General features: G+C 42.7%; 3 protein-coding genes across 5 annotated transcripts in view; 1 reads left to right on the top strand and 2 right to left on the bottom strand.

Annotated features, from left to right (window-relative positions):
• The window catches only part of UBR2 (ubiquitin protein ligase E3 component n-recognin 2), a 55,361-nt gene extending 30,809 nt beyond the window's left edge, over positions 1-24,552 (top strand). For 2 of the 3 annotated variants that reach the window (XM_082217233.1, XM_082217232.1), the window contains exons 23-47: positions 570-672; positions 1,378-1,426; positions 2,085-2,239; positions 2,354-2,456; positions 4,063-4,172; positions 4,253-4,333; positions 4,906-5,087; positions 5,581-5,780; positions 6,283-6,376; positions 7,459-7,620; positions 10,695-10,792; positions 11,029-11,107; positions 12,069-12,217; positions 12,320-12,375; positions 12,666-12,762; positions 13,689-13,756; positions 14,112-14,247; positions 14,551-14,638; positions 15,445-15,575; positions 16,604-16,712; positions 17,312-17,368; positions 18,270-18,347; positions 19,048-19,218; positions 20,586-20,687; positions 22,254-24,552. In XM_082217233.1, the coding sequence (XP_082073359.1) occupies positions 570-672; positions 1,378-1,426; positions 2,085-2,239; positions 2,354-2,456; positions 4,063-4,172; positions 4,253-4,333; positions 4,906-5,087; positions 5,581-5,780; positions 6,283-6,376; positions 7,459-7,620; positions 10,695-10,792; positions 11,029-11,107; positions 12,069-12,217; positions 12,320-12,375; positions 12,666-12,762; positions 13,689-13,756; positions 14,112-14,247; positions 14,551-14,638; positions 15,445-15,575; positions 16,604-16,712; positions 17,312-17,368; positions 18,270-18,347; positions 19,048-19,218; positions 20,586-20,687; positions 22,254-22,395 (2,800 nt within the window). In that variant the 3' untranslated portion in view covers positions 22,396-24,552. Of the gene's footprint in view, positions 1-569; positions 673-1,377; positions 1,427-2,084; positions 2,240-2,353; positions 2,457-4,062; positions 4,173-4,252; positions 4,334-4,905; positions 5,088-5,580; positions 5,781-6,282; positions 6,377-7,458; positions 7,621-10,694; positions 10,793-11,028; positions 11,108-12,068; positions 12,218-12,319; positions 12,376-12,665; positions 12,763-13,688; positions 13,757-14,111; positions 14,248-14,550; positions 14,639-15,444; positions 15,576-16,603; positions 16,713-17,311; positions 17,369-18,269; positions 18,348-19,047; positions 19,219-20,585; positions 20,688-22,253 lie in introns of those variants that run through there. The other variant, XM_082217234.1, reaches the window with a different exon arrangement.
• Positions 24,553-28,965: 4,413 nt separating this feature from the next.
• On the bottom strand, positions 28,966-47,500 carry PRPH2 (peripherin 2). The gene is made up of 3 exons (XM_082217853.1): positions 46,292-47,500; positions 37,908-38,154; positions 28,966-32,380 (listed from the first exon to the last, which is right to left on the bottom strand). The coding sequence occupies exons 1-3, from the start codon at positions 46,870-46,872 to the stop codon at positions 32,147-32,149; spliced, it is 1,062 nt and encodes a 353-aa protein (XP_082073979.1). The 5' UTR covers positions 46,873-47,500; the 3' UTR covers positions 28,966-32,146.
• Positions 47,501-54,786: 7,286 nt separating this feature from the next.
• TBCC (tubulin folding cofactor C) lies at positions 54,787-58,227 on the bottom strand. The gene has a single exon (XM_082218460.1). The coding sequence runs from the start codon at positions 57,199-57,201 to the stop codon at positions 56,185-56,187; it is 1,017 nt and encodes a 338-aa protein (XP_082074586.1). The 5' UTR covers positions 57,202-58,227; the 3' UTR covers positions 54,787-56,184.
• Positions 58,228-70,756: the final 12,529 nt, after the last annotated feature.

Below are 70,756 nucleotides of genomic sequence, written 5' to 3'. Positions count from 1 at the left end.
AGATTTTAATTATACAAGCAAGTGGGCATCAATGGATTTTGCTAAAAAAAAATACATACAAAAAAACTTCAAAAGGGTGTGCCATGTTAGCCTTTTGCAGTAAAAATTAAAATTAAAAGCTAACCAATTAATTATGGTCTAAACTTTTGTGGATTAAAATCCATGTCATCAGATGCACTATTCTTCTGATGACGTGGACCTCTAATCCTCAAAGGTTTCTGCCATAATAAGTTTGTTCATTTTTAAGATGCTACAGGACTCTTTGTTATATAGAAGGAAATAAAAAGCAAGAAGGAAGGAAGGAAGAAAGGAGTACTGTAAAGGGAAACAATAGCTGTCTCTCTTCTTGCCTACACACCTACCAGAAAGAAACTGTATATGAATCCCTTAAGAGAGTACTACTGTTGCTTCTAGTGCAGTAGTTAAAAGGATAAGGCAAGGCCTGAATAGGCTAGTATCCCTCGTTCTTGAGTTTTCAAAGGGCTTGCTATTTCATATACATGGAACCTTTTTAGAAGCAATGTTCAGTTATTAAGGTGTGAATTCTAAGTGTTCTGTTTGTGTTTTAGGAAACCAGGACTAACAGGCAGAGGATTGTATGAGCTGAAACCAGAATGTGCTAAATACTTCAATTTATATTTCTATCATTTTTCAAGGGCAGAGCAATCCAAGGTAACAATGAAATATAAATAAATTGTAACATTCTCCGCCTGAGCTTTTCAACCAGCTGTATTGCCCTCTTTCTCATTCAGTTCCTCCTAGCATGCTAAGTCTACCTAACTCCTTAATGAAGTTCCTTTGCCTATGTGATGCTTTTGCCCAATCCTCCTTTGTTTTTCTTATTGCCCCTTCCATCCCATTTCCTTCAGACTTCTGCATTTAACTGGAAAAGGGAATTGAAAATATAAAGGTGTGGGTTGGAAAACCTAACCCATACAAGCACTTTTGGATTCCTGTTGATCCATCTGATATGACCAAATAATCTGATATTGTTTGATCTGCCAGTGACCTGGCATTGAGTTTTGGCTGAACCACATTTCTGTTACCAGGAAAACCTTGAAAGTAATACTGGGAAATATCAAAAGATAAAGCTTCTTGCATTACCTATCACTACTTCTTGGAATTCATGCCGGGCAACAAAATGTAAAAACCCGGATGTAAACAGGCCTGCTACAAAAATAAACAAAACTGATTACAAATCAGTCTTTTATAACAATGAAGCCTGAGTCAGAGCTGCAGGATTATTGTAGCACTCAATGTAATGCAGAAAAATAGAAGAGGACAGTAAATGGCAGTGTCTGTTAATTTTGCAGAAATAATATTGTTGCCTTCAGCGTTTGGAAAATTAAAAATATACATATTTCTTTTTTTTATAAGGCGGAGGAAGCCCAAAGGAAAATAAGGCGACAAAACCGGGAAGATACAGGTACCTGTCTTGCTAGTGTATGAGGATATCCTCAATTGTCTCTGCTTTTTAAAATGTCATCAAAAATTAAGTTGGCGCTGAGCTTAATTCAAGATATAAGAAATTTGCAACAATGTACATTCTTGGGGGGGAAAGTTTGAAATTTTCTTCCTGCTTGTAACGGATTATAGAAAATGAAGGCTATGGAAAGACTTCCCTTGAGATTTGCAAAAACAAATACTGCACATCAGAATGGTGTGGCTGCTCCTTCATACTTAGAGCCTTTGCTGTCCAGTATTGTTTGGATAGTTGAAATCCTATGAAGTTCCTGTGTTAGTTCCACCAGCCCTTATAAGAAATGGAGAGGTGACATGGAAACATTGCATATGATCTGTGCCACATGATTTCATTCATCGGCAGTTCTTAGGAACAGCATAGGATCCGGATATGGGAGAATGACAACATAACTGCTTTGATTCTCTAAGATCAGATAGGCTGCAGTCTTATACCCACTTACCTGAGAGTAAACCCCACTAAACTCAGTGAGTAGATGTTATTGAAAGAATGTCTTTTTGTCCTCTTGAAAGGCTCCATGACATATTCTTAAATATTTCATACACATTTCAAAGTTTGCTGCAGCAGGGCTATACAATATTTCATTCATTTATTTCTATTTCAGCTCTCCCACCTCCTGTTCTACCTCCATTCTGTCCTCTGTTTGAAAGCCTGATCAATATTCTGCAGTGTGACGTCATGTTGTGCATTATGAGGACGATACTGCAATGGGCAGTAGAGCATAATGGTTATGCCTGGTCGGAGTCCATGCTTCAAAGGGTGTGTTTCAGCTTTAAACTCCAGCTGTTGTTAATTCACTTATAAATATTAGCAAATTGTATAGAAAGCTTTTTCTAGAAATACAAACTCTAAGCGTGTTAATTTTTTGCTTAGGTTCTGCACTTGACAGGAATGGCCCTTCAAGAAGAAAAACAACACATTGAGAATGCTGATGAAGATAATGTAATAACATTTACTTTCAGTCAGAAGATCTCAAGTAGGTTGATAGCTGTATAGGCATTGCAAACTTTGATTTTTCCCATAGTACCTCCGTTTATGCTCTTCTAAAATAATTGCGTCTGAAAAACTATTTATTAAACACGCTACTGGAACTAACATTAATTCTGCAGTACTTTAAGAAAATGCATACTTACTATTTCACTAGTACAAAAGTGAACAAGAATAATGTGTCTGTTTTTTCATGTGTTGTGACAGAAGCATTGGCTGTGTTTGTATGCAGCAATGAGCCAGATTTTCTGGCTTATCATGGTTTTCTGTACATTAACAGTGGGCTCCTGTTGGCTGCCCGATTGCTTCACTTGTCCCCTGATGTGAACAAGGTAAACAAACCAGGGTTTTCCATTTCATCCAAACTGGGATGTAATGCTGTTCCCTAACAAGCCACCAGACAACCTTGAATCATAGTTTGTTGGCCTGCTGATTGTAGTTTGCTAGGGAGCAACAAACCATTATTTCCTCTGGCAAAATGGGAAGCCAAGGCTTCCGGGTTTGTTTATCTTGCTCTTATAGGAAGAAATGAAGCAGGAATGATCAGGCCACAGGCACCAACAAGCCACTCACTGACAGCAAACCACAATATTATGCAAATAGGGCCCTTATGTTTATTACCATCCTTAATTTGCCCTTCTGCCAGTTTGACATCAAAGGCAACTTGTAGGTACCAGACCTGTAAAACTAAAACACAAGACTAAAATTATACAAAGCACAGCATCTTATTGTATACAGTGGTACCTTGGTTTACGAACTTAATCCATTCCGGAAGTCCATTCTTAAACCAAAACCGTTCTTAAACCGAGGCGTGCTTTCTGTAATGCAGCCTCCTGCTGCCAGTGCCCTTCCACCGTTCGAATACCATTCTTAGACCAAGGTAAAGTTCTCAAACCAAGACACTATTTCCGGTTTTGTGGAGTGTGTAAACCAAATCGTTCTTAAGCTGGACTGTTCTTAAACCAAGGTACCACTGTATATGAATTCTTATTTCCTTTTGGGTAAAATTTAGTGTAATGTGAGCAGAAAATCTGTTTAGGAGGGATCCTATCCTTCCAGAGCAAATTTTGAGGGCACATGGGAGGCGAGGGAAGGTGAAGTCCCATTGTGTAAGAGGAAATCCATTCTGCTCACAGATGGACAAATTTGGATACACCCCTTTGTCTTTATGCCCAAGGGATGCTTTATACACTGTTGGTTTTTAATAAGGAAACCTATTTTTTGTATGCTTCTGATAAATATGGCACTATATTTGACTCAGGCACATAAATCAGGAACAGATTGTCTGTGGCTCCCTGTGTAAAATGTATGTTTGCCTCTGTGTAATGTTTGAAATGGTCTTCAGTTCCTCTGCTCTAATATTGATTAGATTAACTATTGATAAATTTTGCAATTCAATGTGTGTGTGGGGGGGGAGCTTGAATGAAGGGGAAATGCACCACTTTCCCTGGGATAGGATTTAAAAACAACATGTATCCTGTAAGTAAATACAGTTCTGCTATACTGAATTTAAGCTAACACGATGGAGTCAAACAAATAGAGCAAATGTGTACAGTAATAGTGTTGTTGTTTCCTGTTACCCTTGTTTGAAACAGGGCCTGGTGAGACACCCCGCAATTCCCCAAGTATATTAGCAATGCTAGAAACTTTGCAAAATGCACCGCACCTGGAAGTCCACAAAGATATGATCAGATGGATACTGAAGGTAAATTGTGCTCCATCTTTATGAGTAACAGGAAAGTTACAATATTTAAATTGCAAACAATATGAATTTCCTTGTTCCAGACTTTTAATGCTGTTAAGAAGCTCAGAGAGAGATCTTCTGCAAGTCCTGTATCGGAGACAGAGGGAAATATTATGGAAGAGGTAAAAATAAAACCATTGAGTACTTAACCTAGTAGTGACCATTCATTAAATACACTTATATCTTAACGGACAGATTTAGGGGAATTTGTAGTGGGGGGAGGAGTTTATGTTACCCATGTTGATGGGAAACCTGTGCCCTAAGGGCCTGATCAGCAGTAGTAGTAAGTAGGGCAGCTGTTGCCTAGCAGGAGGGAAAGAGGGAGGGAAATGTCCAATACTCCTGATGCATTAGCACCGCACCAACCTTGCCACTGCCTTGCCCCTACACCTCCTGATAAGCAGAAGCAACACAGGCAACGGGGTCAGATGAACACCACCACCCTGGCAACTGTAACTGCTAGTTAGGCCTGGCACAGATACATATTTGGCTCATGAGGCCATTTCTCATAAACCACACCCACGTATCCCACAGCTGGCATGATATTTGACGTCAGGTGTGGGGCAAGTACAGAAAATTTGGCTTATTTTGCGCGGGTTTTTTTTAATGTCAAGACACTCGTAAATTGTGAGATCCATGCATAAACAATGATCGGTTAAAATCAGCTGTGTTTGTTAACGTAACAACTCTGTAGAGCACACGAGATAAAGAAAAGGCCGAGAGAAAGAGAAAAGCCGAGATTGCCAGGCTGCGCAGAGAGAAGATCATGGCACAGATGTCTGAGATGCAGCGACACTTCATTGATGAGAACAAAGAGCTCTTCCAGCAGACTATGGATGAACTTGAAACTTCTACCTCCAGAGTGCATGATAATAGGTAAGATGAAAGTGACAAGCAGTGTCTCTCCCTTTGTGGTAGACACTTCACTTTGACATTGTGCAACGGCGTTTTCACTCCAGCCGGTGTTTATAATTTCTTAAGCTTGGATCCTAAGAGTGTCATGTGCAAACAGAAGAGTTTCCAATCCAGTGGAGGAGGATGCTGGAAGAAGGACAAGAGAGGAGGGAGCCCTTAAACATCCACAATCACTTCTACCAAAATAATATGGGATGTGCTTGTGTATGCTATGTGCTTTGAATCTAAACACTTCCAAGAGTGCTTCTTTTAACTGTGACACTATGGAGAGCTCCTTAGATTTATTTATTTATTTTTAAAAAAGTAGGACTCTTCTTAAAGTTTTCTTAAGGCATATGCTGCATCATATCCAAATTAAAATGTTTGCATTGGCAGCTGCATACGATGAACTGAACTATTGCCTTAGTTTGGAAAACATTCCAGTGAAATACTTACTAATATCATTTGATTCTAGTCCTTCAGTTTCAGATACCAAGCTTACAGCTTTGGGTCCTGAGCAAACTAAAGTGACTGCACAGAGGCAAGTTGTTACCTGTATCTTATGCCAAGAAGAACAGGAGGTTAAGGTGGATAACAGAGCCATGGTGCTGGCAGCATTTGTTCAAAGATCGACAGTCCTGTCTAAAAACAGAAGTAAAGTGATTCCAGATCCTGGTAAGTAGAGGCAATATTGTGATACTGGATATCCATCTTTGTCGTTGTGTGTGATTTTGGTAGGTCTCCTAGATTTGAATAATAACTAGGAAGATTCTGCTCAATGTATGTATTTATATACTGTAGTTTTAATTCTATTAATGTTTAATTGTTTTTAATAGATGTTTTTTCTATGCTTTTGGTGATTCTTGCTTTTATCTGTAAGCCACATCAGGGGAAAAGGCAGGGTGTAAATAAATATATCATCATCATCATCATCATCAAATATTTAAAATTACCCTGTTTGTAGCTTAATACATAGGTCTTGGACCACCGGGATTTTCTCAGTGGCTGAGTCTAGTGCATGTGTATTAGCCATGAGCTACATGGGAAATAAATTTTAAATAATTCTTTGATTTAAGATGTTAATTCCTTAATAACTTAAAAGTATTTTCAAAATCAGTGTGAGTAAAATTTGCAGTTTTTCCTTCTAATGTTTTTCTTAAAATGTCTTTACATGCAGAAAAATATGATCCATTGTTCATGCACCCGGACCTGTCATGTGGAACATACACTGGTAGCTGTGGACACATTATGCATGCCCACTGCTGGCAAAGGTAACTTTCATTTTAAACATTTAAGAGATGTCAATTTAGCGCAGTTTTGCTCTGTGGTCTGATGCACTTGACTAAGTATTCATGTACAGCCACTCAAGTAATTCATGATGTCCCTGCCTGAGAAGTTGATCCCCCTTTTGATCATCTTCCAAAGTCCATGGCTGCATGTTACAGGCCTCATAATGTTTTGGCTCTACGTATAGTGCATATCTGCAGACTGATCAGAAGGTCAGGTGAAGATTAGGGTCACTTTAGGCAGCAGACTGCCTACCTGTTAATGGGGCAGAGAAGAATTTTGAGACACTGGTTTTATTTTGTAACAAATCTCTAACAGGAACAAAGCTTAGGAGCAAGAATTGGATGAAGGGAAGAAAAGGAAATTGACTGACCAATCCGACAGCAAATACTTTTTACCTATAACCATCCCCACACCAGAAGAATGTTTAAATTTTCTTCGTACAAAAAAGTTTCTGTAGTAAACTCCATTTTGTCTCTATATATTTTAACATTTTGAAGACAAATGTAAAGCATGGCTGAGAGAACACTACATCTTTTTTAAAAATGCTGCAACTTCACTGTTCATTAGCCTGAAATAAATTGAGTTGCTGCAGTCTTGCATAAGAAAAATTAAATTAGGTAAAGAACATTTGCACTCCGTGTCTTACTATTTCCTTTATTCCTTTAACCTTGGTGAAAGGAAACTTATGTGTTTTATCATCATTCTTCCCAAGGATGTATGCATTCCCCAAGCATATACTAATGTTAGGTTATGTATGCCCAGCTGTTTTTGACCTTGCTCATTGAGCTTATTTCTAAAGATGTGCCCAGATGGAAAGGTTTCGTCGCAGTGAATTCCCATTTTGAGACATGCTTCCTGCTGGTGATACTATTCTTGTATTGAAGTGTCCCATAATTGAGAGGTTCTGTATGCTGCATTTGGCTGGCCAGTACTGCAAACCTTCTAAGAAGGACTTGACACGCTGGAGAAGATGTCTATTGTGTTGATGAAGGCTCAAAGTAGCGTTCAGTGGTATCTTGTGGAATTCATTTTGCAAAGCTTTAACTTATGCTGCTCTCCAAAGGTATTTTGACGCCGTACAAGCAAAAGAGCAAAGGCGACAACAAAGATTACGTGTGCACACAAGTTACGATGTAGAAAATGGTGAATTCCTTTGTCCCCTTTGTGAATGTTTAAGCAACACGGTCATCCCTCTACTTCCTCCCCCATGGAGTTTGTTTAACAGGTCAGTTACCCTTTCTTAGCTACTCTGTTGGTTTGATTAAAAAAACCTAGCGCTTCTTTCCTGAAGGATGGGGGGACCACCCAGAACTGATTTTGAGGATCGGTCCCAAGAGCTGCAGGAAAGGAGGGGCGTGTATAGAGAAAAAAATCACCTCTGTTAGTGGACACTGCTTGTTTGTTCAAAAGATCTGGTGCAAGGGCACAAATTGGATGCAACTCTGGAGAGTGTCTGATAGATGCTGGGTGTGTGCTGTGTTCTCTTTAATGTTGGGGAAACATCAGGTATTCTTAATTTGACATCACAGCTTATTAAAGATTTTTGTGTGGTTATGAAATGCTTAGTAGTCTTGAAATCATTCAGTAGTCTTAACAATCCTAGGCCAATCATCCTGGCAATCTTACTCTCCTTTGAGGAGTATAGTTACAAGGGAATTAGCAGATAGGTATAGAAATGTATGTGTATAAATGTATATGCATATGTATACATTTATATAAAAATAATGTGTAAACAGCAAAGCCAAAGAGGGTATCATTTGGCGTTGATGCCTGCTTTTTATTGTTTTTGTCTGTGTTATAGTAGCCTTGTATTTTTAACTTATTACCTTCTGGGCTGTGTTACATTTTAACATGTGTAGTGGGAGAAAACAGACTGTATTGATTGCAGACTAGATGGGTAGATTGAAGCCTTGCTGACACATTCAAGTTCAAGAGTTTTATGATGAAGTGCTGCTGCAATTGTCAGAACTATTAAGCCATGAAGTTGTATCAGTGTTGCCAGCAGAATACTTTTGCTCCCACAACTGGACTTCCCCTTTGTTTCCTCTCCCCAGGATTCCCCACACACTCTCAAAACCTGCCCCAGAGGGTTGGGGAAGACTGTGAAGCAGATCCTGGCAACACACAGGGACTGCAGCAGGGAGGAGAGGGAGGAGAAGTCCCATTGCATTAGCACAACTCCCTTTACACAGCTTTGGGATGCAACCATATATATTTAGAAGCCTATTTTATTTTTAAAGCATTTTATCTTAATGTTTAAAAAATGTTGTCCATTAAGGGCAACATTAATGCTTTATGTTGTCACAGATTACTGTGATATCTCTTAACATACGTAGTCCTAACGTATCATTGGTGCTCTGTTGTAAAAGTTGTGCATGCTTTCAGCTTGTTTAGGTTTGCCCTAGCAAAAGCTGCAAAAGATTGGCAAAGCAAAGTCACACGTGGCAAAACCTTAGCGCTGATAGGTAAACATCAGTAATCATATGCTTAATAGGTCAGAGAGCTGCATTAAAAGATTTGCTGTGCCAGAGTAGAATCCGTCACACTCGCCCTCTAATCCTCATGACATAGTTGTTCTTTTTCTTCTTCTGTTGAATGCGCGCTTCTGCATGATGGCCACAGGAAATGCTTTTGGAGAAACTGAGACTAAGTCTCCTATAACACAGACAAAAACAAATCCATTTGATTTCTGATAGTAATTGTGGCGATCACACAGGGTCCCCGGACGTTTAACGGTCTATTGATCCCTGTGCCACCACTGTGCTTGCTTCCCCACTGCCACCAACCCGTTACTCTCTGGTAAAACACTGAGTCCAGACAGTTGTTAAAAGTGAACTAAAAAACAAGTTTATTTTACAAACATTAACAAGTTTATGGTTTCTCAGATAATATTCGTGTCAGTATCTTAACTTTAGTTTCTTTACCGGACTATGCCATCCTAATACCTTCTGCCTGTTTATCTCAACTGTTTGACTGACTCCTCTTAACAAATTCACTCCCTTTCTCACACCAGACTAGCCCAACCCACAGACTTATCTTCTCTGTCTCTTCTAACTCCAGACTGTCTTCTCAACCACCCTAACTCTAGCCCTCTCTCTCCAAAAAAAACCTTATACACTTAAACCTTATACACAGTTAACTCTGCCCCTTGGGTTCTCATTGGTTAGTCATTTTACAATTAGTTAACCCTTTCCTTATGAACCCAGTATGATGTCACACACCTAGGAGGGCAAATGCCACAGTAATCCATTGTCTTTGCTGCCTCCAAGTCTGAGATACAACATGTTTAACAACTAGTAGTGGTGGTTCAGAGAAAAAACAAAATGGATTAGATTCAGACCTGCTGTGACTTGGATCTAGCAGATACACCCACTGGAGAAAGGAGAGGAGCATTTGATTTTATTTTTGCTATTCCCTTTCCTGCACCACCTTCCATCTTGTTCCATAGTATGGGACCCATCTGCAGGAAGCATGGGGGTCTTCAGGGCAAAGGGGAATTGGAAAAAACCAACCTCTCTCTCTCTCCTGCCCATGGAAGCATCCATTTAGCAGAGTTCTTCTTCATGCAACTATAGATCCAACCCAAGATAATTATAAATGCTAGTAGTAATTTATACTGGTATATGAAAGCCTGGAGTATCTTTGGTCATTTCACAGAATCACAGAATCGTAGTTGGAAGGGATGCGAAGGGTCTTCTAGTCCAACCCTCTCCAATACAGAAATGTCAGCTAAAGCACCCATGGCTGATGGCCAGCCAACCTGTGCTTAAAAACCTCCAAGGAAGGAAAGTCCACAACCTCCTGAGGGAGTCTGTTGCATCAGCAAGTTCTTCCTGATGTTTATTCAGAATCTCCTTTCTTGTAACTTGAATTCTCCATTGATTCGGGTCCTACCCTCCGGAGCAGGAGAAAACAAGCTTGCTCAGTCTCCTCTTCTCAAGGCTAAAAACATACCCAATTCCATCAGCTGTTCCTCATAATGCTTGGTTTCAGACCATTGATTTCCTACCACTGGTTGCATTGTGTCTCTTGTTCACCTTCTAGCAGAGTTATGCAAGAGCATGATAGAAAAACAATTCAGGAAACTGGCTTTGGTAAGGAAAGGAATGGAAGTGCATTGCCTCTCTCTTCCTGTCCCAGAGTTCTTGAATTGGTGAGGAAATCACCCGTGGGAATGCCCTGCTCATAGAGGAATGCTGCACAAGGCCTGCATTCCTGATGTCGGACTTGGGGGACTGTTGTATCATTTATGTAAAAATATGACTTGAAAACACATATGTATATGTTTGTTCTTGACAGGTTAGATTTTTCAAGTCAACAAAATCTTGCTCAGTGGATAAGAACAATATCTCAGCAAATCAAAGCATTGTGTATGCTTCGAGATCAGGAAAGTGCTAGTAAGTGAATTCTGCTTACATTATCACACTTCTCAGGAAAAGGTGGTGAAAAATAGTGTGTTTGCCATTCAGGTTCAAGGGATTTTTCCTTTTGGGTGTCTAATTGGCAATGAGACTGTTCTGATGGTCTCTCTGTTGGCAAGAGTGCTTTTTTTCTACAGTTTGTAGAGTGCAGACATCATGAACAATAGTATTAACATGACAGTAAAGTAATGTATCATTTGCTTACCTTTCAGGTAAACCTTCTTGTAGTAGCTCAGAAAAAATGGATGAACTGCAACTACCTGAAGGGTTTAGACCAGAGTTCCAACCAAAGTATGTATCTGTTTATTAATAATGAACTTCAAATTGTCCTGCTACCAATTTAAATACACTTTGTTCAGCTCTAGCAGGCCAGGGGCATGTAAGAACTCTTTTAGAAGCTACAAGACAAAATATACACATTTTGGCATTTTTAATTATAAAATGCATGTGGTGTTCATAACATTTACAGAAGCCAAATGGATATGATGTGAGTTTCTTGACTTGTCTTTTATTTTAGGATGAGCAACTGTGGTTGAAAAAAAAGCAAAACATCCAGACACTGGGTGATATCTGGTGTTAGTCATACTCAAAGTAGATTATTTTATTTTCAGTGGGTATATTCTGTGTATGCCTGACATGGGATATCACCCAATGTTGTGTGTATGCAGAAGGAGACTCAGTTCAGAATCCTGATACTTAGATTTGCAATAAATCTAAATATTGATTTAAGTTCAGGCCAAAAATAGTGTGCAGTGGAGAGTGATAAAAGCACTCTGGAATACTTTGCAAAGGTTTTCAGTTGGTTGGAAACCTAGGTCCAACAGCTGAGGATAACTTATCATTAAGGATGTTTAGTTTTACTTTACATAAATGAATAAAATTGCCATCTAACAACAACAACAAAAATTAGCAAAAAGAGCATAGCTAAGATTACTCCAGATTATAAATTAATTGTCCTTATCCCTTTTGGCACAACAGTATCACCAAATCAATGGACTTTTGCAGTATTTATTCACAGTGAATACAGTGAGCAAGAGGTGTTCTGAAAAATGCTGTTTAAAACCTTCCTAAACTCTGAGATCCAAATAAACAAGGATGGCAGATAATGTAAAGGGCACATTAGCTGGGACGGACTCTGTGTCTAGGGCATGCTTGACCTTTTAGACTAGGAATGTATTCCAGCCAATGTGTAGCTTCTCAAAATCATGCTTTAAACCTGTAGTTAATAGTATGTGTTCTTCACATATTTAAGGAATCCGTATTCTGAAAGCATTAAGGAAATGCTGAAAACATTTGGCACTGCAACATACAAAGTGGGCCTGAAGGTTCACCCCAATGAAGACGATCTACGTGTACCTATAATGTGCTGGGGCAGTTGTGCATATACAATACAAACAATAGGTAACAAATTTACCATTCGTTAAAATGTCGGCGCTCAGGGGAGCAAGATCCATTTAGGTGTTCTGCTACTCTCACTTAACTTATTATTTTTGCCCTCCACAGAACGGATTTTAGCAGATGAAGAGAAACCATTATTTGGACACTTATCTTGCAGACAGGTACGATGTGCCGACCAGCTAAGGCTAAAGCAATGAGGGATAAGTAGAGATAGTGAAGTTATAACTTTAACTTATTTTGGGTCCCCTGTAGTTTTAGAAAAATAGCCATCTATTACAAAATAACAACCTGTTATAGATTATTAATATGTGTCACCTCCACAATTTCAGCAAAGCAAGGAATTTTCCAAAGGGCTTAATTTTCATTAAACAGCGTGAAGGAATGAGGTTTGCTTTTGTCTGCCCCTTTGTTTGCTGTACTTGCTTGCAACTGTGGTTATGTCCTCTTCCAGGATGACTGCCTTACTTCATTGACGAGATTTGCAGCTGCACACTGGGCAGTTTCTTCACTCTCGGCAGTACAGGGTCACTTTGGCAGGCTTTTCTCATGTAAGTTCAAGATCACGGTAATTCTTCTCAATTTCAGAATTATGACAGAGAAACCAAACTTGAAGAAAAGCTTGTACGTTCTTAAATAACATTTTGGATCCATAATTATGAAATTCTACTCAGTATGGATCCAGAGTAGATTCCAGTGTATAGTTAGCAGAGTAAAAACTTAAACTCGTTTCAAGAGTCCCAAAAAATAGACCAGAGGCAATTATATTTCATCCAGCAGAGCTTTACTGCTACTAAAGGCAAATGAGCTTAATGGTCACAAATCCATTACATTCGGGATTGGCACTTTCCATAAGAAATCCAGTTGCAGCAGGCTTAACTTAAACTTACAATAACTTATAATAAGTGGTTCCAGTTACAGATAGGTAGCCGTGTTGGTCTGCCATAGGTATCTGAAGAAGTGTGCATGCACACGAAAGCTCATACCAAGAACTAACTTAGTTGGTCTTTAAGGTGCTACTGGAAGGAATTTTTTTATTATAATAAGTGTAAAGCTTAACACTATATACAGAACACCACACCAGAAGGAAGAGAGATAGAAAGAGAAAGTGAAGCCCAGGCTCCTTCTGGCCTTACATTTATAGTCAGCATGACCCTTGACAGAAGACAGAACAGAACCAGTTTAGGCCATCTGTACTCAGTTTCTCTGAAGGAATAACCCAAACGTCATGAACCTTCTGTTTGTTTCTTTCACACAGAGAAGCTTCCAGAACCCTCTTGAATTAATTAGAATAGGAAAGATTTCTGAGTGTGACTTAGGTGTATTATCACCCACTAAATCTACTTCAGACTCAGCAATGCTACTCTGAAGCTCAGGTGCCATTAGATACGTTAGAAAACAGTCTACAGTTTCAGAAATTAAATGTAGAATAATAAAATTCTGACATCAATAACCATTTTGTATTTTAAATATCCAGCGCTGGTGCCTAATGAAAAAAGTGGGAATCTTGCTTGCATTCTTGATATCGACATGTTTCATTTATTGGTAAGTACCTTTATAAATTCTGACAGTGCTGCAATCCTGTATGCCATATATCATTAGCTTAACTTTTGGAAAGAAAGTCCTGCACACTGGAAATAATGTCTAGCAAAATATTTTTATGAAATACAGCAGAAAAGAAAGGTTGCAGGTCAGAGTCTCGCAACAGGAAGTAAATACTTGATGTATGAGTGACTTTTCCTTTGGTTTACTGAAGTAGTGGGTCAGTAGTTAACATTGTTGCTTTATGTAAGGATGCTGAAAAGATGGCTTTTTGGGATTGGGTTAAGCAGACGTAAATGGGGAATGGATGAGAGAATTCAATCGTTCTGTCTCTTATAGATTTTCCCCTTGTCTACAGGTGTGCTTGGTGCTCTCTTTCCCTGCTGTACACAGTCAGGATTTTTCAGGAGTTAGTCTTGGTACTGGAGATATTCATATCTTCCACCTTGTTACTATGGCACATATTGTACAAATAATGCTTACCTCATCCACAGGTAATGTGTTCTGTTTAAAGTTATGCTGATTTGTGCATGAAGGGAAACTGGAGAAGGGAAGAGAAATAATTATGGCTTCTTGGGCAAAATAATGGTTAACTGTGAAGCAGGTATATATTGTGATAGTTGCAGTTATGCTTTATGAAACGAAAAGCATTGCTCCAGTGCAACTTTTTGTTAATGCTACTATGTTCTTGGTATATAGATTTAGCAAGTTTTCAAATTGCACAAGGTTCTCTGGTGAAGCATCCACAACTGTGGTCACTACAATTAGTTTTAGACTTACTTTGTTCACTTTTTCAGAAGAAAATGGCATGGATCAAGAAAATCCTACTGGTGAAGAAGAAGCAGTTCTTGCTTTGCATAAATGTATTGGCCGGTATGCAGGAAGGTAAAATCATAATTTTTGGTGCAGCCTTTCCATACATTGTTCTACTTCACTTACCTTCTCCAAGCTTATTATATGTGGAAGCTCATTTCTTATTCTCCAGAGGTGGAGCCACATGGAGAAAACTCTCTGCTGGCTATTTCAGATAAGCTCTGATGAGCAGGCAGTCTTTCAGGTGTTCTGGTCTTTCAGGTGTTCTGGTTTAGGGCTTGAAAGAACCCAATGTTGGGCTCGAACCCATGACGCCCGAGATTGAGAGTCTCATGTTCTACCAAATGAGCTCAGGGCTAGCTCAGTGACATGATACTGCTTTACATGTATAATGTAGATGGGGCCTTAGTTACTGTGGGGTTATTAAAGATGTGGGGGTAGCCCTGGAACTGAATAGGCAATAGTGTTTTGACTTCGAATCTACTTTAAAATACAATGAAGTCAGAAGTTTTGGGGTGGAATCCAATTGGTGCCCTTGCACTCTTTTCACTCAGTGAAAGCTTTCACTAAAGGAAAATAAAGGAATATTATTATTATATTGCTGATTTTCCTGTATCACCTCGACTCCACAGCACCCCTAAAACAGCTCCACAGAATTTGGAGACATTCCAGAACAGGGCCCTGCTATCCCATTAGCAAAGGCATCCGCTGGATAAATAGTCATTCTGTGAGCACAAGGGCACCAGTTGGATCACACCCTTTATTTCCCTGCCGGGGCACTTAATTGATGAAATGCAAAATCAATTAAATGTTTGTGGCATTTTGTGTAACTTTTAAGATTGATTTCACAAAAATTCTATATCTGTTTTTCTTCTTAGTGCCTTCAAAGAAATGTCCTCTGGATGGCATCTATGGAGAAGTATAAAAGCTGGGATCATGCCTTTTCTGAGGTGCTCTGCTATGTTCTTCCACTATTTAAATGGTGTTCCAGTACCAGCAGAATTGCAAGGTATAAAATCAGTTAACCACTTTGAAGCAATAATGTGAATGGCTGGTGAAGTGTAATTTTAAACACTAAAGAATGAATTGCAGCTTTGTATATTCAGTATTATAACTAATTTGTCTTGAAAATGGAAGTGAGGTGTAATGTGATTTTATAGACAGTGCAGTAGTGGATAATTAAATTTTGGATAGCTTACACTTGTGAACAAAATATGCATTAAATAAGGGACAAAAATGAAAAACAATAACCTTGCAGAATTACCATACCAGGTGTAAAGAGCTAAATATAAACTAAAGTGGCTCAAATCCAGAGAACATTAATTGTGCTTAAGTGCCATTAAAATAAATAGCTGGTCATGACTAATTTTATGTCCCATTAATTTCAAGGGGACTTCACTTGGGCTTTGCATGTGGGCCTATTAGTTTTCCCTTGGTTGTTGCTATATTTCGCTAATTCAGTTAATCTCATTGGAAATATGGGTTCTTTTACCTGCACATCTTAGAATATGATACATATCCTCTACCAACAATCCCCTTGCACATTCTACATAGGACAGACAGGTCAGCTTCTGCACAGAGCCTCTATGCAAACCGTTGGAGGGAATTTTCAATCACAAAATAGTCTGTAACCAACCTTAAGGTGATCATGCTGGAAAAGGGGAACTTAAAAAGGAAACTGCAATATGAAACCGCTGAAACACAACAATGTATATATCTGTAACTCAGGATGTCATTTAATGCATCTCTTTGAGGTCTGCCCCCCCTCCCCCAGCAGTATATAAATTTTATGAACTGAATAAATAAAAGCATCTAGCAACGCAAACTGTAGTCCATGAAAGCTTATTCCCTCTTAAATGTTAGTCTATTGCAGCACAAAGCATAACTATTTTTGTGGAACCTTAAAGACTGCAAAATGGCTACTTCTCTGGAAATTATACACATGCGTACATGTGTGTTTGGGGATTTCCTTACAGATGATTGATTCATCTAACCATCATCATAATATATCTTTCTTTTTTCTCTCTCCCATTGCAGTCAGCGGGGCAAACCAGTTTGAACATTTATGTAGCTATCTCTCTTTGCCAAACAACCTCGTTTGCCTTTTTCAAGAAAACAGCAAAATTACAGATACACTAGTTGAAAGGTAGGAATGATATTTATTATTTCAATTTAAATAAATATACAGTGGAAAACACCTTATTTTTGTAGAGTGTTTATATCAGATGACAGAACTAGCAGTGGAGACAACCTGATAGTTAAACATTATAAATCACTGTGCCAGCAGACACATGCTTATTTAAAATAGTGCAGGGCAGCAATTGCACTGTCCTGTGCTGTTACAGGCAAATGTGAGTATTTTGCATCACACAGCTATAAGGATTGGTACTACCTCATTGCATTGAGGTATAGTTCCCAAATGCAAGATCTTGGAGATAGCTATCATTCTAATGGTGGCATACAGCTGTTGCAAGATTTTGTGATGGGATTGCAATAGACAGCCTATACCACAGGAGATCTCCTCCCCAACCCCCCAATATGTGAAATCTGCTGCTGCTGTTGGAATGCTAAAAGCTGTTTTTGAGAAATTTCACAGCATTAAGAGTATTTAAATTACAACGGGTTTGATCCAGAGATGCCCTTTCGCAAATGGAAATTCTGGATGCAGGATCTGGAATCATGTACTTCTCAGTTGGCTCCTACAAGAATGAACCCTAACCTTCCCCCCCCCCTTTCCATTAACAGCTGGTGTAATAATGATGAAGTAAAAAGATACCTGCAAGGTCAGAGACAAGCCATAAGGTAAGTAAGAGAAAACCAGCAGGAGGGAAAGATTCAGGGGTGTGTAAGACATGCTGCTCACCCCTGTTTTATCTGTGAATGGGGCAGACTGCAAGTCTGCCACATCCCTTTTAACCTTTAGTTGGAGTTTGTTCATAGGCTGTGTGGGTACCCCATCCCCCCCCCCCACCCTGCTTCTTACATTGTAGGTCCAGTTAGCCTAACTAGCTGCTTTCTTAAAAGGGAGTGTATAAATCCATGATGGAGTTTCTAGTGCTAGAGTAAGGGGATTGCATAAAGTGATGCTCTCCTTGATAGAAGCCTACCAATGTGGGAACATGATCGGAAAAGTTCATCCGCTGAATGAGCAGACAAGTATCAGTCCCATTGCTGCTTCCCTCTTCCTAATAGTTACCATACCTTCCTATTGCTCTTTTCTACTGCATGCCTCTGTTTGCTATCTCATTTACATCTTTCCAGTGTTTTTGTTGCCTGTCCTGATGCAGATAATGACAGATTGAAATTGAAGCCCGATTGAAATAAGGCCAGGTCATTCATTTCTGCCAAGCATGTTTGAATGTGGGCAGCCACCACCTTCTCAAGCCCCTTGCCCAGGGAGGAGATATTTGTGACTGGGCAGTAGTTGTCGCATACCCTTGCGTCTAGGGAAGGTAGTCTTCAGGCGTGGCTGTATCACCGCCTCCTTCAGAGCAGCAGGAACTGCCCCCTCCCACAAAAAGGCAAGGGTCACCCAAGCTGATCTCACTAGGCTTGTAGTTAAAGGTCTTTCAATAATAAAAAAGTCAATACTACATAATAGCTTAACAGTGAATCCAAATGTACAGTAATAGATCAAACTGTTTACATACCGAAGCCAAGTTTGAAATGTATTAATGTGTATTATTGGTTCGTTTCATTTTAGCTACCCGCGAGAATCTAACAAATTAATAGACCTTCCTGATGATTACAGTAGCCTCATCAATCAAGCTTCTAACTTTTCGTAAGTCTTATGCAATTCCTTATGACCACCATTTTTATTCAAATAATTCTGAAACCAGGCTGCAGCTCAGCGACAGGGTATATAACCTTTGCAGTCCTTGGCATCTTCAGTTGAAGGGGGTCTTAAAGTTTTGAAAAAGTTGAAAGTTTTATTAAAACTTTCATGAATGCTTTGTTCAGCTCCTCACTTTCTGTATCCTTAAAAATACTAAACACATTTTACACATTTTTAAACTTCCAAAATAAAGGCTTGGGCCCAAATGTGCTCTCCGTGGGCAAAAGGGGATTTCTCGATTTGTTGTGAAAGAGGTATCAAATAGTGCTTTATCTTCTGCTCTTGCTTATGTGAGGTGCATTGTTGCTTAGCTTCTCCCCCCTCCATGAGTAAAAAGGCATTTCGGCTCACAAGAGGCATCTCGCTGTGCCCCAACTCCAGTCTCTTCTCCCTCCCTGCTGCATCCTGTCCTGGTTCAGAGGCTCTTCCATACTCAAGGATCAGCATTTGTGAGGAGGGGAAAGTGATGACAGCAGGAAGCAGTTAGGAGAAGGGAGTTAGAAAATCTCATTGCCTGAGTGAAGTTCCATTCACTCGTCTTTGGATCCAAGACATGAACTAAATGGAGTATATTATAATAGTCACAGTGAAACTTACCCAAGTAGATATTAAATATAAATGTCACATCTTTTTGTTTCTTACAAAGGTGTCCGAAGTCAGGTGGTGATAAAAGTAGAGCACCAACGTTGTGCCTTGTATGTGGGACCATGTTGTGTTCTCAGAGCTACTGTTGTCAAACAGAGCTGGAAGGAGAAGACGTAGGAGCCTGTACTGCACATACGTTTATCTGTGGCTCTGGAGTAGGAATTTTTCTCAGGTAAGAGGGTGGTTGCACTTGAATAGTTCCAATGGACAGTCACACCTCTCCCACAGCGAGAGGAGACTTAAGTTGTAGGATTTGTTTTTAATAATAATAAGGTAATATATTAAATATATCCTGCCCATCTGCCTGGGTTTCCCCAGCCACTCTGGGCGGCTCCCAACAGAGTATTATAAAAGTCAGATAGTTGTTTATTTCCTTGACATCTGGTGGGAGGGCGTTCCACAGGGCGGGCACCACTATCGAGAAGGCCCTCTGCCTGGTTCCCTGTAGCTTGGCTTCTCACAGTGAGCGAACCATGAGAAGGCCCTCAGCACTGGACCTCAGTGTCCAGGCAGAACGATGGGGATGGAGACGCTCCTTCAGGTATACTTGGCCGAGGCCATTTAGGGCTTTAAAGGTCAGCACCAACACTTTGAATTGTGCTCAGAAACGTACTGGGAGCCAATGTAGGTCTTTCAGGACCAGTGTAATAGTAATAATAATTTATTTGATTCCCACCCTCTCTGGCCGAGGCTGGGCTCAGAGCGGATAACATCATAAAAACAACACAATACGCATAAAAACAGACATCAGTTAATTAAAATACATCTTAAAATTAATTCAGACAAGTTAAAATCTGGGCAGGTGGCAATTATCAGGTTGTAACTGAGAGAGATTGATACTTGCCAGGGCCAACTGTTTCCACTGATCATACAAGGACCTGTGAGCGGGTTGGGGGCCTCCTTCAGGCTTGTTTTCTACAAAGGAAAGTAAATCAAACTGCATCCTGCCCAAAGGCCTGGCAGAACGGCTCCGTCTTGCAGGCCCTGCGGAAAGATGTCAAATCCCGCAGGGCCCTGGTCTCTTGTGGGAAAGCGTTCCACCAGGCTGGAGCCACAGCCTAAAAGGCCCTGGCTCTAGTCAAAGCCAGTCTAATTTCCCTGGGGCCCAGTGTTGTTAGCAGTTGTTATGTGGTCTTGGCCGCTCCCAGTCACCAGTCTAGCTGCCACATTCTGGATTAGTTGCAGTTTCCATGTCACCTTCAAAGGTAGCCCCACATAGAGCACATTGCAATAGTCCAAGCGGGAGATAATCAGAGCATTCACTCTGGCAAGACAGTCCGCAGGCAAATAGGGTCTCAGCTGGTGTACCAGATGGAGCTGGTAGGCAGCTGCCCTGGACACAGAATTGACCTGTGCATTCACTCTGCACTCATCTCACGCAGCTGCTCATTGAGGAGGCACAGGCTGTGGTTCTGTGAAAATGCCTCATTTCTTCTGCTTGTGATGAACTTTAACCTCTAATTGCTGGTGGGATTATTGATTTAAGAGACATACGGAGTTACATTAACCAGGATGTCCTCTTTCGTGTGATCTTTTCAGAGTACGGGAGTGTCAAGTGCTATTCTTAGCTGGAAAAACAAAGGGCTGCTTCTATGCTCCTCCTTACCTTGATGACTATGGAGAAACGGATCAGGGACTCAGGTAGCTTTCCGTATTCTGTGTTGTATTTGTTTCGATTGTTTCAAAAAAAAAAAAAACCAAAACAACCTATGTTGCCAGAATTAAGGAAAAACACCGTGATGGTGAACCCCATGAAACCATCAATAAAGTTATATTAATTTTCAAAGTTAATCGCAGTTCTGTGAAATAGACCCATTTCACAAAAATGGACTTCCATGAGGTCATTTAAATTGTTACTAGTTAATAAGGATGGCCACTGTTGCCATAGCTTCTAGATGTCAGGTGCATATGGAAATATAATTTCTAGAGTTGAATCCGGTAGTGTGAAGTCACTGCAAGTTTTGAACAAAACGTTAAGCATCCAGTCAGTGAATCCTGTTGCAGGATGCCCTTCAAACTGAAGCTTGAGGGCACTGCTTAATGTGCAGATGTTGTTAATATCATGTGGGAGCATCATGGAAACTCTACGCTGGCTAAACTCTACAGCAAGGGTAGCCAACATTGTGCCCTCCAGATGTTGTTGGACTACAGTTCCCATGATCCACGGCCATTGACCATATTGGCTGGGGCTGGTGCAAGCTTCAATCTACCTGTGCTCTACATTATTATTATTATCATCATCATTATTATTATTATTATTATTATTAAATGTACCAGAACCTTTTGTCTTATGGTGCCAGCCTCATGGGAACTGGGCAAGTCTTATTTGGTGTTTGTCCCGCAAAATGTGTGGTTTGGGGAACAACGAAAGTCTGAAGAAGCATAGATTTCCCCAAGGATTAAGTACCAGTTGCATATGGGAAGCTAATTGGAATTAGGAAAAAAGCATCATTCTCTGCCTGCCTCATCTAGTTAGGATAAAGAAGACTTAACATTCTATATACCACATCTCGAGTATTCAAACTGCTTCATGTACATTATTTAATTCAGGTGCGGACAGACTTCTGGCTTGTGGGATCTGCTTTGGGGTTGTTTTGTTTTTTGAAACCCCAAGATCCACCAGCCAGAGCCAAGTGCAAAAGACATACATACACTTAAATATTTCTGGGCCCTTCTGATCACTCAGAGATCTACCTTTTGCTGACCCCTGAACTAAGTAATCTTTACAATCAGCCTTGTAAGGTCGAGCAAAACTTCAGATGGTCATGGGCATATGAGGGAATAGAGGAAACCCCAAGGTGTCAGCAAGGTGATGCTTAATGGATGTGGATATGATGAGGAATGCCTGGCTGGTGACTTGCATTTCTGGCCTCTTAGTGACATCAACTTTCAGCATGTGTCCAGGCCATTGGGAGGAGGTGAGCTTTGCTGTTATGAGCCTTTTTCTCCGATAGCTTTTAGTCACCTGCTTCCATAAAGTGCTGCTGCTGGTGGTTTTCATTATTGTTTTTTTTTTTTTAAAAAAAATGTGTTTATTTTTCTTGGATTTATTGTTTGCCTAATTGTTTCAGCCCTGAGACCAGGGCATGCTTATAAACGTTGCAAACAAATGGTTTTATTTATTTATGTTTACATGCAAGATAGCATTTGGAACTTGGAATATTTCATGTTCTTATAGTTGTTTTTTCATGGACTTTTCTACCCTAGACGAGGGAATCCTTTACATCTGTGCAGAGAGCGATTTAAAAAGATCCAAAAACTCTGGCAGCAACACAGCATTACGGAGGAAATAGGACACGCACAAGAAGCAAATCAAACATTAGTAGGAATCGACTGGCAACATTTATAACTAATTCCTTTCTGAAGACTGGAACTTCATGGTCATCCTTTTATAATCCAGCAAAATTTGTCAGCCGGAAGGAGGAATAGGAAACAAAGGATTGAAGTAATAAAGAGAAGAGTCTAGTTCTTTTATTGACTTTTCCATGTTTGTATATTTCCTGGTTTCCATAACCATGTAAACTTTTCTGTTTAGCAGATTTGATCAATAGTATTATTTGCACTGCTTCTTTCGTACACAACCTTTTGATTTCTATAACTTGGGCTACTGAATTTAACATTTCTATTACAAAAGTAGCCATCTCCTTGGAGTATGAAACTTTTTGGATAAGAGGAGGAAAAACTCTTCTGAAATGGCAACATAGCACAATGTTGAAGTGGCATGTTCACCCTTTTGTAGTAAATCTGAGCCATTTTGCATTTTAGGACTTAAAACTTGTAATGGAATGAAATAGGGGTGCAAAAAAATGTAGCAATGGGTTTATCTATAGGAGTGCAGAAGAACACTCATTGTATCTAAAATGACTTTGTAATCTGAAGCCTTGAAGGGCTATTTTGCCTTTGTCTTTCTCCTTCTTAAAAGAGAACACTTTAATAAGGAAAACTAACTTAAAGATCTTCTTTTTTTGAAATATTGCGCTCTTTAGAATTATTGTGTGGATTGTGATATTGACATAGTGGGCAAAAACAGAACGCTGTTGTCCATTCTGTGATTGATAACCTCCTATGTTTAGAAGGTTGACATTCTGCTTAGTTGATTTGAGATATTGAGTAACATCACCCATCAGAGAAGTCATGCAAAAATTAATTTGGTGTCAGATTGAATAGGAAGAAAATAAGAATTTTATTTCATTTCATTTCATTTCATTTACATTTGTTGATTACCAGCCTTCAAGGTTCAGGATCCTTTCCCCTTTTTAAAGTTGCAAGATAAAAACATAGAAGGCAAAGTGAGAACCAAGGACAGCCCCCCTCCCACCACATGAATTTCCTTTAATTTGCACCGCCATCTACATCTATTTGAACTTGGCTGGCGTTCTGTAAAGAAGTTTGTCTATAGTATATTTTGTAAGTATATTGAAATAACTGCACAGATTTTGCACATGGGTGCCTGAAGGCAGTGAATTTTCTAAATATACATTGGAGCCTCAAATAAAACCATATAAAATAACATTATACTTTCTCTAGAGGTTTCATTCTCTCTGTCCCTTCCAAATAGCATCCTTTTAAAATAAATAGCTATAATCTGTAATCTTAGTTCTGATAACTCTTGGGATTTTTCCTGGCTTTCATCTTCAGTTCAGAGATGGCATCCCACGAACAGCCAGTATACTAGCAATTAGTCTAAGTTTGGGTTTTTTCAGTGATCTAACACATCAAGTAGTGTTTACAGCAGTCTTCTATAGGCTCAGAATAGTGAATACATAGGACACAAATTCAAAGCTATACCAGTTCGGCTTCCTTTTCTTAGGGAGAATAACTTTTGACAGGACAGGCGTCCATCTGATCAGTCTTCCTACACGTGTTTGCTAGTAGTTCCTGAGCCTCTCCTTTGCTGAGTGTTGTGTAACTAGCAAGAAAATATTCAGTCTTCATTTTCCCTTTGATTAGGTGGTGAATAAAGCTATTTGCTGTGCATGTTACACTTAATGTACTAGTTCTGCTCTGATACTGTTTCTTTGGGATTTTTAAAAAAACAAACTTGCTTTAAGAGGCATTTAGTAGCAATGCATTTAGATTCTCAGTCTCCCCTGCTCCCCTTTTATGGGTGCATAAAACAGAAAAATAGGATCTGCTGCCATTTAACTGACAAGTTTCTATGTAAAGTAAATATTGAGAGAATAAGGTCTTTTCCCCTCAGGTACTCTAGTCCAAGATGGCAGTCAAATGGGTTGATGGAATTATGACTCTATGACATAGGAAAAGTGTATAAATTTATCCTGGTTTTTTGTAGGATTGCTCATTCTTCAACAACCCATTTTCTTCTCTGACTTTTTTCCTTTTGCATGTATTTATGTTCATTGTAGAAATGTTTATATAACAAGCTTTCAGTATCAGGGAATTAATACCTGTAATAACTTTCATATCTGTGGACAACTTGTAAAAATTCAAATGTATCATATGTATAAAAAGTATAAAAATAAATGCTTTAGGTGTTGACATTCGATCGATGTGTAAGCCTGTTGATTTTTTTTTTTAAGGTGTGCCGAATGTTTTGAGTTACTAGCTTTTGTGTTTTAAGATTAATAGCCTGGATCAACAACATCTCTTTCTGCATTCAAACATCTGAGTTCAAGCATCTTGTCAGCATTTTAGCAAATTAGTATTACACAGCAAAGCACAGAAGAAAGCCTCCACACAGCGCAGGACTACTTCTCAGGAGAAGTGAAGACTCCTTTCCCAAGATCATTAAAGGGTCTGGAAACCAAGCCTTATGAGGAATGCTTGAAGGAGCTGGGTTGTTTAGCCTATTTGCAAGCAGTGTTAAAAATTAGTCGTGATGGGTGGCGCTGTGGGTTAAACCACAGAGCGTAGGACTTGCCGATCAGAAGGTCGGCGGTTCGAATCCGCACGACGGGGTGAGCTCTCGTTGCTCGGTCCCTGCTCCTGCCAACCTCGCAGTTTGAAAGCACGTCAAGGTGCAAGTAGATAAATAGGTACCACTCCGGCGGGAAGGTAAACGGCGTTTCCGTGTGCTGCTCTGGTTCTCCAGAAGCGGCTTAGTCATGCTGGCCACACGACCCGGAAGCTGTACGCTGGCTCCCTCGGACAATTAAGCGAGATGAGCACTGCAACCCCAGAGTCGGTCACGACTGGACCTAATGGTCAGGGGTCCCTTTAGCTTTTTACTAGTTCCCAGTTCAACGGGGCAAGTGCACCTGAGTGGTGACTCAGCCCATTGTTTTAAGTACATCTTGCTTATCACGCTGGGAAGGGGGAGGGGTTAGGAAAAGAAGCAAAAACAAAACCCCACAAGGTACGAAAAAGAGAATTTTATCCAAAGTCCTTCATGCTGGCAATTCAGATGTATAGAAGTTCATTATTATTATATTGGATCATGTCCTTAAAAGAGGACTTGTTTCCACAAAACATTGGACTTCTATATATCTACTTCTGTATATCTGAATTTCCCTGATGGAAGACTGCAGTTTTCCACAAAAATAAATCATTCTCTTTTTCCTACTCTGTGCTCTCTTCACTCCTTTCTCCTCCCATCTTACCACACACAATTATTTTTATTCTTGAAAATGCAAACTCTAAAACCAACAAATAACAGTACGGGCAAAACTGGAAGGGTAACCTTGAGTTTGGACTTGAAAATAGATCTCTGCATCGCCCAACCTGTCGCCTTGCTGGAAACAAACTTATCCAGGCATTTATCTCTCAGTGGGGAGCTGTTAGCATGTGACATTGTTCTATTTCTCTGGCCTTATCTCTTAATCAATTAACCTCTAATGCTCTTCTTTTTAAAGAGCATTTTAAAAATACCACATCACCTTCTAAATTTATTTAGCTGAGGTCGGCGTTAGCTTTAACATAAGCAAAGTTAGCAATAATATTTTTTCCCTTTCTCTGAAATGCTTTAAAAAAAATTCTACTCGCATCATTGTAAACTCTGCCAGTTACCAGTTCAGCAGAGGTTATCCTTAGCCTGAGGAGCCTGATATAGCCGTCTCCTGCTCCTGCTAAGCGGCACATGCTCACAGAAGCCATCACTGTCCAGCATTACGTGTGCAGGATAGAGGAGTGCATGATGGTTAATCTCATAAAATGTATTAAGGTTACTTAGAAACGATTAGCTCTGGAGCAGCTGTGTGTATACTTTCCTCCCTCTTAGGATGTTTTGCCAAGTGTTCTGTGTCTTGGAGGAACTGGGGAATTTTAAAGTAACACATTTCTAAACGTGAGCAGAAAAGATGGGCTGTTGCTTCCACAGAACTTCCTTGCAAATTCAGTCAGATGTATTAGGCATTTATAGAACACAGAAAGTAACTGCACACCAGCCCAACAGCCCTGTGTTGTTCGCAAGGTGGTTACATGAAGCCACATGTCTGAATGAACATTTTTGTTTCTGGATTCTGGATATTTTTCACTTGATCTCAAATGAGCCAGCAACCTTGAGACCCTTCTGCTGTAAATCAGTTACACAATGCACTTTATTAGTCTGAGGATTAATGATTACACGCCTTCAAGGAAGCCCAGATCTTGAAATCAGTGTCTGAGGCAGTAATGGACTGGATGGGGAACCAACAAATTGAAGCTGAGTCCAAATAAAGCAGATGTGCCAAGGGAGGATGGTTCCTGGGTTCAGCAGTTAGTGAAATGGCCTGTTCTGAACAGAATCGCACTTTCCTTAAAGGAGGAGAGGTGCACTTTGGGGGATACTACTGGAACCATATTCATCACCAAAGTCCCAACTCGGCAGCCAGCAGCAGCAGCTATGCTTCGCTTTGGCTGATGCACTAACTTTCCTGGCTAGGGGTAGCCTGGCCATGGATTTCCATACTGTAATGCACTCGACTCAGAAGTCGTTTTTAAAGCAGTACGAAACACAGTGGTCCAAGTCTTATGGGAGCAGCGGGGAACTCACATATTACTTCCGTTTTAAAACAGCTGCACTGGTTACCAATTGTCTTCCCATTCCTGCTTAAGGTGCTTATTCTGACATTTAAATTTTTGAACTCTCTGGGACCAAAATACCTTGTTGCATACCAACCAGCCCAATATTTAAGATCAGCCAACGAAGCCCATGGGGTGGTCCTGATCAGCAATATGGAGACCATTTGGGCATCTCCAAGGCACTGGAACAATCTTCTCGTTGAGTTGCTCCTTGCCTTGCCATTATCCTTTATTTTAGAAGGAAGGTGAACAGGTACCTCTTTTGCTAACGAAGAGGTGAAGTCGGTCACAGTTAGTTTTGTGGTGTGCACCTGTAGTTTTGTTTCTGTTGCTATTTTAGTTCATGTTGTGCTTGTTTTGTATTGGTGCTGAAACTAGTTATAGAATATATAGTGATTTGTTGTTCATTGCCCTGTGAATTTTTGCTGAAGGGTGGTATAGAAATACAGGACGGAATCCAATGCAGCGCTCAGGGGAAGGTTCCATGAGCACAAAGATCTCCGTTTCTGTACACGAGAACATTCTCTCCACTCTTCCTTCTGCAAGTCCCCTAAATCAGTTCCAGGGGTTCCCCCACTCTTCTGGGGCATATTTGGGGAATGGGGGGCATGTGTGAGGGGAGTAGAGATGGGACAGTCCCACTGACCAAGTGGAAATCCTTGCACTGATAGAACTCATTAGTAGAATACCTCCTAAATGTTCTGTCCCCTCTTCCTTCCATCAAGGAACACCAAGCAGTATTGCAGGACTCACCAAACTCAGAGGTGCTTAGCTATTAGTTAGCTAGCTCCAGAAAGGTTATTTCATCATGAGCTTCCAGTCTAGCATTCCGCAATCCGGTGCCCTCTAGCTGACAGTGGATTACAATTTCCATCATTTCTGACTGGTTCTGGCAATGCTGGTTCTGGCTAATGCAAATTGTCATCCAAACCATCTGGAGGGTACCAAGTTGGTGAAGGCCGATCATAAATTTGCCAATCCTCCCCCAGCCCCAGTTGCCGTTCTGTCAAGTGTGCATTTGTGGGGGAGCATGTTTTGTCACTACTTAATATGTCAAATGGCCCTTTGAGTCTTAAGCTGAAAAAAAGCAGAGCAAATGTTACCTTTCTAAAGCGCTGGACAGTGAATTACAAATCCTTACAGCAAAAAAACTATTTACAAAGAAACAAAATCCACATAATACTTTAAAATATATATAAGGTACACACTCTTAAAATATAGATAATTTTAATATCTACATTCACATTTGCAAAAATAGCACCTACAAACATATGTTAAATGGCATTTACAATATCACAGAACCTCTTTCTTGATAGGATAAATATATATTACAAATTAATACAAAACAGCCATGTCAAAAGACCCACATGAACTGGAATATCTTATCTTGCTGGATAGTGCATTTTTTGTTTCATTTCTCAACCACCAATTCCTTCCTTCCTTCTTAATGAGTAATCTTCACCACTAAGTTGTATTGCTGCCAAAGGGGTGTGACAGTTCCAATTTTTTGCTTGTTCTAAAGGAATCTGCTCAGCCTAGTGGTGGAGATTATCCACCTTCAGCAAAAGAAGAAAAAGTATTCATTCAGAAGAACGGATCCCTCCCATTTCTGTAAAAACAACAAAAATGTCTATGTCTCCTGTGTCCTTACTAGGAATGGGTGAATCTTTCAGCGTTGGTTTCTCCCAGTATCTTATTATCACAGTCTCTTATTATTCCAATCTTAAGTTTTGTTTTCCACATTTCCACATCTGTTTGAAAATCCTTTCTTTAAAAAAAATCCTCATGAATATTCACACACAATTTAAGTGCAAATTTTGTGTGCAATTTTGATGAATATATACATTTTTTGTAACATGCATTTTTGTAAGTTATTTTCACAAATACTGTATGTCTATTTTCATGCAGAATTCCCCCTAAAACATGCATTTTTGAACACATTTCTTGGCTGGAGAACTTCACTGCAAAATTCATATAAGTACAAATTTTATAAAATGGTTGTGTTTCTGTTTGTGTATTGTTTCAGAAAGTATGAATTAGGTAGGTTCACTTTTAAATGTGACTTCAAATGAAATCGTTCCCCATCGCTAGTCCTTAAACAAAAACTGATTCTATAACCTAATATAATACAATATAATGAGGTAACTTGAGATTAGCTGTGAAATGTGCTGATTTTGTAAGTGAACCCATATATTCTGATATCAGTAAATAATGTGTTAAATAAAAACCCCCACACAAATTAGAGGGATATAACCCAACTCTGTATGAAGTGATGGTTGCAGTCAAATACTTCTAGGGTTGCAATAAGCTTAGGTGCAATACAATAAACTCTTCGGAACTTTTCATGACTACTACTCATATGTCAGATACAGAGCACAGCACACTAAAATCTCCCTGGAGAGCATTTTGAAATTTTCATAATTAAACTCCTTTCCAGCTGCCTGTTCTTTGAAAAATGTCTCATGTTGACCTAACTAGCACCATTATAGATCTATATACAACAGATTTTGTATCTTTAGCTTTAGTTACTGTATTCCCTAATCTTTTGTTTTGTTGCTTACTGGTCCTGCCATCCATATTTCACTGTTTCAAAAACTGCGTTTCAAAAGCTGAAGTGCAGAATTCTTTTAAGAGGTTCGTACTAAGGTTCATGATAATGTTCTAAACATTTGCAAATATCAAGAATGGATTTGGAAACTGGGAATATGCTGAATTTAACTAACTTCTTCATTTGGAAAAAAGAGTAAAAACTGTACATGCGACCTCGCTGGTGATGAATTGTGTGCGACAATGGCATACTACTAAAACCACACACACACACACACACACACACACGCCAATTTGCCTAGAATTTCATGAAGGTTACCATTGAACCCTTCCTTTTGTCCTCTTCTGGAACCTAAGCAGTCAGCAAACCCTTAATCTGCTTCTTCTTCTTAATAATAATAATAGTAATACCTTTATTGTCATTGTACAACCTGTGTACAATGAAATTAAATGAGCCCTCCTCCCCCCAACACTCAATCTCTTATCAAACAACACACCACCTCACAAGTCAATTTCGCTATGTTATTTTTCGTTCTTCTTTTTGATACCTGCTGCTAAAAACCTTGGCTGTTCTCCCGTCATGACTTAAGGATACTACTGTAGCCTACTCCTTGTTGACATTCCCCACTTGCTGTATCTCTCCCGTATGATTCCTTTACATTGGTGCTCCTTTCTCTGTGATCACATCACTCCTGTGCTTCAGTTTCTGCCCTGGCCTCCTTTTTCACTTCATAACAGCTTCAGTCTCATGGTCCTTATTTCAGAGGTCTCCCCCTTATGCGGCTTGTGGCCATACCTAGCAGAGGTCACCTTCTCTTATGGCCCCTTGCACTCTCTCTTGTCAAGTGTCCATGCACACAGAAGATCCCCATTGGTCCTCAACATGTCCAGTTAAAAGGAGCACAGACAACAAAAGCTGGGAAAGGCCTTACAGAGCTGTCGCCAGCACCAGCCTAGATGGACCGTTTGGTCTGACTTGGGCTAAGGCAGCTTCATAAGCTATCTATGCATTCTTCTGCAAGTCCCTCCTGAGCTTCTCTTTTTCCAGAACGACCTTCCTTGAACTACCATACCCCACTTTTTTATTACCACAAGTTCACACACATGTACACTACTCAACATCTCTTCTCAATCACCCATCCCTTTCTTCTGTCACTTACTGAAGATGGTCAAGTCTTTTGGACAAAGTACCAGGTCCAACCACAATTGTTCACAGCACCTAGGAATCTGCTGAAGCTAGTTAACTGCTTTTTGCTTTCACTCAGGAAAGGCTTGCCTGGCAAATACATGCATATATGTACAAATAATGAAATAAAACTTCATATAGAACAAAGATAAAAATCTCTTTACACAGCAAGCTCTTTCCCATGCTTCATTCCAGCTTCTAAAATTTAAAAAGTATTTGCTATCTGATCACCACTTTCAGAATAACACTAAAAGTAATATACAGTCATGCAGAATAACGTGTTTGGATTCACCGTGCACTGAGCCAACGAGGTCATTGAGCCAATGATGTCTTATGTAAGCTGCAGAAAATCCAACTTTTTCTGCATTGCATCCAGTTTGTTGAATTAAAAGTGATGAACTTGCTCCGATTATTAGCTTGTGCCGATTAATAGGAGGGGGAAAGGCTCACACCCAAGTGCTGATTTGTGGCAATATTTTTCCTTTGACAACCAAACCGCTACAAGTTGGTTGCCATGATTGCTTCCCAGGAAACAGCAGAATTCTCACGTCCGATTTATTGTAGTTGGTGCGTATGTTAAAACAAAGTGAGCCTAAAACTTTGAGGTGGTTGAGATACAGAAATACCTACCAAATGAATGAATGACGTATTGGCATCACAGCACCTGAGCAAGCGCTGGCAGCTTGGGTTATAGCTTATCTGCTGTTCAAACTAGTGTGATCTTATTTTTATCAAATGACAAGTTCGTGTTCAGTGCACAGAAATCCAGTACAATTTTACTCTCTGTTTTTGCGCATCATGTGAACATGGCAGAAGGTAGTCCTTTCAGTAACAACTTCAAACAACACCTGCGCTTATCCAAAAAATTAGAGGCTATTATGAACTCATACCATTCTCTATGTCTTTCCATTACTTGGACAACTGAATATTCTTTTGCTCTAGCAAGAACATCCAGAGCAGTGCTTTGACTACCCCCCCCCCAGAAAAGTATATTGTTGTTTTTTCACAAATATATTTGTAAACTTAAGTACAAAAATAATTAGCTTTAAACTTCCCCATTCGGTTTCCGGTGATGGGACGCGAAACTCAAGATAGTGTCAACCACTTATTCACACCGAATTTCTTATGAAATATCACTTGCCTCAAAAATAGAATTACCCTAGAAAATATCTGCTTTAAACTTCACGTTATAGCATTTTCCATAGAAGTGATTTTGGCTGTCTACTGTAAGGATGCTTTTATTATCCACAAAGTGCTTTATACTGTTCTCTCCGTATGTAAAAAGTGTATGTTATGTGCATGCATATATATATATATATACATATATAGCTGCGACAGCTTGTACCTTTTTAAAAACCGAATATTCACAAATCTCAGTCTTTGGTAACAGTCTTTTCAGCCAATAAACTCAACTGACGGTTGAGACAGCTTGGGTTTTTGCACCATCACCTTCTCCTCCTTCTGCGCCTGCATCCACTTGGTTCATCTTACCAATATTTTTTAAATTTTCCAGGGTGGATTTGAAAGTGTCTTTCAGGCTCTTCTCCAGCACCCATCCTTCGCTCTCACATTCTGGATCTTCTGGATTGGCAATGCTCTCCAGGGAAGTATGCAACAGCCTCAACCCTATCATCACCGACATCTGGTTGGGAAACAGAATTTAAATGCCTTTATTTAAAGAATGTGTAAATCCCTTCATATCCAAGTATGTCAAAGTGATCCGCAAAAGGCCATTCAGACAACGAAACAGTATAAAGTGTGCCTTTCAAAACCTGGAAATCAGAAGAACAGCTGAAATCTGGGAAGTCTTGTCTAAATAAAAAGGTTTTCAAATTGGGGTTTAGCTGGTGTAAGTAAAATGGGGGGGGGTCATTCCAGGATCACAGTGGGGGCAGAGTGGGGCAATGGGAGAAGCATCTTCTGGTGGTTCCCTCACTGCGAGAAGTGAGGTTACAGGTAACCAGGCAGAGGGCCTTCTTGGTAGTGGCACCTGTCCTGTGGAACACCTTCCCATGAGATGTCAAGGAAATAAACAACTATCTGGCTTTTAGAAGACATCTGAAGGCAGCCCTGCTTAGGGAAGCTTTTAATGTTTGATGTTTTGTTGCTTTAAAAATTATTATTAATATTCTGTTGGGAGCCACCCAGAGTGGTATAAATAATAAATTATTATGATTACATATTCCAAATCTCTTTCATCTCAGTCACACAACCTGGCAGCCCAGCAGCAGGGTAAGTTAAACACTATTTAAAAGGATTGTTTCCCCTCTGCAGTAGGCCTTCCCCTGAATGGATTTTGAAACAGGGGTAAGCTTATGCAAGTTTAACTTAAGCTGGTGTAAATTCTGCAAGTTTCCTATATTTAGGATTGCTCTGGACCCGTGACCATCCCAGATGTTGTTGGACTCCAATTCCCGTCAGCCCCAGTGAGACCCAACAACATCTGGAGATCCACAGGTTCCCCATCCCTGGATCCAAAGAACCACAGGATGGACAGAGCAACCCTAAGCAGTGGAAGCTGGCAGAACTTACACTGGCAAGTTCAATTGGCACGTTCCCCATCCCTGTTTAGATCCTGGAAAAAGTGTAGCATATCTGGTGCTTGAATTGTTCAACCATATGCAGGGAAGAAACATGCTTTTGCCTTCAAGTCCTGCAGCGATAATTTTACTCTAGTAGATGTTTGTGGTTATAAACTTCCTCCGACCTGGCAGAGGAGATCTCAACAGAGATTTTCAGGTACGTTGAAAGCTCTTTGTGGGCATGGTGGTGGTTAGTCTAGATAGTAGACATTTTGGCACCTGAGGTGGACCCGGAAATGGCACTCCATGCCCCACCAGAAAAGAAAGCTTGAGGGGGAATCTACAGCATGTAGAAGAGGGGAACAAAGATTGACTTTGGAATCAGCTGCCCCTGTGGACCATGCTGCCTGGGGCGGTTGCCCCACCTTGCCTCATAGGTGGGCCAGTCCTGCTAGATGTCACCTGAGGAGTCTCCTACAGCCCTTGCATTGTAAAATCTCAGAATGCAAGTGGTAGAAGTTCAGTGAAAATGTTATACTTCTGTCACTTCCATCAACCAGAACTCTTGACATTTTACAATCAAGTGTCTGGTCAAGGACAGGAGTTGGGGACCTGTAGGCTTTCAGATGTTGTAGCATTATAACTCCCCTCAAGGGATGGTGGAAGTTGGAGTTCCACGTTTAGAAGACATCTGAAGGCAGCCCTGTTTAGGGAAGCTTTTAATGTTTAACAGGTTATTGCATTTTAGTGTTCTGTTGGAAGCCGCCCAGAGTGGCTGGGGAAACCCAGCCAGATAGGCGGGGTATACATAATAAATTGTTGTTGTTGTTGTTGTTGTTGTTGTTGTTGTTGTTGTTGTTGTTGTTATTATTTAGAATACCCCCACTCCTCTCCCAGACCAACTAGATTGTAAAATTTAAGCATTCACATTAAGCTATGCGGCAGATTACTATTATTTGTTGAAGATTAAAATGTAATGGATGTGTGTTAGAGTTACCAGGTGGGGTGGGGCAGTTCTATGGTTGGATTTGACCAATACAAAGCAAAATGCAAACATGAAACATTTAAAATGGCCACTCGCAGTCCAGTGTGGCCATTTTAAGAACACAGCCGGATTTGCTTGCAAGCCTGAGAGAAACCAGGTCCCTCTTGCACGTCCTGGCTGGCCTGCTTGTGTCTCCTGCAATTATGTCACCTTGCTACAAAGCCCTCAACTTTGAATTTCAAAAATAAGAAGTGGAACCCGAGAGAATGATGCCACCGGGTAAGAGGAATGCTTCTTGTAGTTCTATTTTGACTTCTCGTGTCGTTTTTATGTGTGTCTAGAGTGGGAAAAGAATGAAGAGCACTTTCTTCTTCTTCTTCTTCTTCTTCTTCTTCTTCTTCTTCTTCTTCTTCTTCTTCTTCTTCTTCTTCTTCACCCAATTCCAGTGCCTTCTCCTGCTGTGTTATACAGCTGTCAGCCATGAATACGAGCATTTTACAGTGGTGAGGTGAATGGATGAATGAGAAATAAAGTTCTGGAGAGTGTTCATTTCCCTTTTTATGCTAATAGCACAGCACGGCGCTGTCAGGGGTGGGGTGGGGGAGGTTAACCTCATAGCACTCATCCAAACCTAATCCCCTGCTGCAAGATGCTTACTACATCCTGCCAAGGACTTAAGTAGGCCAATGTCCTTTCTCCTAGGGCCAACCCGGGCGTCAGGCAGAGCTGGAGGGGCGGGGGAATGGCAGACCACTGACGGTTCTTTCTGAGTCCTGAACTGTTCCCCTCTATCACTGTCGGCATCAATCCTCTGTAAATCCTAGAAGCTCACAGTTCCGGTCAGGGCACTTTGAGGTTTTTTGTTTTTTTTTAAATGTCACTTAATGTGCATACCTAAAGGCCTAGGTATATAGAAACCTCTGCCTTATTTTTGGATGCCCCCATTTCTGTTCGAGACTGATAGGCAGTCAGTCACCCAAGCTGACCATCAGAGAGGAAGATGGTGCTTCAGAACAGTAGTGTCTGGGCAGTTAAGAGAGTTCTGAGAAGGCTTATTCTGTTAGACCAGGATTCCCCAACTTGGTTATCCAGCCATCTTTTTGGACTACAGTTCCCATCATCCATGACTACTGGTCCTGCTAGCTAGGGATGATGGGACTTGTAGTCCAAAAACAGCTGGAGACCCAAGTTTGGGAAACCCTGTGTTAATGCAAAACTGATGCTAAAGAAGTAAACTAACCTGAGATAAATTAACAGAGTGAGGAAATAATGTTGAGTTTGGTTCTGCTTTATGTTAGGCAGGATATGGCCCTTGACCCTAGTCTGAGAATATGGTCTCAAGGCTTCTATTTACCACCGCCCCTCATCCTGAGACTAGATCTGCAATGTTCCTGGCATCTGAACCTAGCCTGTATGTGTATGATAACTCCTCCTGCCATACCACAGTCTTATCACGAATGTACCTACTGGGATGCCCTTCTGCCATGGTGGGCTGTGACTTGAGGCTGCCAGTCCACAGTGGAGTGCCTCTGTCATCTTCCACCCTGCCCACGTGCATGTAAAAGACTTGATCATGCCTGATCATCCCTATGGCAGGGATGGGGAACCTTTTTTTGCGACTGAGGGCCACAATCCCTTCTGGGAATGCCAGAGTGGGTGGAGCCATAGGCAAAAATGAGCAAAGCAATGAATGTGGTTTTTTTCTTTGTACAGATCAAACGTATCCATTCTTAAGGAAATCAGCCCTGAGTGCTCACTGGAAGGACAGATCGTGAAGTTGAGGCTCCAATACTTTGGCCACCTCATGAGAAGAGAAGACTCCCTGGAAAAGACCCTGATGTTGGGAAAGATGGAGGGCACAAGAAGAAGGGGACAACAGAGGATGAGATGGTTGGATAGTGTTCTCGAAGCTACCAGCATGAGTTTGACCAAACTGCGGGAGGCAGTGGAAGACAGGAGTGCCTGGCGTGCTCTGGTCCATGGGGTCATGAAGAGTTGGACACGACTAAACAACAACAGCCTGATGAACATCTCTGGTTTAACTTGAAAGCTTTTGCACTATTTTCTGACCTTTTCATACTGCCCTAATATGGATTTTGGATATTTTCTTATGGGTTGTTGCAGCTCAATTACTTTCTGTGTTTTTCCATTGACTGCCCTTGAAATGGGTTTAAAGCAGCCTTTGCCAGCCTGGTGCACTCAAGATATTTTGGACTACAACCTCCATAAGCCCAGGACAACACATCCAAGGTAGGGCTAATGGGAGTTGTAGTCCAAAATATCTAGAGGTCATCAGGTTAGCAAAGGCTGGCTTAAAGGGTTCCCTTTTCTTTTCCTGATCTAGCCTGGACAGGAAACTCTCCTTCTCTTAAACGAGTCCACAAGATCTGTCGTCCTGCCTTCTCTACCAACAAGGAGGAGCATCCTAGAAGACCACTGCCTGGTTGACACAGCTAAATACAGTGGTACCTCGGGTTAAGAACTTAATTCGTTCTGGAAGTCCGTTCTTAACCTGAAACTGTTCTTAACCTGAAGCACCACTTTAGCTAATGGGGCCTCCTGCTGCCACCACGCTGCCGGAGCACGATTTCTGTTCTCATCCTGAAGCATAGTTCTTAACCTGAGGTACTATTTCTGGGTTAGCAGAGTCTGTAACCCGAAGCATATGTAACCGAAGGTACCACAGTATAGAAATTTAAGCTAAGAACATTGTCCTTTTTTATTTACATCACAAACTATTAAGTCAGAAGTAGAAGAAAGTTAAAAATGAAGGCAAAGAGTGTAGGCAGAGCCAGGATTTATGTTGTGGAGGCAAGAATTGGGCGGGGGGGGGCAGAACTGAGCTATCTGGGGCGTGATTGGTCAGTTAAGCATTTTTTTTTACTTACTTGATTTAGGGTGGGGGGCAGAAAGGAAAAGAAAAAATAGGATGGGATCATAGCATTAAAGGCCTCTCTCTCCCACTCTCAGGAAGAGTTCCTCCCTACTTGCAGAATATAACAGTAAAGCACTCAGGATGGGGCTAGCTGCAAGCCCAAAACCTGAGCTCTTTAGTACTATTGGGAAGGTTTTGTGTGGGATCAGGGGAAAATTTCCTTGTCTCCCCTCCCCTGCAGGCCCTGAACAGCATGGAGCTCAGAATAGAAGGCCCTCCTTTTGCAGTGTAATGCAGACCCTCCAAGTGTATCTGTTTTCCAGGGGCATCCCTGATTTAGAGAAGCCATCCCAGTTTCTGATTTGATCCTGGAATGTCCAGATTTTCCTTTGGAATGTCCCTATTTTCATTGGAGAAATGTTGGAGGGTATGGGATTATATGACCCCCCAAGCTGTCTGAAGGCAATCCTGGGAATATTTAATTTTTTTAGGGAAGGTTTTTAAAAAAACGTTTAATGTTTTATTATGTTTTCATATATGTTGGAAGCCACCTTGAGGGGCTGGGGCAAACCTGTAAGATGTGGGGGGTATAAATAGTAAAATTATCATTATGGAATAGAACGTCCCTATTTTCATCAGAGAAATGTTGGAGGGTTTGTGTACCACGCCATTTCGTTGGCGGTCCCCCCACTTGGTACCATCACCCGTTCTTGCTCTTCTGTGTGGAGGGCTGGCCTCTCACTGTGGTTCTATGCAAGACACTGAAACTACTATGCCGATGTATTACCTCAAAGAGCCAGACAAAGAGGACGATGACTCCCATGGAGCTCATCATGCTGCTGTAGTATTTAAGCAGAGCCTCCCTGCAGCCGCGGTTCCATAGATTGAGCTCTTCGGTTTGAAAGTCATAGCTGTAGTGAGCTGAGTTGTTAGAGACCTGGTACTGGATGCAAGGTCGTGGCGAACTCGGGTTGCAGCAGCTGAAGGGGACGCCATCCACCAAGTATCTGCCGTCCACGTTGCTTTTAATGCGGCTGTAAACAGGCAAAGCACAGCAAGTTACAAATATCAAAGCATTTGGATCCAAATGTATTCCTACTGCTATTCAGCACACTGTTTCTCGGCCACAGAGTGCCACATCCAAACTCAGGTTGTGGCTCCTGCATGCAACTTTCCCCCTAGAGTCCACATCATGTTGTTGGTATTGAAATGCCAGCCCATATTTTCCCTCCCTCGTTGAAATCTAGATTTACTCTTTCTGGGCAAAATCTGCTAAGTTAAACTCTTGTTTCCAAAGGCCCAGATGTGCTCTTTGAGCAACCTGTGCACCTGCTGGAAGCAGCCTTAGACAGGCGTAGACCATTGCAATCATTGGGTCAAGTTGGGGATTCTTAACTAATAATGCTCATTGATTTCCATTTGTTCAAACCTGGACCCAACCCTGAATGATCATCCTGCTTTCCCTTCCAAAATAATATCCACATCCGATAGCTCTTTGTTACCTGAAATCAGTAGTGATACCTGGAGTAGGATGAAACTGCAATTTTGGCCTCCAACACTGGTGTCACTGCTGCTTAATTGGATGGGACTGGGGTGGAGAGGGCTGTGTAGCTGCACCACTAGTGGGACGTGGCTGGCGCAACCTCACACCACTGATCTCTTCGCCGTCCTGCCCCAACCTCGCTCAGGTAAGCAGCAATGATGCTGGGTGAGGGGGTAAGTGGCCCCACCATATGTCCTGCTCAGAACCTTATCTGTTCCTTCAGATGATCAGTCGAGAACAGCCCATTGTTTCCCACCCACTCACCAATTAGGGGGAAATGCCACTCAAATTCCACAACGCTTAATCAGCTAGTTTGATAATTTAATAATTGGCCAGAAGAATACTCCAGTTTACTATAATCAGTGTAAGCACTCATATTATGTGTTTGTGTAATATCTGGGAAGCACCATCTCAGAAGAAGCCGTCTCCCTTTTCTCATACATGGGAGGGAAAGCCGCTTCCTATGTCACATGGGAAGCAGGGATGGGAAACTCGTGGTCCTCCAGATGTTGTTGGACTACAACACCCATCATGCATGAACCCTGAGCATGCTGTCTGGGCCACAGTTCCCTCAAACCTGATCCAAAACCAAAGTACATCCAGAACTATCGTTTTTACTCCTGTACAAATTTAACTGATGGTTTGAATAAAACCTGATGGCTGGATCCTGAGAAGTGCTGGCAGAAGGGCGTCCCCAAAAGATGATGTCCCCACCATTTTTTTTTTGCCACAGCAGCCTCCTGAGCTCCCTGGAAATTCCCCGTTAGTCGAGGAACTTCCCAGAATTATAGCGCGACAGTGGAGAGAGGGAATTGCTGAAGATCCGGCAGAGGCACCATCCATGAGAGGGGAGAGAAATTGAGCCTGCGCTACTAACCTCAATTACAGTACCTGGGAGCACACCTGACTGAATTCAATAGGAGTTGAATATTCTGAATAGCTATGATTAGATTTCTGCTGTAAGTGATTAAAAGAGAGAGAGAGAGAGAGATTGTGTGTGTGCATGCCTTTGTCTGCTAAAGGTGATAAGTCCTTGATAAGCTCAGTGACTCTATGAGGAGTTCAGGGTATGCATCATATTTCAGAGGGGTGGAGCTGAATGAAAGTAAATGACAAAAATATTGTCAGTGAATGTGTCCAGTGAATGTGGATAAAACATGCAACAAACCCTCATGCAACAAACATGATTAATCAAATATCTTTATACTCTGAACAGTGCCCAAACTTTAGTAGATCCTTGTCAGATCCTTACCAGTAAATCTTGATGAACTCTAATGAAACTTAATTGTTTTCCTCGCAAGAAGAAAATGTACCTTCGCCTTATTTTTGGTGATCCTTGTGCTCCTCAGCATGCACAGGGGATTGGCCAACCTGGCGGGACCTCCTTCCTTCCTTATTTATTTTAAAGTAATTATCTAGCCCTCCTTGAAATAAAACTATGGCACAAAATGTGCAGGCGCCTTTCTAAGCAATTGATGTGAAATGAGATGGCCTGGCTGCTCCTGTCTGTCAGTGTTTTTAGCCTAAGAGTGAAGTCAGAACAGTAATTGATAAGTTAGTTGTTTGGACACCAAGCTATAGAGCACCATGCGGTCTTAAAGAGCTGCTGTTTCCCCCTCCTCTTTTCCTGATTTTGCCTTGTTTTTCTAGACCCACGTGCTGCTCTGTTTGTTTTGCTGCCTGCCAGTCACATGAAGCAGCTGGCAGCCAGGTACAACAGAGGATTTTTAGAAACGTGTGTGTTGGCGTAAGAGTAGGAGCGTGAGATCGCCTGCCACTTGCTTTCTTTGGCCTGCTGGACACATAGAACAGAAAGCAGGCAGCTGCTTGAGAAATGTTATTAAAATGTGGGTGTGATGGAAGAAACGCAGGAATCCTCCAATTGACGCTTTGTTTGTTTTACTGCTTGCTGGCACATGGAACAGGCTGCTAATTGAGAGGAGGCTCAGTTGAACTTTGTGATGTTTAGGGTATGGCAACCCTTTTCTCGTTTGTGCTGCATACTCCACCGCAGGGATTGTTTTGTTTTCATATTTTTTTTTGGGGGGGGGAGATCCCAGTACAGATACATCGCAATGAAGATCACCTTTCCCCTGGTTGTTCCCAAGTTGTTGTTTTGAGAGGAAAGCAAAAGCAAAAACACTGGGTGGCATTTAGATGCACTGAAATCAATTAACAGAACCAAGCTAGGTCCATTAACTTCAATGGGTCTATTCTGAGTAAAACTTAGTTGACTACCACCCACTATTATCACCTTCTCCTCATTTACCCTTAATTTTGAGAAGCTTGCAGATGACGTTAAGTCTCACCCATTACACTAGTCTGCACCACTAGTTCAACTACTGTTCTGGTGAGTTTTTATTTTTTGATCTGTGTATTTTCCTTGTATTTCTATTCTTTCCTATTTCATGAAGATAAGGGGGGGGGAGAGACTTGTCGGTCAGCATTAAGTGTCTGTTTATTTGTGATTATGGCTCATGTTTTAATGGCTCACGAAGAAATTTAATCATAAGCTACTCACGACTGGCCCTACTGTTAGGCAAAGTGAGGCAACCACCTCTGGCAGCAGTTCTGGGGTATTGTGAAAGGGCAGCAAATAGCTAGTTATTAAATTTATTATTATTGTATTTTTACTCCCAGGAAAAAGGTCCCATTAGGATTTTCTCCATCAGATGCCGCCAAAATACCTGAGCCAGGCTTGGTACTTTGCAAATTGACCAGGTAATGATGAGTGGTCACCACTGACATTTCAACCAAGGCAGCCTTGGGCCAGCCCTTAATCTATTGCCAAGGGTCCCAAACATTCAAGCGTAAGAATGTGCATTGGGGAATAGGGAGGAAATGGAGGAGTTATTGGACTTTATATATTGTACTCATGCTCTCATCTTTCCTGAATGGTACTGTGAGATGTTGAACCGATAGATTCCCATTGTGATTGGTACAAACACAAAGGTATCGTGAAAGCCAGGTGCAGATTCAAATTTGGGAAGCACACTTTGTACAATCTTAAAGCCCCTAACTAAAGAGGAAACCCTACTGAACATAGTGGAATCTGTTTCAAGCCAAAATGGACTTAGAATTACATTATCCTACTTATGTCCCCATTTACCAGGACAATGTCTCTGGTTCATCACTGTCCTATTTTGTCCCATTTTTGCACTTTTATCTGACCTGTTTAAAACTGTTAGTGCAACTTGCTGTGAGTATGGGCAAACATCAAGACCCCTACTCCCTTTGCTGTTGTTGTTGTTTAGTTGTTTAGTTGTGTCCGACTCTTCGTGACCCCATGGACCAGAGCACGCCAGGCCCTCCTGTCTTCCACTGCCTCCCGCAGTTTGGCCAAACTCATGCTGGTAGCTTCGAGAACGCTATCCAACCATCTCGTCCTACTCCCTTGGTTCTTTATAAACCCAATTTGGACACTTCAAATTGACAACTAAAGGACTGCTCCCCCTTAAGTAGAACACACGGCCACCCTAGTTTTCATCTGTGAATTTTGGGAGATATTGAGACATGGCCTCATTTCATCTGAAATAGCCCTGAATCCATTTACAGTCCCTGACATATTGCACACTTAACAGCCTAGTTGTGACCTCCGCTCTCATCATCACAAACAAAACACCCATGGTTTTCTAGGCAGCTGATACGGTTTTAAAGGGCTCGCTTCCAGACTTAAATGTGCAACTTCATTTTATTCATTTGTTCTACAACTGCCAGACTATTTCTTAAGGGTCTAAATGGAGCCTTCTGTGAACTCCCATGAGGGTGGCGAGGAGCTTCCATGTCACCTAACTTCACCATTGGGATTGAGGGCCAAACCTGTGTCTCAGGAGGCCCAGCATTCAATATTTCTCAGCACACCCACGTTTTTAAGCACAGCATAATCTTGTTTTCCCCCTCCCGCCCTGCCTTTCTGCTAGGGATGGATTAAGAGCAAGCTCACAAATCTTCAGCTAATGCTGGCAAGGGGGAACATCTCATTAGGTTCTCTCAAGTAGTTATTTATATCAAAGGGTATTTCAACTTAAACTGTCCCCACACTTTTTCAACAAGTATAACTTTTGACATAGCATGCATCAAAGTTCAGAAAATGCTAATAACAGTATTATATAGCTAGTGGCTTAAAGGTAATAAAATTCTGGCCATAACCATCGCAGCCAAAGAAACAAATTTAAGAAACTCCAGGGCAACTTGCCAAAAACCAAGCAAAACAACCTCAGTATGCTACTTGAGTATAATATTTTACATTTATATATATTTGTCATCATTTAAGATAAACAATTACAATTATTTAAATATACAATTACTTAAATGTAAATGCTTAGCCATTAGCATATAACTAATATGAACATATCCAATACAGTGGTACCTCGGGCTAAGTACTTAATTCATTCTGGAGGTCTGTTCTTAACCAGAAACTGCTCTTAACCTGAAGCACCACTTGAGCTAATGGGGCCTCCCGCTGTTGCCGTGCCGCCGGAGCCCTATTTCTGTTCTCATCCTGAAGCAAAGTGCTTAACCTGAAGCACTATTTCTGGGTTAGCAGAGTCTGTAACCTGAAGCATATGTAACCCGAGGTACCACTGTACTGTATATGTAACTTCACCATCCATCTACCACTTTCACTTGTATTTAGGGACCAATTCAAAGAAAATTAGCCATACTTAAATTCCACCGAAAGTAATGGGATTAACTGAATTGCAATGGGCTTGTCCCATTGATTTCAGCATGATTTAGGCCACACTTATCAAGGATCAGGCCCCTCTGAAGCCAATGGGACTTACTTCCAAGTAGACATAGATTGAACTGTATTGTAACACATTAACTTTGCCTGGATTGGTACCTTAATGCCTATCATATTCCAGGGCTCTTTTCATCGAAGGAATTCATGTGTGTTCACTGATTGCTTTAGGAAATACCAACTTGAGTTGGATATGAATTCCTTCCTTACTGTCATCTTATAGTATTTAATGGTGTTCCTGAGCAACATGATACAGCTTCCCAGAAAGATGCTTGTTTAATCAAAAGTGAACAATAATTGCCGTAGCCATAAAATTTGTATAAATTCTGTTTTAATTTGTGGTTGATTTGTTAAAATTTGGAAAATCAATAAAAATGATTTGGAAAAAAGAGAAAGTATTGTGGCAGCCATAGTTTACAAAGTCTCGTCAGGTGCAATGCACAAGGAGTTTCTTCTCTAGGACTTCCATTGAAATGAATGGAGCTTGCGTGCCTAGTGAGCTATGCCCAACAATGTTCGAAAAGAAACAGATTAATATTTGGTTATTAAATGGAAACTAAAGTTTGATATAGGCACATAAAAGTTCACAGAAGAAAAGGGCTGTTAACTCTGGTCACTGCGGGTGAAAAAGAACCCAGCCCATTATTTTTAATGGGGCATTTCTGGGAAGCACCACAGCGAATGATGCCTTTTCACGGTTTGCAACAAAAGAGGCTTCTCGTGTGATGAGCTGCACTCCTGTGCCAAAGGCTGGACGGCTTAGGAGCTGGAAGAGCTTTATGAAATCCTGAAATTTTCAGCAATTCACTGATTAGCCTTTGACAACTCTCTTAATCTCTCCACATGCTAACTGATAACCTGGTGTGTGTTTGTGTCTTTTTTTCTGTTGATTGCGGTGTATAACAGTGAGGGGAAGTGCTGCTATATCCACATATTCTGGCAGGTTGAGAGGAGTTCCCTACCAGGACAGACTTTGCTCGTGTGCTCAAGACATCGATTCCATAAAACATATTTTGCTGCACTGTGTGAAATATGAGCAAGCCAGGGCTGAACTGATATTACCTTTGCTGGTACCTTTCCCGGGAAAATCAGAGGCTCACTATTGTCAGGTTCCTATTGGAAGACCGGACAAACGCTAGAACATTAGCAGTGGAGAAGTTTTTATCGGTGGTTGCAAGAACCAATGATCCCTATCTTTAAGTCTGAACAAAATGCTTGTTTAACCTGGAGGTAGGCTGTCTGAATTGTGCAGTGCTTTGTAACGATTTGTTGGGTCTCTGGGCCGTAATAAAGATTGATTGATTGATATATTCACATTCTGTCCCTGCATGAAAGTGGTGTGGGACGGTGACTACAACTCTCATGTGGGGGAGAGAATAGCAAACATGTGGTGCCCTGATCCACATTAAGAAGTGCAGTGAGTGGGAGGAGGAATTTAATGCTAGGAAATCCCACCAATCTATTTACCTCCAAAGGTGCTGTGTGCCGTAAATGTGTGACACTTATTTTGTGACATTCAGAAGCGCTGAAAGTACTTGCCGCTATGTTGTTGGGTTTCTTTTGCAAAATTACCTTGGCTATAATTTTACTCGGTGTGTGTTTTCCCACCGGTAAATTACCCAGACCTCTTCATAGCGCGTACAGTGATTATGCGGTACTTGAAAAACATTGCTAGCAAAACGTACTATCCGAAGCAAAACCCATGAAGCATCTCAATGTCCAGGCATGCTGTAAGGGAGCAACAACAAGGACTGCGAGATCTGCAAAACCGCCAAAGACAATCTGCCCAGCTGGTTTGATAAAATCAACTGGGACAGGGGCTGCGTCTCTCTGAAGGCATGCCCGTTTTGCAGAGCCCTACGATTCCATCTGTTCAATAAGCCAAGAAAGCCAATAATAGCCACAGAGCGACTTAACAGAGGTCAAGACAAACGTTAGGGCTCAGTGCAAGCAGGAAGCTCTCCTGCACAGCCCCTGCTGAAATGAACAAGAGCCAGGTTAATCGCTTCGCTTCAGTGGGGCTTGTGCTGGAGAACCTCCTTACTCCCTCACCCGTTTAAGGGCAAAACTGGCACAATTACTTTATTACAGCACCAGGTCTGAAAGAGATGAATGAACCTAGGAGATTGAATCAGCCAGCAAAGCAATAGGTTTGGCATCTTGAAATGCCAGTGTCCTTCCTTTGAGGGATAAAACACCCTAATTCCATGTGTGTGTGTTTTAGTTGAGCATCTAGCCATTCACAAAAAAACTTTTAAAACAAAACAAACTAAAAACTAAATGACCTAGAAAACATTGGCAAAACACACATTACACTGGAATGTTGAAGAAGAAGAGGAGGAGTTTGGATTTGATATCCCGCCTTTCACTCCCCTTCAGGAGTCTCAAAGTGGCTAACATTCTCCTTTCCCTTCCTCCCCCACAACAAACACTCTGTGAGGTGAGTGGGGCTGAGAGACTTCAGAGAAGTGTGACTAGCCCAAGGTCACCCAGCAGCTGCATGTGGAGGAGCGGGGAAGCGAACCCGGTTCCCCAGATTACGAGACTACCGCTCTTAACCACTACACCACACTGAAGAAGGCTTTTTGTGTTAGAACACAGGAAACTGCCTTATATTGAGTGAGATCCTTCATCCATCTAGCTCCATTTAGTCTACACTGACTGGCAGCTGTCTAGGGTTTTAGGCAGCGGTCTCTCCTAGCTGTACCTTGGGGTGCCAGGTATGGAACCTGGGACCTTCTGCATGCAGAGCAGCTGCCCTTGCAAAGGAAGAAACACAAAAGACAAGAGGCGCCAAACGGATTCAGATGGCAATGACTTGAGATTCCGATAGTAGGACTTGGAATGCAAACACGGGTTAAAGCATAAGTTATACTTAACTACTTACTCTTTCACTTCCTTAGAGCCAAAATCCAAGTATCGGTTGCTGATCCACTGAATCTCAAACCAGTCTCTAAAACCATTGTTTCCACAACATTTGAACTCAATCTGGAGCATGTCGATGGTCTTCTTCATGAAGCACCTTCCTGGAGTATCTGTATCTCGATAGAACTTCATGCCATTTTTTAGACCATGTTCTAATGTACTATCCAGAGAACCCCTCAGCAGAAAGCAAATGAGAACCACAAAGAGAATGAAGAGGTTAAAGAGCACACACAATACTAGGTACACTTTCAAGGCAGGCTTCCACTTTGCAAATTTAGCAGGATCCAGAGAATCGTAACAGATCTTGCCTGCAAGACCATTGAACACAGAGGCTAGGAGACCCACCAAGATCAAGGAATTCGGCACAAAGTGGCTTTCAGAGTTGTCCATCACTTCACTTCGTTTCCTGAGCTCAATTTTCAGGAACAATCCCATAGAGAAGACAACGATCCCAGCAAACAAGGAGAACCAGTTCATGAGCCATAGTCCTTGTGCTAGTTTTACTCTTTTCTTCTGGTTGAACTTGACTTTCATCACAGCCATCTTTGTGTTAGGCTCACCAAGACTTCACAAAAATTAATCCTGTTTTGGGAAAGAGAACAACTTCAGGAAGATCTGCCACCATTCAGGCCTTGAGGATTCCAAATGGCGTCGCTCTAACAGAGCCATGGTTTGGCCCCTCCATCTTGCCGAGCCTGAAGGAGGAGAAACGTGGGTAGGTTTTCCAAGGGGCAAGAATCAACAAATTTCACAATAAATAAAAAAAGGATTATTGGCAAATAGCACATGCAACTATTTCTAGTGGTCCCTTCCATGCAAAGGAGAAACAGCTTCAAGGTTTCAAATGATTAAAGCTGGATCTACAATGCGTCATTCTAATACTAATCAGCGTGATCCAATTTAGAGAAATCTCTGCCAGCAGATGAGCAATGGAAATAATCCCTCATTTTACTAGTTAGTGGATTTGTGCTTTCACATGATATGTTACAGCACACTGCAGTTGAAAACCAAGTTATTTCAAGGATGTCCCATTCCTAGGCTCTTTTTGGGAGAAAAGCCGACACTCTCCGAATTCAAAACTGGATCAGAGACATTGCTATTTTTTTCGATTACGCCAAGCCAGTAAGACCATGTTGCTGCTTATCCTGTCCTGCCACTCACCTTTAATGACATCCCTCTGGTTTACGTGGGTTTTTTTTGGTGGAATTAAGGTCACCTTTTAAGAGAACTAAAATTTATGTATTAGGAAGCGTGGATGACAAGTTATACCCATCCCCTAACTTTTCACAGCTGGAAGTGTTCAAAAGCATGGGAGAAACTGTCTCGATCCTCACCAAAAACAATTCCCAAAGATATTGTGAGCAGCTTATAGGCTAATCGTGCTGGGCCAACAGTGGAGTAGAATTTGAGGCTTTAAGAAAGAAAACCTTTTGCGCAGTGTGACACCAGGGATGTAGTTGCCCCACAGATTAAGCAGGGAATCTCTGCTCCAACGTCACTGTTTAAGGAAGAAGGCAGTCTTTTATGGACCTTGAGAACCTCAACAGGGTGTTCCGGTGGTGGAAATAGAACTCAGAATACATTATGACAGTAGCTGTAAAGACTCTCATTTGTGGATGAGTATGATTATAAACTGTGTGCCAGCTATAGGTAATTTCTTACTAGCGTACATGCCAATACAAGGGAAGTCCTTATTTTCTTTATTTTCAGTGCAAGAATTTGTAAGTCATGTTGACTCTCTCACCTTTGTTCTTGCATTCACCCTAGTAGATAAGAAATACTTATCAGAAAGACGTATGTGGGCTACCAGTAGACCCTAACCCATGCTTTTGGAAATTTTTGCAATCCACCTAACATACGCAAAATGAAAATGATAGGAAAATGAAAATGTAACTTTTTAAACAGCAGGAGAAAGCATCAAATTCTGTACAGCAAACTATTGCAAGAAGAACTATCCTTCTGACTGATTGCAGATCTTCATGGAAAGAGGGAGAAAATAGAAGCTGTGGAACATGCCTCTGTACAATCTAGTGGCTAATAATATTACCAAGAAACATGACATCAGTAAGATTTATGTGATCAACTCATGCTAAAAAAATTTGGCTACAAACTTTTAAGATCTCTAAGTACAGATATTCAATAAAAAAGATGTTTCTAAATTACAGTATTTTCCCAGTTACTGTCACGTCTTCAGATTTTTAATTCCAAAATGGAATTAGTGAGTAGGAACACTCGTTTGTACATTGTGTTCTAAGCACACACACAGAAAGGGAATAGATGGAAGAAGGTGGTCCCAGCAGGTAGAAAGGTTCTCTCAGGGTGGGAGACTGGAAGAAGTAGGCTCCCAGGGTCTACCTTTCTTTGTGTGGATAAATGATATAATATATATGATATAAATGTGATAAAAGGTACCCCTGCCCATACGGGCCAGTCGTGACCAACTCTGGGGTTGGGTGCTCATCTCGCTTAAGAGGCCGGGAGCCAGCGCTGTCCGCAGACACTTCCGGGTCACATGGCCAGCGTGACGAAGCTGCTCTGGCGAGCCGGCACCAGCGCAGCACATGGAAACGCCGTTTACCTATTTATCTACTTGCACTTAGGGGTGCTTTCGAACTGCTAGGTGGGCAGGAGCTGGGACCGATCAACGGGAGCTCACCCTGCCGCGGGGATTCGAACCGCCAACCGTCGTGAGTCTTGGGTAGGACCGCTCCCCCCTGAAGCCCTTTTTCCACCTTGGGCTGGGGGGCGGGCCCCATACTCTACCACAGCACATAAGTCTCCAAGGAGGCCTTGGGACATTGCTGCTGCCGCTTTGCCGGTGAGTCTTGGGGAGGACCGCTCCCCCCTGAAGCCCTTTTTCCACCTTGGGCTGGGGGGCGGGCCCCATACTCCACCTCAGCATATAAGGCTCCAAGGAGGCCTCGGGACATCGCTGCTGCCGCTCTGCCTATGAGTCTTGGGGAGGACTGCTCCCCCTTGAAGCCCATTTTTCACCTTGGGCCTGGGGGCAGGCCCCATACTCACCTCCGCAGCTTATGGGGCTCCAGGGAGGCCTCGGGTGTGTGGGGTGGGGGTTTAGTTGGGTGTGGGAATTTGTTTAATTATGTTGTGTTTGTAACTTTGTTTTTTGTTTTTATAGTTTTATTGTTCTGTTAGTTTGTTTTTTGTATAGGCTTTAATTTGATTTTAAGTGGAGGGGTCACGGCTGCCTGGGAGTGGGTCGCAACAAACAAAATGGCTGGGGCAGGTTCCACAGGGGGGGATGCACTCGGACAACCGATCTCAGTGATCACGGGTAGCAGGAGGAGTTACGCTAAGACCAGACCATGTCATTACCAAGGAAGCAGGCTTAGTCGTTGTTTGAGGACTATCCCTGTCTCCAGGTCTGGTCCTGACCGGAAGGATACTAGAATCAACAAGGAAAACCCACATGACCTGAAAGTGTTGCTGTGCAATGCCAGGTCAATGATGAATAAAACCTCTGCCATCCACGACCTGATTGTGGATGGAGGATTTGACCTGGCATGTGTGGCAGAGACCTGGTTGGATGAAGCAGATGGGCCCGTCCTTGTCGCTGCTTGTCCACCAGGTTTCTCTTATGCACAGCAACCCAGGCCTTGTGGGCGGGGAGGGGGGGTTGCAGTGATTTTTAGGAAGTCATTAGTTTGCACCAGGCGTCCTATTGGGAAGACCCAGTTCTCTGAGTGCATGTTCTGGAAGTTGGGCAATAGGGGCAGTACAGGATTCCTATTGGTGTACCGACCTCCCCGCTGCACCAAGGATTCCCTGTCCGAGCTGCTTCAGGTCGTGGCAGATGTCCTCCTGGAGACACCTAGTTTGGTTGTCCTAGGGGATTTTAACATCCATGCCGACACGACCTTACAAGGGGCCGCTCGGGACTTCGTGGAAAGCATGGCCTCCATGGGGCTGTCCCTGAATAAGTCTGGCCCAACTCATAGCCGTGGACATGCCTTGGACCTGGTATTTACCTCTATAGATGTTGGTGATCTGACACTAAGTAAAAGCGAAACCAAAGAAGTGCCATGGTCAGATCACCTCCTGGTGCAACTGGACTTCTCCGTGACCCTTCCCCTCTGCAGGGAGGCGGGACCGATTTAGATGGTCTGCCCCCGCCACTTAATGGATCCAAATGGTTTCCAGAGAGTGGTAGGGGATGTTTTATCCCATGTTGATGGCCCGCTGGAATGTGGAGTTAACCAGGGCTATTGACTGTTTGGCTCCAAAGCGCCCTCTCCGATTGCATGGAGTCCGGACAGCCCTGTAGTTTTCCACGGATCTGAGGGCAATGAAACAATCGTTGAGACGGCCAGAGCGCCGGTGGCGGATAACCCATTCTGAATCTGACCGGACACGGGTTAGAGCTCAATGTCGAGCCTACCAAGTGGCGATAGCGACGGCGAAGAAGACTTTCTTCACCACCTCTATTGCATCTGCGGAAAACAGCAGCAGGAGAGTCTTTCAGGTGGTTCGCAATTTAGCGGAACCACCTGCTCCATCAGGGCCCAGTAGGGGCCACATGATCTCCTGCAATGACTTTGCAAAGTTTTTTGCAGATAAAGTCGCTCAGATTCGAGAAGAGGTAGACTCCACCGTGGGAGCAGGGCCGGGGCGGGAGAGTGCTAGAGTCCTGTCTAGTCAAGTTGTGTGGGATCAATTCCAATCTGTTATCCCCGAGGATGTGGACAGGCTGCTTGGACGAGTGAAACCAACCACTTGCCTCCTTGATCCTTGCCCATCCTGGCTTATAAAAGCTAGCCGGGAAGAACTGGGCGATGGGCTTCGTGGGGTGGTGAATGCTTCCCTCCGTGAGGGCGGTTATTAAACCGCTTCTTAAAAAACCATCTTTAGATGCGGCCACAATAGCCAACTATCGCCCAGTCTCAAATCTTCCATTCTTGGGCAAGGTGATTGAGCAAGTGGTTGCTGAACAACTCCAGGCACGCCTGGAAGAAGCGGACCATTTGGATCCCTTCCAGTCGGGATTCAGGCCTCATCATGGGACTGAAACTGCCTTGGTCGCACTGGTTGATGATCTCCGGCGGGCTAGGGACAAAGGTGAGAGCTGTTTCCTAGTTCTGCTGGATCTCTCAGCGGCGTTTGATACCATCGACCATAGCATCCTTCTGGACCGTCTTGAGGGGCTGGGAGCTGGGGGCACTGTTATACAGTGGTTCCGCTCCTTCCTCCTGGGCCGTGTTCAGAAAGTGGTGGTGGGGGATGAGTGTTCAGACCCCTGGGCCCTCACTTGTGGGGTGCCTCAGGGTTCTGTCCTCTCCCCCATGCTTTTCAACATCTACATGAAGCCGCTGGGAGAGATCATAAGGGGATTTGGGCTGGGTGTTCATCAGTATGCGGATGATACCCAGCTCTACCTCTCTTTCAAAACAGAACCAGTGAAGGTCCTGTGTGAGTGCCTGGAGGCGGTTGGAGGTTGGATGGCGGCTAACAGATTGAGGTTGAATCCTGACAAGACAGAAGTACTGTTTTTGGGGGGCAGGAGGCGGGCAGGTGTGGAGGAGTCCCTGGTCCTGAATGGGGTAACTGTGCCCCTGAAGGACCAGGTGTGCAGCCTGGGAGTCATTTTGGACTCACAGCTGTCCATGGAGGCACAGGTCAAATCTGTGTCCAGGGCAGCTGTTTACCAGCTCCATCTGGTACGCAGGCTGAGACCCTATCTGCCTGCGGACTGCCTCGCCAGAGTGGTGCATGCTCTGGTTATCTCCCGCTTGGATTACTGCAATGCGCTCTACGTGGGGCTGCCTTTGAAGGTGACCCAGAAACTACAACTAATCCAGAACACGGCAGCTAGACTGGTGACTGGGAGCGGCCGCAGAGACCACATAACACCGGTCTTGAAAGACCTACATTGGCTCCCAGTACGTTTCCGAGCACAATTCAAAGTGTTGGTGCTGACCTTTAAAGCCCTAAACGGCCTTGGTCCAGTATATCTGAAGGAGCGTCTCCACCCCCATCGTTCTACTCGGACGCTGAGGTCCAGCACCGAGGGCCTTCTAGCGGTTCCCTCACTGCGAGAAGCCAAGTTACAGGGAACCAGGCAGAGGGCCTTCTCGGTAGTGGTGCCTTCCCTGTGGAACACCCTCCCACCAGATGTCAAAGAGAACAACAACTACCAGGCTTTTAGAAGACATCTGAAGGCAGCCCTGTTTCGGGAAGCTTTTAATGTTTGATGTATTATAGTATTTTAATATTCTTTTGGAAGCTGCCCAGAGTGGCCGGGGAAGCCCAGCCAGATGGGCGGCGTATAAATAATAAATTATTATTATTATTATAAGATCGGCAAGTCCTAGGCACTGAGGTTTTACCCACAGCGCCACCCGCGTCCCTCATAAATGTGACAAAGGGCCCTTATAGTTATTTTCCCCCTCCTCTCTCTCTCACTCCCTTTTCATTTCTCTCTTCTCATTTCTTGGTTTCTTACCATTTTTGTAATTTAGATTAGTTTTATGTTGAAAACTTTCAATAAAAACACTTAAAAAAATACATTGTGTCCTAAGCTACATTGGTAGATTTCCAGTGATGTGTACTTTTGAAGCTGTTGCCTTCATTAAGACAGTGAGCAAGAGACACGGAAGTGCACTGAGCAATCTTGGTATAAAACCATACAGGAAGGAGCCTGGATAAAGAATGACAAAACCCGTCACTGTAGATGCCAGTCTCTGAGTATATGAACAATTATGGCTAACATATATGGTTACTTTTAATTGATTTAACTATGTACAATGTATCCCTCTTCTGCACTGCTTAGAGGTATAGAAATTATTAAAATAAGTAACATTTTGTACGTAATATGGCTTTAGGTGGGAGCTTCCTCTTAAGTGAGGGAGGTTTAATTACAGACAACCACTTTAGCACTGGAGAGAAACATTACTATTTTCAGTGAAAATTCAACTTGCTTTAAAAAAACAAAACATGCTTTTTACATTGCAGCCCACTATTCTATAAGTGGTCATTCTACCCCCACTTATAAATCTCTTAATGGAGAGTCCTTTCCCCTTCCAAAGCCATCTGCTCAGTTACTGATCAGATTGTTTCATCAGGAAGTACTTCCTGATGATCAGATTGTTTCATCAGGAAGTACTTCCTGAAGTTTAGTCTTCCTAAGTTCAAGGCATTGTCATACCTCCTTGAGCTGCCATGGTTTTCCCCAGAATCCTAAGTGCTGTGGCTTGCTGGGGGCTGCTAGAAGCCCCTGCTCTTCTTGCAGAAATTCCCTGGGGAGAGTGATTGACTGTAAAACTATTCTGGTAATGTTAGTTCTGTGACTGCCCTATGCACCCTTACCAGGCTGCAGTTCCCAGGGTGTTTGGGGGGGGGAGTCTAGAGTGCAGATGGGACCTAATTTTTTTAACATTTCTACATAAAAGGCTAGATGGAAAAGGAAGGTCTTCAGCAGGTGTTTTAAATGTGTTCATGGGGGGGGGTTATTGTGTTGTTTTTTGTTATCATGTTATGCATTTTGTGTTTTCATTTTGTATTCTTGTGTTGTAAACTGCCCTGTGATCTTCAAATGAAGGGTGGTATATAAATTTAATAATTAACAACAATAGTTCTGATGTAGGAGGCAAGGACTGGACTGCTGATCAGCTTGCCCGTGTCAGTTGTCTAGCTGCAGTGTCTTTCTAACCTATGAAAGGCCTTCTACTTGAACAGAGCTTTCCCTGGTTTCTCCCCCATTTACACACTACAGCCCTCTTTGCCCCTTCTGAAAGCTGCTTCAAGAGTCAAAGGATCTTCTGGAATGGTACAGTGGTGCCCCGCAAGACGAATGCCTCGCAAGACGGAAAACTCGCTAGACGAAAGTTTTCCGTTTTGGAGGTGCTTCGCAAAACGAATTTCCTATGGGCTTGCTTCGCAAGACGACAATGTCTTGCGAGTTCCTGCTGGGTTCCCCCCCCCTTTTCTAAGTTGCTAATCAGCTGATCCGATCAGCAGATAAGCCGCTAAAAGCGCTAATCCGCTAATCCTTCAATGGGCTTGCTTCGCAAGATGAAAAAACCGCTAGACGAAGAGAATCACAGAACGGATTCTTTTCGTCTTGCGAGGCACCACTGTAGTCATTTTGCAGCAGGATAAAGAAAATAGAATCATTTGGCAGGGCTGTCTTGTACAAGCACATTTCTGCTCACACAATATATTCCTGGATCCAAGCTGCACAACAGGGATCAACAACACTATCCCTTCTCACCTATAACAGCTTGCTAGGGTGTGTGTGGTACCAGGAGCCATTCATCCAATTAATTATTGGAATTCACAGAGCTACCAGCAGTAGAGCACTCAAGATATGCCACCTCTGGTTTCTCTCCCTGCTTGTGGGAGAGTGAGAAGTGGCCTGTGAATTATGTAACCTTCTCCCAGTGTCACAGAAATATTAAGAGGTTGAGTACCACTTGTAAAACAAAATTCACAAGAAACCAGTCACTTTTGACTTTTTAATCCGATCATCTTGTAAACAGGGAAAAGCCATCAATATTTTATAAAACCAGTAAGTTCTTAACTACTTTCATATAAATACTAAAATAACACAAGGAACGGAAATGATTTTTGTTACAGTCAAACAGTAATGAAGACAGATTTTATAGAGTTTATAGACAGGCCAACAATACTGAGCTCAAAGGCATTACCTCTAACAGTGACTAGTTTGTTTTAATCCAAAATGACATTTGCGGAAATAACATGGACAGTACATCAAGACTTTGAAATGTCCAGACCATTTCATATTTGTACAGAAACATGAAAATGCTATATGAAGTTTCGTATGGTTACTGTCAAAGTAGTTTTCTTGCATACAGCACAATAAACGTGTGGGCACAATCTAGCTAGAGTTCAGCACTTTTAATTTCACAATGATTTTTGTGGGAGAATTAAGCATGTGCTTTAGTTGTTTAATGCATGTATACATTTTTGGCTGGTCACAGACCTTTCAAAAACTTGCAGGTACAGCGTTAATTGAAACCAAAACCAATTATATGCACTTGTTCGGGATTAGAGTATTTGTCAGCTCTAGGTGCAAAGGTGAACTAAAGCTTACAAACACCGTAATTCAGCAACACGTTTTGGTGACATTTTGCAGGTGGTGCAGGTAATCCCTTAATGTCTTCTAGCAGACGAAAGTATATTCTATTACGGACATTTGAAACTGAAGTGGAAGTCCATCCAAAGTTTGCTTCTGGAAATAAAGCATAATTTGAATTCTTTAAAAGGTTAGGCAGCCACTTGCAGGGATGGTATGACACCCCTATTCTGACTTGTAGCATCTCTGATATACATGTGCCACATTCCTGAATAAGCTTATTTGGCAGACATGTGGTATACTAATTGTTGTCAACTTTTTTTCAGCTTTAACTACAAGTATCAATTTAACCATTAGATAAGGTTATACTTTCCTCAACATTTGCACTGGTGCTAATGTGTTACAGAGCTGAAGCACTTCACCAGCCAAAGCACTATCTTTTTTTAAACCTGCACAATGGGCAGATAACCAAGAGTACTTTAGTGGTATGGCACATCTTATCATCTTAAAAGCGGGGGCAGAGATGAGAAAGCACCACCATAACAGAATTTGGAGAAATATTAAGGCAGCCACAGCATAACACAGAGTGCGCACAACAGAAGGCGTCAGCACCATTCATTAGGTAGCAATAGCCACCAGGCTGTGTTTGGCCCCTGATTATTACACTGCCTAAACCAATACCGGGGAAAAGAAAAGGACATCAATCTGGTATCTCTAACTGCATCCTTTGGTAAGCCATTTCCAGAATGCAGCAGGCACTATCTAGTCCCCTCTGCGGAGGCGAAGGGGCTACAATCACGGGTTCAATCCCAGTCCGTGATCCTCTCATTTTCGGGGATCACGCTCCAGTTCGGCGAGGGCTCGTTCCTAGCCAGCCAGTTGAAGTCGTCCACCTGCTTCCAGTTGTCCCTGCTCCTGTCAAGCCGGGAAGTCTCGAAGTCGGCGTCGATGCCCTCGTACGTCCACGTGTAGGGCGCGAAGCGGACCTCGCTGCAGTCCTCCAGCATGGCCCGGCAGGTCACCTGCACGTAGAAGCTGCTCCGGGTGGCCCGGTGCGTGCGGAGCTGCTGGCAGGCCAGGGCCACGAGGCAGCCGTCGCAGCCGTCCACCATCACCGACGTGGAGACGGGCCCGCAGAGCACCGTGCAGTCCCGGCAGCCGCGCACCGACAGCGTGTTGGGGTTGCCCCGCAGCCGCACCCGGCAGCGGCTCAGCTGCGAAAGCGCCACGTCCCGCTGCAGCAGCTCGGCCGGCCCCATTTCCAGCTCCAGTCCTTCGGCCCGGCTGAAGCCGCACCCGGGTTCCTCCTCCTCCTTCTCCTTCTCCTCCTCCGCCCGGCTTGGCTGACCCTCCTGCGCCGAAGGCACTGGCGGCGCCTCCTGGGCCTCCTTCCTGAGGCCCTTCTTGAAGGCGAAGCGCTTCTTGGGCTGCAGCTGGAGGCGCCGCTCGGCCAGCGCGTCCTGGAGCCTCCCCAGCGCCGCCTGCGCCTGGCGCACCTCGTAGGGGGCCAGGAAGCGCACCGAGTCCGTCAGCAGCCGCTGCAGCTCCTGCAGCCGCCGCGCCGCCTCCGACACGGCCTCGGCGTCCCGCTCCGGCTCCAGCAAGGCCTCGGCGGCCGCCCGCTCCCGCGCGAAGGCGGCAGCGAAGTAGTCGCTCTGCTCCTCCCGCACCGCCAGAGACTCTTTCTCGCGGCGCCGCCGGCCCGCTTCCTCCTTCCGCTCCGCTTCCCGCTGCTGGAGCCTCTCGGGGACCTCGGGGGCGAAGCCGGCGCTGGCGGCGGCGGCGAGAGGCACCCCGTTCCTCTCTGGAGCAGCCTCCATCTTGGTTCCTCCGCCTCAGGGAGCGGCTTCGAGCGCCTCGCACTAAAGGCGGCGCCGATTGGCCCCCTAAGCCCGGCCTCGCTCGCGATTGGTTGGGGAGGCCTCAAGGGGTGGGCGAGGCTAGCCTCGTTTGTTAAAGGCGCCGCGCCGGCGGTGCTCCGAAAAGTAGGCAGAGGAGGTTGTAGCAATAATGAAGGCTCCGCGCCCGGCGCATCCGGCTGCTCCTCAGGGAGGGTGGAAGGAGCGAAACAAAACACGTCTGGGTGTGGCCGGGGCTGGAGGAAGTCGAGCGCTCTTTGGACGGAAGAGGAGAGAGGGATTTGCGGGGAAAGGGGTTTTGTAAGCTTCTGCTCCTGCTTGTTAAACGTTGAGTGTTTGCTAGTCCTTAAGGGACTCTTCGGTGTTGCATTTGCAACCAAAGAAAATCGCGTGCCTGGCCCACTGCAAATTATTGAGCCTGTCTTTAAGCTCCAGCGATTTATCAGGCGCTGCTGTGTTCAGAAATAGATTCTAGAGTAATAGATGTTGCCGCAAAAGCACTCTAAAGGTCCATACATTTTGTAGTTTGCTGTTTGTCCGGAAAGAAAAGGTTGTGTTCCCTCACGCATTTAATTATCACGTCTAAATAAAGATGCAGAGGGTTGTGGAAGAATGCAATACATTTTGTAAAAAAAGAGGAAAAAGAAACAGCTGTTTTCCTTCAATATAATTAAAACACTAGGTGAGATTTTGGTGCAAATAATTCACTAGATGTCCAAAGTCCGCCCCATGGCAGCATATGTCCTGGGGTAAAATCCTAAAAAAAGCTCAGCAACTTCAATCCTAAAAACAACTCATCAAACTTCATTAAATCTGGCCCTCTTTGAAAAAAGTTTAGGCACCCCTGTAAACAATTGAAAGATGATACTGCCCTCATCCACTGGTTTTGTGTTAGAGCATATGCTTTGATGCAGAAGGTCCCATGTTCCATTTTTGGCATTTCCAGGTCCAGTAGGGGAAATTCTTTTTCTGAAACCCCAGAAAACAGCTGACAAATGCTAGGCCAGCCTTGTCCAACTGCTGCCCAACACCAATAGAATGTATAGTGCAACATATCTGAAGTGTACCAGTTTGGCAAAGGCTCAGCTAGATAGATGGACCCAAGATCTGTTGTCTTGGTACAAGACAACTCCCTAGGTTCTTAACCCATAGCAATGGGAGGTGATGGAAAGTCCCAGAAAAGTTACATCCTAATTTTCTTAAGGTTACCAGATTTTTTCCCAAAGAATCCGGGGACACTTTTAAAAAAAAAGTAAAAAAAGTTATTTTTTTTAAAAAAAAACAAATAAGAAGTAATCTCTTTTGTGGTCTCCTCTGGGCCCTGGTCTGCTCTCTTGGAGCATTAGCTGCCTTGGAGTAGGTTTGGGTCGGGCCTGGGCTCAACCGTGTGTCCTTGCCCCCCGGTGCTCTCCTACCTCTCCTTCTCAGTGGTGGCAGCGGCGTGGCAAGGTTGGGGCTCCTCTCTTTTTTCTCCTTCCTCTTTCTCTCTCTTCCTTCTCTTCCTCCTCTCCTCCTCCTCCCTGTGTTGGCTGCAGGGTTTTACTGGCCCCGGAGCGCTGCTGGGCAGTCGGCTGGGTGGCCAGACACTCTCGCACCTGACTTGATTTGGGTCACAGGGTCAGTGGTTCCCCCTGTTGATGCTCTGGGCGTTCCCAGTTCCACCTCAGCAGCGGCGGCAGCCGCAGCGGCAGTCTCAAAAGCCCAGAGCCAGCCAGTTGGCTCTGGTTGGCTTCAGGAGCTGCTTGCTGCCGTGGTGCCTGCCATTTTGCCTCTCCAGAAGTCTCCATATGATGTGTCTTGTGCCATTGAACCAATCACGCAACATTCATTGCCTACTAATAAAACTACAACACTTAAAATATAAATCTGGGGACATTAAATGAAATCCAGGGACATTCCAGGAATGGATTTTGTCTGGGGACAGATTTGTAAATCCGGGGACTGTCCCTGGGAAATGGGGATGTTTGGTAACCATATAGAATCATAGAATCATAGAGTTGGAAGAGACCACAAGGGCCATCGAGTCCAACCCCCTGCCAAGCAGGAAACACCATCAGAGCACTCCTGACATATGGTTGTCAAGTCTCTGCTTAAAGACCTCCAAAGTAGGAGACTCCATCACACTCCTTGGCAGCAAATTCCACTGTCAAACAGCTCTTACTGTCAGGAAGTTCTTCCTAATGTTTAGGTGGAATCTTCTTTCTTGTAGTTTGGATCCATTGCTCCGTGTCCGCTTCTCTGGAGCAACAGAAAACAACCTTTTTCCCTCCTCTATGTGACATCCTTTTATATATTTGAACATGGCTATCATATCACCCCTTAACCTCCTCTTCTCCAGGCTAAACATGCCCAGCTCCCTTAGCCGTTCCTCATAAGGCATCGTTTCTAGGCCTTTGACCATTTTGGTCATATCTTAAACACATTCATGTGAAAATTACTACTCATTCCTCACAATCTGTGCCTGCCATGGAAGGTGTTGGAAATAGGTTTTCACTCAAGTTTATGCTGAAAAAAAGGGCTCTCAAAGAAGCTTACAAATGCAAACACCATTATAAGATACAGTAGTCCTTGTTTTTGGGTTTAGAAAAGGAAAAGGGATTTAGAGAAGAAAATAATTACAGGCATCCCATGACTAGTTAGCATGCTAATACTGTAGTAATAATCATAACAACAACAACAACAATTTACTATTGATATGCCACCCATTTGACTGGATTGCCTCAGCCACTCTGGGCGTCTTCCAACAATTATAAAATCACAGTCTCATTCCTCTACTAGCTAAGAAGAATGACCATGCACCACCACCTGCTGTGTTTGATTTTCTATAACTTGATTACAGTACTTCCTTAAGAATTTACTGCTGAATGTGTTAACTACACTGAAAAACAATTGTGTGTGAGGTGATTTGAAAGCTTCCTCTGTATTGTTGAATCTTATGCTGCCTGGTTCAGACATGCAGGATCCTTTGTGTGATAAGTGTGCATGTGTGAACAATGCTTTGCTGTTTGGAGACACATTCTAAGTCTTGAATAAAGCTCCAGCGTTGCTTCTTATGTATGGGAGTTACTGATGCAGAATGATGCCCAAGCAATCCTTTGGAAGAAGAAATGCCTGACCAAAGCATTATTGGTTACAATTGCCACTTTGTGGCAACAATTTGTATGAATCTGTGGTCACACTTACAAAGATCATTATTGGGAAGCATTATTTAGAATCGGATGGGTCATCAACTGGTACTCTATAAACACAACTGCCTATCTCGAAGCTGCTCAGTTTGGAGGAATTTGCAAACCTTGGGGGCAGATTATAGACTAAAGATGGGAAACCTATCTTCCTCCAGTTGTTGTAGGACTCCCATCTCTCATCCCAGACCATTTGCTATACTAGCTGCAACTACCGTATTTTTCGCTCTATAACACGCACCCGACCACAACACGCATGTAGTTTTTAGAGGAAGAAAATCCATAGGCATGCCACCTGTAGGCATTCCCTCCATAACACGCGCAGACATTTCCCCTTACTTTTTAGGAGGAAAAAAGTGAGTGTTATGGTGCAAAAAATACGGTAATTGGAGTTTGAGTCCAACAACATCTTGAGGGCCACTGATAAGCCATGGAACCAGTCAAAAGGGATAGCTGATAAAAAAATCCAATTTAAAAACTTAATCAACACAGTCCTATGCATGTTTGTTTATCAGTCCCAATATGTTCAATAGCTTTAAGTCTCAGGTAAGTGTGCACAGGATTGCAGTGTGAGTCGCTTAATTTTTAGAATAAATAAATATATCAATATGCACTAGCTTAATGTTAAGTATAAACTAATCAATTAAAGCTTTTGGTTTTATTTCATAATTTTAGATGCCATCCATGAATTTCAGGGTGTGATATACCCTGGGGGTGTGTGTGATGGGCTTTATGTCTTTCCCCCCATATTTTTAGTCAGAGGTAAGTCCCATTGAGTTCAATATACTCCCAGACAAATGTGAATAGGATTGAAGCCTGAGCAGAAAAATACCAGTTTTCCTCCACTCTGCTATAATGGATCACATGCGTAGAAACGTGGTTCAGCCTTATACTCGCAGTGAGGAGTGACTGTCTGAATTTGACTGAACTGTTGTAAGCTATAATCTTCTGTCTAGAGATAGTCTCTGTTTGGCTTTTATGTCAGATGTAAAATTACAGTATTAGACGTTAGGGAGTTTTCCAGCCCCACATGTAGTAATACCAACCTTTGGAAATCCTAAGAGGAAAGGATTGTAAAGGAGGGAAAGCTAGCAAGGGAATTGCATTGTACCTGGATGGCTTGTTTTCCAATATTTCACCAGGGTTTAAGTATTCTGGGCCTGCAAGCAAGAGGAGCTGTTGGACTAGTTACTGCTATGGATGTTAAGCTGTACAAAACTGACGAAGGCTTGTAAGTGCATTTTATTTTGCAAGAGATTTGCAATCATCATGGAGCAAAAGTGATAGGCACACAATAACTAAAATGATTTCAATTTCCATCTTGTAATTGATTTCCAGCATATAAGAAGTAATAGCTTTTTGCTTTTTTTTGGGGGGGGGGATGGGTTGTAGAAGGGCAATGTAGTGTTTAGTGTATTATATAGCACTTAGCCGGCTCAGTGCTCACAACTTAATGGGTTTGTGTGTCTGCCTTCAAAAGAACATGAAAAAATTGTGATTTTTATCAGCAGAGTTTCTTATGCCTGGGAAGCATGCTGAATGCTGAAAATGTGAAAGAAACACAGAGATTTGACTTTTTGTCAATGCATTTGAAAGAAGACTATTGCAAGACGTTGCATGAATGGTATTTGATGCCTTGCAAATTGAAACCTATATATAACCTGTCTAATAATAATTGATGGAGGTGTGGTAACTTCCCTTGCAGATTGTCTACACATGTATAGAGGAGATTATAAGATTCAAGGTTTGTGGTGGCAAGCCTTAGAAAATAATAAGCAAATTGCTGGATACTCAATTCCAATAAATCTAGTAAATTGATTTTTAAACTGTTTGTATGGATATATGTGAATGTGGAAATAGTTACCAATATTTTGATAGGAGTGAAAATGTTGATTGCAATGTATTGGGGAGGGGGAGACTACTACCTCTGGTCAGAATATTTTAAAAATATTGGACATGACAATAAATTAACATATTCCATCCGGGCAAGAGATAATGTATTGATTGGGCAATTTTAATTTCCTTTTGGAATGAAACTTTTGATGGTTATGTTATCAGATGGTATTGTTTTCTTTTGTTTGAATATTGATGGTAATATTTGCAATAACTCATCTCTTTCGTTTGTTATTTTAAGAACTAATAAAAATAAGCATGTAAAGTGTGAATATGATTATTTATTTATTTATTCATTCCATTTATATCTTTCCTTTTCTTCACAGAGCTCAAGGTGGCATCATAGTTCTTTCACTGTGTCCTCAACACATTGCTGTGAGATAACTGAGAGACAGAGACTGACCCAAGGTCACCCAGGCAGCTTCATGGCTGATTTGGGATTTAATGCATATTTTATACACACTTGCAAGTTTTATTTGGACTTAAGAGGTATACAAATTTTGTTGAAATAAAAATTGAACCTTGATCTCCCAGGTTGGTCTCCAACACTGTAACCATCAAACCACACTGGCTCCTCCAGGGATAAACACATATTTGCAATGACATGTATCATTCAGGTACCACTTTGTAAAGTCACAGAAGGATGTCCTGCATAATGTTGGCTGTGGCCCAAAAAGTCAACATTTCAGTTTATACTGTCTTACCTTTAACTATGAGTGAATAGTCTTCAACATCTGGAGACCTGGGATTCAGCACAACCTACTTTATGGGATCCACTTTTATTTTTATTTTTAAAAAAGGTTTGTTTTTCTGCTTCTCTCTTTCCCTACCTAGTTTCCACTTATTACTCTCCATTAATCTTCCCACATATTGTTGCTTCGTCCCCTTTTCTCCCCATGACCCTTCCTATTGGCACATTCCTTTCAAAGTAATTTTACCCTTCTCCTGAATTCCTTTCCCCCGTTCTCCTTGCACATACAACTTGTCCCTTATCTCCACCCCCCAACTTTCTCATTCATTCTTCTTCCCCGGCCCCTTTACATTCACCTCTTCCTCCTACAACAGCTTCTCTCTATTCTCACTTAGTCAGTTAATTGGTTAGTATGGTGCTGGAGGAGACTCTTGAGAGTCCCATGGACTGCAAGAAGATCAAACCTCTCCATTCTTAAGGAAATCAGCCCTGAATGCTCACTGGAAGGACAGATTGTGAAGCTGGGGCTCCAATACTTTGGCCACCTCATGAGAAGAGAAGACTCCCTGGAAAAGACCCTGATGTTGGGAAAGATTGAGAGCACAAGGAGAAGGAGACGACAGAAGACGAGATGGTTGGACAGTGTTCTCGAAACTACCAGCATAAGTTTGACCAAACTGCAGGAGGCAGTGGAAGACAGGAGTGCCTGGCGTGCTCTGGTCCATGGGATCCCAAAGAGTCGGGCATGACTAAATGATTAAACAACAACAATTAACTATTAACCTTTTATTTCTTATTTCTTTCAACATCACCTTGGGGCCTTTCTCCTCAGAGTGGGGAGACATATTTTCCTGTCCCCCTGAACTTCTCTGTCCACCACCTTTACTCATAGACTCTTAGAGTTGGAAGGGACCCCAGGGTCATCTAGTCCAACCCCCTGCAATACAGGAATCTCAGCTACAGCATCCATGACAGATGGCCACCCAACCTCTACTTAAAAACCTCCGAGGAAGGAGAGTCCAGTCTGTTCCACTGCTGAACAGCTCTTACAGTCAGAAAGTCCTCCCCCCCCCCAAATGTTTAGTTGGAATCTCCTTTTTGTAACTTGAAGCCATTGGTTCGAGTCCTACCCTCCAGAGCAAGAGAAAACAAGCATGCTCCCTTCTCCATGTGACAGCCCTTAAGATATTTGACGATAGCTATCATATCTCCTCTCAGTCTCCTCTGATCCAGGCTAAACATACCCAGCTCCTTCAAGCGCTCCTAATAAGGCTTAGTTTCCAGACCCTTGATCATCTTGGTTGCCCTCCTCTGCACACGTTCCAGCTTGTCAACATCCTTCTTAAATTGTGGAGCCCAGAATTGGACAAAGTATTCCAAGTGTGGTCTGACTAAGGCAGAATAGAGCGGTACTATTACTTCCCTTGATCTGGACACTATACTTCTGGTGATGCAGCCTAGAATAGCATTAGCTTTTTTTGCTGCTTCATCACACTGTTTGTTGATTCATGTTAAGCTTGTGGTCCACCTAGACCCCTAGATCTTTTTCACAAGTACTGCTAGGAAGCCAGGTGTCCCCCATCCTATATTTGTGCATCTGGTTTTTCCTGCCTAAGTGCAGAACCTAACATTTGTCATTATTGAAATTCATTTTTTAGCTTGCGCCCAGTTCTCCAATCTGTTAAGGTCATTTTGAATTGTGATTCTGTCTTCTGTGGCATTAGTTACCTCTCCCAGTTTGGTGTCATCTGCAGATTTGATGAGCATCCCCTCAGTTCCCTTATCCAAGTCATTTTTAATGCTGTCGAACAACAACGAGCCCAGGACACAGAACCCTGTGGCAGTGGCGTAGCGTGGGTTGTCAGCACCCGGGGCAGGGCAAGTAATTTGCGCCCCCTAACCCGTGGATTTGCGCCCCCTAACCCTAACCCCCAGATGTTGCGCCCGGTGCGGCCGGCCCCCCCTGCACCCCCCACGCTACGCCACTGCCCTGTGGCACCCCACTTGTCACATTTTTCCAGGATGATGAAGAACCATGAATGAGTACTCTTTGGGTTCGGTCAGTCAACCAGCTACAAATACACCTAACAGTTACCGTACTTCATTCAACCCACATTTTACCAGCTTCCTTGTGAGAATATCATGGGGGACTTTGTCAAAAGCCTTACTCAGTATGTAAATAAGTTGCTGGTACTGGCATGGATCTAACCAAATGGTTAAAGCACAGCTAGGGCATAGGGCCAGCAAGTGGGGAGACAGTGGACAGACTGTAACACTGTTTGAGGCCCACTGTTTGAGAAACTTTGGTGTAGACAACGATGAAGTGTAAATTATGGTATCTAGAAAATTATCATTGTGTCCAGTTTAGTTGGAAAGCATATTGAGAATGTTGCTGCCACCGTGGTGTTCTGACCAATGGGTGGCTTTCAAGAAGCTGCTGTCTCTGAACTCTTAATAATAATAATAATAATAATAATAATAATAATAATGCCCTAAACGGCCTCGGTCCAGTATACCTGAAGGAGCATCTCACCCCCATCGTTCTGCCCGGACACTGAGGTCCAGCGCAGAGGGCCTTCTGGCGGTTCCCTCACTGCGAGAAGCCAAGTTACAGGGAACCAGGCAGAGGGCCTTCTCGGTAGTGGCGCCCTCCCTATGGAACGCCCTCCCACCAGATGTCAAAGAGAACAACAACTACCAGAGTTTTAGAAGACATCTGAAGGCAGCCCTGTTTAGGGAAGCTTTTAATGTTTGATGTATCATAGTATTTTAATATTCTTTTGGAAGCCGCCCAGAGTGGCTGGGGAAACCCAGCCAGATGGGCGGGGTATAAATAATAAATTATTATTATTATTATTAATAATAATAACAAAATGTTGGTGTTTTATTTTATTTTTTTAGTAAGCTCTAGAACCAGGGCTTGTTAAAATTTGAGTGATTGTAGTAACTAATTAGAAGAAGAAGAAGAAGAAGAAGAAGAAGAGTTTGGATTTGATATCCCGCCTTTCACTCCCCTTCAGGAGTCTCAAAGCGGCTAACAATCTCCTTTCCCTTCCTCCCCCACAACAAACACTCTGTGAGGTGAGTGGGGCTGAGAGACTTCAGAGAAGTGTGACTGGCCCAAGGTCACCCAGCAGCTGCATGTGGAGGAGCGGAGACGCGAACCCGGTTCACCAGATTACGAGACTATCGCTCTTAACCACTACACCACACTGGCTCTTTCCCAACCTCTTCCCAGAGAGTGGTTCCAAAGTTTTGTAATACAGTAGCTTCAGGAAGACTTAGCTGTAGCTAATGCCATCTAAACCTGTTATATAGGTCATATAGTCAGCAGGACTGACAGTCTAACTAGAGCACAGTTGGTGGGTGGGCTTACATGGGGAGAAGTGGCTATGTGACAGGAAAACAATTTGTAGCTAGCAGCAAGAGTTCTGATGCAGATTCCTCCACTGAGTGTGTGTGTTCTGGACTAATGCCAGATTCCACAGTGAAAAAGGCAAGTTTGGATGCCCATGTGAGCAACTTACTCCAGCAAATGTTGAGAGCAGACTACAGTGGTACCTCGGGTTACATATGCTTCAGGTTACATACGCTTCAGGTTACAGACTCCGCTAACCCAGAAATAGTGCTTCAGGTTAAGAACTTTGCTTCAGGATGAGAACAGAAATCGTGCTCCGGTGGCGCGGCAGCAGCGGGAGGCCCCATTAGCTAAAGTGGTGCTTCAGGTTAAGAACAGTTTCAGGTTAAGAACGGACCTGCAGAACGAATTAAGTACTTAACCCGAGGTACCACTGTATTGCTTTTTAGCCCCTGTCTGCAGATTACCTCCTCCAGACTCTGTCTCCCATAGATAATTCCAGAGCCTTAAAAAGCCAACCATCTGGTCTGAAAACAGGCGCCATTCTTCTTCCATAGCTTCTACTTGGTGCACTCCTGGACTGGTGATGTGTGAAGAGACACATCTGGTTCTTCGGGCTCAGGGGAAAATGCCCATGAGGGTCTGGGCTGTGGCTTTGTTAGCCCTAGAGGACCAGAGAGAGGTTTCTCTGGGGCTCCTGTCCAACGGCCTCAGGCACAATGGCCTTCAGTAGTCAGGTCTGAGCTCTGATCACTGTTAAATTCAGGAAACATTTTCTTAATGGTAATATTATCTCTTCCAACTGGTGACACTGCACAAGGTGCAGTTCCCAGGGGGCCTAAGATCTGAGATCACATTTATTGGTCGGGGAGCCTAGGTGACACATGGATCGGATTTAACTAAATGAGGCTCATCAGTGGAAGCCCTGCACAAAGACTTTGCTTGCATATTGGGGTTTTTCCTCTCTCCCTCCTGTGTGGCTCCATGAAGACACATCAGTGCTGGCATTCTTTCCTAATCATTTATTTTCATCATGTGGCCATTCACAGGTAACTCTGGTTGCAGCTGCTACCCTTAGTGCATTATCTGTATGTTGTCCTTCTCTTTCCCCAGGCAACCAGTCAGCCATCGAGCATTTGAAGAGGCAAGAAAACTCTCTACCCTTTGTCATTCCAACCACAAGGGAAGCCTGCAGCAGCAATAGTGACAGACGAGTACCTCTGTTGGGTTGCCACTTTTGTCCTAGGGTTCCTAGGCTATTCTAGAGTGAATGGAAGACAATCATGTAAAGAAGAGGGGCATCTGTGCAACATACAAGGTCATATCCAACTAAGTACTACTCACATTAGACTCATTGAGATTAATAGCCCTAAATTAGTCGGGTCCATTAATTTCAGTGGGTCTACTCTGAGTAGGATGGCCCAGAGTCACCATAACACCATGCTCCCAATTCCCATTCCAAAAATACAAGCCAGAAGAAAACTATCATCACTGGTATGAAAAGCAGTGAAGACTTCCAGGAAAACCAACAGGATGGCTGATGAAGAAAGTGGCAGGAAGGATTTTTATAAGCCCTTCCACAAGGAGAGGAAACAATATAGACTAAACATGTTTGTTTGTAGCATTTACTCTACCCTTTTAAAAAATAATTAATCTTTATTAATTTTGTACAAGATGAGGCTTCAAATAATAAAAAACCCACATGGTAGAAATGCCCAGAATTTATAACAAAGGTAAGTAAAATTAAATGGGATACAAAACACAAGTCTGTATTTCATCTTATTATTCTGTCTCTTCAAAGCCTCCTTAGTGGGCCGCAATAGAGGGTTTTTATTCACTGTTACTCCTATTCAGAGTAGACCCATTGAAAAGAATGATAATGACAAACTCTGGATCGGATTTAACTAAATGAGGCTCATCAGTGGAAGCCCTGCACAAAGACTTTGCTTGCATATTGGGGGTTTTCCTCTCTCCCTCCCGTGTGGCTTCGTAAAATGGATTGTGGGAGGAGTCAGGAGAACAGTGTGCTGGGGGAGAAGAGTGAGGGATCAGGATAATTGTTGTCTGGCAAGCCAAAATGCTCATTCTGACCGGTGATGTTGCTCATTCTGGCCTTGGCATGTTGTTAATTCTTCCTTCCAATTTAGGGTTGCCATAAAGGTAAAGGTAAAGGTACCCCTGCCCGTATGGGCCAGTCGTGTCCGACTCTAGGGTTGCGCGCTCATCTCGCTCAAGAGGCCGGGAGCCGGTGCCGTCCGAAGACACTTCCGGGTCACGTGGCCAGCATGACTATGCTGTAGCTGGCAAGCCAGCACCAGCGCCGCACACGGAAACGCCGTTTACCTTCCCGCTAGAAAGCGGTACCTATTTATTTACTTGCACTTAGGGGTGCTTTCGAACTGCTAGGTGGGCAGGAGCTGGGACCAAACGATGGGAGCTCACCCCGCCGCGGGGATTCGAACCGCCGACCTTACGATCAGCAAGTCCTAGGCACTGAGGTTTTACCCACAGCGCCACCCGCGTCCCGTGCATAGGGTTGCCATACATACACTCAAAATTGTCCAGCTTTTAAAACTGATTTCTGAAAATTCTGCCCGGATGCTATTTTTGGAGGACAAATCCCGGATATGTCCAGGAAATTCCAGATGTATGGCAGCCCTATTCCAGTTCATTAAATTCAGTGGGTCTCCTCTGAGTATATCTTGGTTGGATACAACCCCAAGTTCCAAAGAAAGTAGTTATGCATCTCCAATGTAAAGTATTTCTTGTTGTTAGGAGTACCACAAGCTCATTATACCTTGCATCCCTACCTTCAGGGGATCTGCTCTCTCTATTGAAGAGATGTTCTTCACAGATGATGCAGCCTTGACAGCACACTCCAAGGAAACTCTAGAAGCTCACCAACCATTTTGCCCAAGCCTGAAGAGAGTTTGGCCATCAGCCTGATGAAGACGAACCACCTGGTCAGAATGTTGCTACCACTCCAAGCATCATTGGTGAGGTGGTAGACGATTTTGTCTACCTGGGTTTCATCAGCACTAAGCTGGACAAGCGTATTGGCAAGGCAACCATGTCAATGGCACACCTTTCCAAATGGGTATGGGAGAGTGTGAGGCTAATGGCCAAGATTAAGATGAAGGTCTACTAGGCGTGTGTGCTGAGCACACTGCTTTATGACTCATGGGCAACACCTCACTTCAGAAGATCACCACTTGAGGGCAATTCCACCACAGCTGGAAGCATGTGTCCTATTCTTGCCCACATCCAGCATTTCTGAGAATTTTACTGGAAGATGCAGCATAATTTAACCAATGTGAGATTCCTGCAAAATATGATTTTAAGTACTGTTTCCTTTACTTGTGCTGACATCAAGCAAATTGATTTACTATTCCATGTATTTTTCCAAAGCTATATCACTCAACTCTGACTAGGTCTCAATCTCAACATATCTTGTAAGTTTTCCATGTCCAGAGTCATTAACAGATGGTAAACTTTGGAAATTTGCTTTTTAGAGTTCACATTTGCTACTAACATAATTCCTTCAAAGTTCTCATGGCCTGTGTTTTTATGCTTTGTCTTTGTGGTAAAGGAACTTACCGTATTTGCTTAATATTGAGCCAGTTGTTACCTAACATATCCAGTGCCTCCTGCAAAGTTCTTTCACTCTTGGGACCTATACTTCTAGAACTCACATGGTCTGTATTGCTCCTTGCCTTTCCATTCCTTAAACTGTTGCACTCCATGAAGGAATGAACTATTAGGTTGGTAAAGCAAAGGCTGGGTTGGTGCCAAGCCTTTCATCCAAACCTTAAGTGTTACTCTGAAATATGGATTGGAGACCCATGACAGAATTTTTGGACATTTGCCTAAACAGGGAAACTGCATTTACTCTTCAGCACAAGAGGTTTCTGGAGTGTCTTACAAAAATCCGTAACGGGACACTCCCTGCCCTCAGTTTTGTATACACAACTTGAGAGGAAAAGAGATTGGGGGGAGGGGGAAAAAATCAAGACACTAGTTATTAGTTACAAAGTTCTTACAGACCAAGATACAGGAAGGATAAGATGGGATGACAAATCTACCTTCCTACATATCCATCAATTGATTTAAGTGCATTCAGACACCACTGGTTCCACTCTTAGGCAGAGTAACCCATGGATGCAGAAGCCATGGTATCCATTGTCCTGCCATTTCACTATGGCCAGGATGGGAAAGTAGGGGGTCCCTTCCTCTTCCTCCTCCCCCACTGATGACAGCAGGATGCAGTTAACACTGATTCCACTTGTGTGGGCATGTCAGAATTAGGTGGGTTTAGATTTGATGGATCCATGCTTGCACCCAACACACTCAATTTTCCTCTGCATCCACTACAGGAAAAGCTATGCTGCCAGA

The sequence above is a fragment of the Podarcis vaucheri genome (genome assembly GCF_965113315.1).
Source record: "Podarcis vaucheri genome assembly, chromosome: 3".
In the NCBI taxonomy this organism is placed as follows: domain Eukaryota; kingdom Metazoa; phylum Chordata; class Lepidosauria; order Squamata; family Lacertidae; genus Podarcis; species Podarcis vaucheri.
The sequence above is the reverse complement of the archived record's forward strand: the minus strand, read 5'-3'. Positions and strand labels throughout refer to the sequence as shown.

Excerpts from the sequence above, each read along its gene's own strand:
- PRPH2 (XM_082217853.1), bottom strand. The coding sequence starts at position 46,872 with ATGGCTGTGATGAAAGTCAAGTTCAACCAGAAGAAAAGAGTAAAACTA. Across the intron at positions 38,155-46,291 it reads GGCTCTAAGGAAGTGAAAGA|CCGCATTAAAAGCAACGTGG; the intron begins GTAAGTAGTTAA and ends GCCTGTTTACAG. Across the intron at positions 32,381-37,907 it reads TCTTTGTCTGGCTCTTTGAG|ATGTCGGTGATGATAGGGTT; the intron begins GTAATACATCGG and ends TTTCCCAACCAG.
- TBCC (XM_082218460.1), bottom strand. The coding sequence starts at position 57,201 with ATGGAGGCTGCTCCAGAGAGGAACGGGGTGCCTCTCGCCGCCGCCGCC.